Source organism: Dama dama, chromosome 15 (genome assembly GCF_033118175.1).
Source record: "Dama dama isolate Ldn47 chromosome 15, ASM3311817v1, whole genome shotgun sequence".
In the NCBI taxonomy this organism is placed as follows: Eukaryota; Metazoa; Chordata; class Mammalia; order Artiodactyla; family Cervidae; genus Dama; species Dama dama.
This window is the reverse complement of record NC_083695.1, coordinates 49,568,051-49,640,139: the sequence shown is the minus strand read 5'-3', so window position 1 is coordinate 49,640,139 and position 72,089 is coordinate 49,568,051.

The following is a 72,089-nucleotide window of genomic DNA, read 5'->3' as shown; positions in this document are numbered from 1 at the left end:
GAATTTCAACTGAGATAACAAGTAAGTATATCACTGTTGCATCAATGGTGATAATACACAGACCAAACTGTGGTGTTTGAGAAGACTCACAAGTGTCCCTTGGACAGCTAGGAGATCAAACCAGTCAACCTAGTGGAAATTAGTCCTGAATATTCATTGGAAGGACTGATGCTGAAGCTGAAACTCCAATACTTTGACCACCTGATGAGAAGAACTGACTCATTGGAAAAGACCCTGATGCTGGGAAAGATTGAGGGCAGGAGGAGAAGAGGGTAACAGAGGATGAGATGGCTGGATGGCATTACAGACTCAATGGACATGAGTTTTAGCAAGCTCTGGGAGTTGGGATGGACAGGGAAGTCTTGCATGCTGCAGGCCATGAGGTCCCAAAACATTGGACATGACTGAGTAACCAAACTGAACTGACAGCCCAAAGATCCCAGGGCAACAAAAAGACACAGGGTTCTCTGATGGTACTATATTTTCTTTATTTCCTTCTTTGAAATTATTTCAAAGACTGGAATAGAGGCAGTAAGTCTTGAGGCCTGGTGGATACACAGGTAGTTGTCTGCAAATAGAGGTTGATGTTGTTTAAAAGGATGCCTAATGCTTTGAGCAAGAGGTTTTCATTTTAAATACTTCTTCTCTATCACTCAATGAAATCATTTTCCTGTGGTGATTGGAGTGGAGCACTGTCACATTTGGTAATTCTGAGTGTTGCTTATTCAGGAAGTGGCTCAAAATTTCCTATGACTGCAGCATGTAAAAGAGACCTCTGCTGTGATGCCTTTTACAAAGGAAAGGATGGGCCAAGCTGCTTTTGGCTTTTAATGGAGACCTCAGGAAACAATACCAGAAGCCAGCGAGGGAGGGGTCTGATAGCAGATAGTTGAGAGATAAAGGGAGGTCAGATGTAAGCTGCTAACAGGCACAGATTTGGCAAGATATTTAATCTCCTCCTGCCTTGTTTCTTCATTTTTGTATTTGGACTACAGTAATATTAATCAGTTCAGTTCAGTTCAGTCAGTCTGTTCAGTCGTGCCTGACTCTTTGTGACACCATGAATCGCAGCACGCCAGGCCTCCCTGTCCATCACAAACTCCCGGAGTTTACTCAAACTCTTGTCCATCGAGTCGGTGATGCCATCCAGCCATCTCATCCTCTGTCGTCCCCTTCTCCTCCTGCCTCCAGTCCCTCCCAGCATCAGGGTCTTTTCCAAATATACCAACTCTTCACATGAGGTGGCCAAAGTATTGGAGTTTCAGCTTTAGCATCAGTCCTTCCAATGAACACCCAGGACTGATCTCCTTCAGAATGGACTGGTTGGATCTCCTTGCAGTCCAAGGGACTCTCAAGAGTCTTCTCCAACACCACAGTTCAAAAGCATCAATTTTTCGGCACTCAGCTTTCTTCACAGTCCAACTCTCACACCCATACATGGCCACTGGAAAAACCATAGACTTGACCAGACAAACCTTTGTTGGCAAAGTAATGTCTCTGCTTTTTAATATGCTATCTAGGTTGGTCATAACTTTCCTTCCAAGGAGTAAGCGTCTTTTAATTTCATGGCTGCAATCACCATCTGCAGGAACTGTGGAGCACAAAAAAATTAAGTCTGACACTGTTTCCACTGTCTCCCCATCTAATTCCCATGAGGTGATGGGACCAGATGCCATGATCTTAGTTTTCTGAATGTTGAGCTTTAAGCCAACATTTTCACTCTCCTCTTTCACTTTCATCAAGAGGCTTTTTAGTTCCTCTTCACTTTCTGCCATAAGGGTGGTGTCATCTGCATATCTGAGGTTATTGATATTTCTCCCGGCAATCTTAATTCCAGCTTGTGCTTCTTCCAGCCCAGCATTTCTCGTGATGTACTCTGCATATATGTTAAGTAAGCAAGGTGACAATATGCAGCCTTGATGTATTCCTTTTCCTATTTGGAACCAGTCTGTTCCATGTCCAGTTCTAATTGTTGCTTCCTGACCTGCATATAGCTTTCTCAACAGGCAGGTCAGGTGGTCTGGTATTCCCATCTCCTTCAGAATTTTCCACAGTTTATTGTGATCCACACAGTTGAAGGCTTTGGTGTAGTCAATAAAGCAGAAATAGATGTTTTACTGGAACTCTCTTGCTTTTTCAGTGATCCAGCGGATACTGGCAATTTGATCTCTGGTTCCTCTGCCTTTTCTAAAACCAGCTTGAACATCTGGAAGTTCTCGGTTCATGTATTGCTGAAGCCTGGCTTGAAGAATTTTGAGCATTACTTTAATGTGTGAGATGAGTGCAATTGTGTAATTTGAGCATTCTTTGGGATTGCCTTTCTTAGGGATTGGAATGAAAACAGACCTTTTCCCGTCCTGTGGCCACTGCTGAGTTTTCCAAATTTGCTGGCATATTGAGTGCAGCACTTTCACACCATCATCTTTCAAGATTTGAAATAGCTCAACTGGAATTCCATCACCTCCACTAGCTTTGTTCATAGTGATGCTTTCTAAGGCCCACTTGACTTCACATTCCAGGATGTCTGGCCCTAGGTGAGTGATCACACCATTGTGATTATCTGGGTTATGAAGATCTTTTTTGTACAGTTCTTCTGTGTATTCTTGCCACCTCTTCTTAATATCTTTTGCTTCTGTTAGGTCCATACCATTTCTGTCCTTTATTGAGCCCATTAATAAAAATAACATACAAAGAAATGTTAACTGGTATCCATCTTTTGTCCATGCAGGCTGGCTGATTTAATATTTGGCTGGGTTGAACACCAGAATACTATTGCTAATTTTGTAACATAAATGAGTCACTTATCTTCTGTGATGATCAGCTTTATGTGTCAACTTGGCTGGGTTATAATTCCTAGTAATTTAATCAAATACTAACCGAGGAGTTGCTGTGAAGGTATTTTGTAAATATGATTGACATTCATAATCAGTTGACTGTGAGTGCAGGAGTTTATCCTAGATAATCTGGCTGGGTCTGATTCAATCAGTTAAATGACCTTAAAGGCAGAACTGAGATTTCCTGGAAGAAGAAATTCAACCAGTAGGCCATATCCTGAGTTCATGCCAAAGAGTTCAAGTCTGTTTTTTCTGATGGCCTATATTGGTTTCATTTTCTAAGGCTCCTGTAACAAGTCATTGCAAGTTCACTGGCTTAAATGACAGACATTTATCTATATCTGTTTATCTATCAATCATCTATCAATCATCTATCTATCTATTTTCCCCTACTGGTTCTGTTTCTCTCGCTTAATAATGACTGACATGTTCTCCCTAGATCTTGTTTCCTCATCTATAAAATCATGGGCTGGGTGGACAGGAAAAGGTAATCTTCAAGGACAATATTAAATAAATAATTTTTTAAATGCCTTGTTATTAAAGAGATCACAGATTTCCCAATTCTTTAACCCTTGCTTTAAAAGAATCCTGTAGTAAGCATAGAGTGGAAGATTGTTAGTTATGGGGATGCTGATTTAATTTCCTTCAGTACTTAATATAGTAGAGAATCCCCTGGTACATGACACTACAGCATTGGTCACAATAGAATTTCGAGAGTTTACAGAATGTGAGTTTCTTCTTTACTTTGTATGCCTTTCTATCCAACCCATGCAGAGAAAGTATAATTAGAGGATAAGTTTTCCTTGCCCCTTCAGTCAAATATTGGCATTCTCTCTAGGGAGAAAGATTTAGAAAAGATCAGAACCTATTTAGAAAATTCTCTTTGTCAACACTTTCATGAGAAAATAACATGTTAGTCAAATTTCCCTCCCTCTTGTTGTGACTAAATATTCCTGATGGATGCCGGTCCATTTTTTATTAAAATGATATTGAAGAAGTAAGCATATGTCCTGCTGTCTCATAAAGACATCTAGCAATAAACTATTTGTGCTAAAATGGAAAGCACTCATAAGAATCAATTTTTGATGTAAAAAAAAAGAGTAATTTTGCAATTTAGTGAACAAATATGACTTTAAAATGTTTAAAATTATAATGGAAGAAAACTTGACCCTACAGGGCCAAACCAGAGATTCCTGCTAGTCAAGTATAATACTGAAGTTTCATCTGTTAGGTAGTTAGAATAGGGTAAAGGAGTTCAGAATGGTGGTGGCTAAAAGACCTGGAAGGGAAAAGCCCGCGAAAATACAACAAAGGAAGACCTGAGGACTGGAGTGAGGACCTCAGGTAGAACAAACAATACTCCTGGCTGGCCCAATTTACATAGGACAGGCCTGGGGCGGGGGAGGGGGGATATAAAAAGAGGAGCCAAAGCTCTGTCTTTCCCTCTCTGCCGTGAGCTGGGGCTCTCTTCTCTTTGCGTCTTTGGATCGACATGCTCTCACGCCTCAAAGATGGATTTTTCCAGTTATCTTCTAAATAAAATAGAGCTGTAACACTGATTTGTCTAAGAGGTATAACACGGTCCGTTCGAGACCTGAGAGGTATAACACGGTCTGTCCAAGACCCGAGAGCTGTGACATGCCAAAGGGGCTTTAATGTCCGTCACTCCAAATCTTTGTTGTGATGAGACAAAAACTGAGGAGCATACACTCGCCTGACACATCCATATGGTCAGATCAATAACTTGCAGGGAACAAAGCATGTTCCTTTCCAGTTAATCTGCTTCCTTCCCCTCACACATACGCAAAATGAATATTTCCAGATGCTGATTAAATCATTCCTTGGTCGAAACATGCCTCCCAAGAATATAAAAATTTTAATGGGAAGTCTATAGAGCAATGGTGAGCTTCTCAGGTAGAGCAGTGATAAAGAATCTGCCTGCCAATGCAGGAGACAAAGGAAATGTGGATTCTATCCCTGGGTCAGGAAGAGCCTCTGGAGAATGAGATGGCAACCCACCCCAGTATTCTTGCCTGGGAAATTCCATGAACAGAAATGCCTGGAAGTCTATAGTCATGGGGTTGCACAGAGTCAGACATGACTGAGCACAAGAACACAAGAAAAAAACAATTATAGAGCAATGGCAAGATCACATCTTTTGTTATTCTAAATAGATGTCATTCATATTTATATATTGTGTGTATATATGTGTGTGTATTCTTTTAGAGTAAAATTATTTATAATTTTCACCCTAAATGAGGGTGAAGAATATATAATCATTCTTAGTCAAAAGAAATATGGAAAATTCCAGTTAGAATGCATCTTATTTTGGTCAGTCCCTTAGTCATGTCTGACTCTTTGTGACCCCCATGGAATGCAGCAAGCCAGGCTTCCCTGTCCATCACCAGTTCCCAGAGCTTGCTCAAACTCATGTCCATCGAGTTGGTGATTCCATCCAACCACTTTGTCCTCTGTCATCCCCTTCTCCTCCTGCCTTCAGTCTTTCCCAGCATCAGGGTCTTTTCCAATGAGTCACATTTGCATACGACTACTAGAAAAGCCATAGCTTTGACTAAACAAAACTGTCAGCAAAGTAACGTTTCTGCTTTTGAATACGCTGTCTAGGTTTGTCATAGCTTTTCTTCTAAGGAGCAAGCATCTTTTAATTTCATGGCTGCAGTAACCATCTGCAGCGATTTTGGAGCCCAAGGGGGGGGAAAAAATCTGTCACTGTTTCCATTGTTTCCCTATCTATTTGCCATGAAGTGATGGGACTGGATGCCGTGATCTTAGCTTTTTGACCATTGAGGTTTAAGCTAGTTTTTTCACACTCCTCTTTAACCTTCATCAAGAGGCTTTCTAGTTCCTTTTTACTTTCTGCCATAAGTGTGTTGTTATCTGCATATCTGAGGTTATTGATATTTCTTCCAGCAATCTTGATTCCAGTCTGTGCTTCATCCAACCTGGCATTTCCCATGATGAACTCTACATATTAGTTTAATAAGCAAGGTGATAATATACAGCCTTGACATACTCCTTTCCCAATTTTGAACAAGTTTGTTGCTCTATATCTGGTTCTAACTATTCCTTCATGACCTGAACACAAGTTTTCTCAGGAAGAATGGTCTGGTATTCCCATCTTTTTAAGAATTTTCTGCAGTTTGTTGTAATTCACACAGTCAAAGGCTTTAGTATAGTCAGTGAAGCAGAAGTAGGTGTTTTTCTGGAATTCCCTTTCTTTTTCTATGATTTAGCAGATGTTGGCAATTTGATCTCTGGTTCCTCTGCCTTTTCTAAATCTGGCTTGTACATCTGGAAATTTTCAGTTCACATACTGTTGAAGCCTAGCTTGAAGGATTTTCAGCATTACCTTGCTAGCCTGTGAAATGAACACAATTGTATGGTAATTTGAATATTCTTTGGCATTGCCTTACTTTGGGATTGGAATGAAAACTGACCTTTTCCAGTCCTGTGGCCACTGCTGAGTTTTCCAAGTTTGCTGACATATTGAGTGCAGCACTTTAACAACATTATCTTTTAGGATTTGAAATAGCTCAGCTGCAATTCTATCACTTCCTCAAGCTTTGTTTGTAGTAATGCTTCCTAAGGCCCACTTGACTTCACACTCCAGGATATCTGACTCTAGGTGAGTGACCATGCCATTATGGTTATCTGAGTCATTAAGAGCTTTTTTTGTACAGTTATTCTGTGTATTCCTGTCATCTCTTCTTAATCTCTTCTGCTTCTGTTAGGTCCATACTGTTTCTGTCCCTTATTGTGCCCATCTTGGCATGAAATGTTTCCTTGGTATCTTTACCAAGGTATGTTTGATTTTCTTGAAGATATCTGTAGTCTCCCATTCTATTGTTTTCCTCTATCTTTTGCACTGATCACTTAGAAAGCCTTTCTTATCTCTCCTTGCTGTTCTCTGGAACTCTGCGTTCAGTTGGGTATATCTTTCCCTCTCTCCTTTGCCTTTCGTGTCTCTTTTTTTCTCAGCTATTTTTAAGGCCTTCTCAGACAACCATCTTGCCTTTTTGCATGTCTTTTTCTTGAAGATGATTTTAGTCTCCACCTCCTATAGAAAATTGCAATCCTTTGTCCAAATTTCTTTGGGCACTCTGTATGTCAGATCTAATCCCTTGAATCTATTCATCACCTCCACTGTATAATCACAAGAGATTTGATTTAGGTCTTACCTGAATGGCCTAGTGGTTTTCCTACTTTGTTCAATTTAAGCCTGAATTTTACAATAAGGAGCTGATGATCTGAGCCACAATCAGGCCCAGGTCTTGTTTTAGCTGGCTGTATAGAGTTTCTCCTTCTTTGGCTGCAAAGAATATAATCAGTCTGATTTCAGTATTGCCCGTTTGGTGATTTCATGGGTAGAGTCATCTCTTGTGTTGTTGGAAAAGGGTGTTTGCTATGACCAGTACATTCTCTAGGCAAAACTCTGTTAGCCTTTGCCCAGCTTCATTTTGTACTTGAAGGCCAAACTTGCCTGTTACTCCAAGTATCTCTTGACTTTCTACGTTTGCATTACAATCCCCTATGATGTAAATGACACCTTTTTTTGGTGTTAACACTAGAAGGTCTTGTAAGTTCATAGAACCATTCCACTTCATCTTTTTCAGCATTAGTGGTAGGATAGATAGATAGATAGACAGATAGATAAAAAGAGCTCTATTATAGAATCTGTCTTACACACTTACAGCAGTGGAGCAGTCCCATGATCTGCTGTCTGCAAATTGCAGAACCAGGAATGTAGGTGTAATTCAGTAGATTCTGAAGGCCTGAGAATAGATTGCCATTGTTATGAGTTCCAGCCTGAATCTGAAAGCCTTTGAACCAGAAGCACTGATATCCTTGGGCAGGAAAAGATGTATGCCTCAGCCCAAACAGAGAGAGTGAATTCACGCTTCCTCCCTATTTTTATCCTGTTCAGTCCTTCAATGGGTAGAATAATGCCCACTCCCATTGGGGAAGTATTTTTGTCTACTGATTCAAATGCTGAGTCTCTTCAGGAGATATCTCAGATACACACACAAATAACATTTGGGCTCAGTCAAGGAGGTGACATATAAAATCAAAGAAAACAAAGTGTTCCTCCATTTTATAGATGATGAAACAAAGGCTTAGAGATTAAAATAACTTGTCTGGGTCATGCACAACTTCAAGTGGTACAGAAGGATTAAACCACATTCCTCACCTAATGTCTTCCCTCTATGAATTCAAAGAGATTTCAATCTTCACCCTGGAAATAACTGAAGAATTCTGTCTTCAGAGCATGAAAAGATGAGTATCCTGCATCAACATTGCTGATGGACCATGAAGCAAAAATAAATGAGATGGAAGCTTTTCCATCACCTTTCAGGTAGAGGACACAATCTCCATCTCAAGTCCCAGTCATCTTCCCATTTTGCCTCTTTCCCTCCTATATTCTAAGAATGGGACCCTGAAAGGAATGAGATTAATTCTGATAGAGGAAGTAGGGAGAAAAGGAAGACAAGTTTTCCCCTTTTGGGGTTTGGTCTCAAATTTTTTTCATAGAGAAAAAATAAACTTGATTTGAAAAAGCTTACTCTCAGTCCTTTCAAATACCTTGCTCTAATAACTAAGATGGAGAGATCGTGATAGATCAAACAATCACTTCTGTGCATTTCAGTTTTTAAAAATCAGGATTCAGAAATTTCACAAAGATGAATTTAAAAGCAAATGTTCTGATGATGAATGTCAGGAAAATAATTCTCCACCCTCTTTTCTCCATAACTGAACTAACCATTTCATTTTAATATGACTACCCTAAGACCACATTTTTCATCCTGCACCTATAGACTTGCTTATGGGCTTTTGGGGATTAGTACATGGTCAGAGACTATAGTAGGGGGGACTGGATCAATATATTTAAAATTATTTTTCCACAGGTCACTATCACTTCGCCTAGTTAGTTTCTTTCATGCTTAAGATAATCTGAAATTACTTTCATTTACTTATCATTGTCTTTTTTTTTCCCCTCAACATAGTACAAGGACCACTAGAACACTGATCTTGTCTCTCTTTCACCGTACTGTGTTTTTATATTCTAGGAATAGCCAGACACATATTAAGTGCTCAATAAATTAACTAAAGAGGGGCCATAATAGGACACTCTTTTTAGAACATAACATACATTCTGATTAGTGCTCTGTAGATAGGAAAGATTGAAGGTGGGAGGGGAAGGGGACAACAGAGGATGAGATGGTTGGATGGCATCACTGACTCATTGGACATGAGTTTGAGTAAACTCCAGGAGTTGGTGATGGACAGGGAGGCCTGCCGTGCTGCAGTCCATGGGTTGAAAAGAGTCGAACACGACTGAATGACTGAACTGAGATAGGCAATGCATTTTTGCAATTGGAACAAGACAAATATCAAATATTATTAGAATATCACCAATTTACAGCCTCTTAATGAAATAATGGATTTTTGCAAAGGTCATAAATACTGCTAATATCACAGATACCAACCAGGTAGTATGATTCTTCAGGTGTAATTCACATAATCACCTATAAAGTATTCTTAACAACAATTTTAGGCTAATTCATATAAACCTCCAAATTTGGCCACCCTTTCACAGGATATACAGGACAGAAGAATACATTAAACAGTGCCATGGCAATTTAATCAGCAAAATCTAGAATAAGGGACTTCTGTACGACAAACAATTCTGTATCTTAAATAAATTAAAAGAAAAAAGGAAAAAGGAAAAAGAAACACTGTGTTAAAGATAGGTGTCACAGTCAGTCAAATTGTGTACTTTTTTTTTCGGTTCTTATCTGAATGCCAACTGTTGAAAATAATTTTGAGTATTCAGAGAACAGTAAATACCAATTGGATATTTACTATTATTGTAAAATTGCTGTTTTTTTTAGAAATGGAGAAGGCTGTCTTTGAGAGAGAGACCCATACTGTAGTTAGATCTCAAAGCTAAATAGCTTCACCTTCCTTGAAGGTGGTTGCGAGGGTGGGTGCAAAAAGCACTTGAGTGTTTTGTCATTATTCAGTGTTTCCTTTCATCTCTAGTAATAATTTTCCCCTTAACATCTACTCTGTATAATATATTCTGATGTTTATACAAAGTTTCCAATCTTTTTTATACATATATCCCCATCCTTTTATTTTATTTTATTGTTTTAGATGAATCTATTTCAAATTGCATATTTTTTACATCTAATTTTTTCATTTTATCTTTTAAGTGAATTAAGTTAATTTATATGCAAGATAATTGCTGATGTGTTAGAAATTGAATATATCACTCAATAAGTGTTTGTCTATTTCCTTTTTGTCTTTTTTACTTTTGTTTGCATTGAAGATTTCATTTCCACTTATTTAACATTTTATAAATTGTATACCTTTAAAATCTAGTTTAGATGATTACACTAGGTATTGCAATATAAATTCTTGATTTATCAAATACTATTATAGTTTATGGTTTTACTTTCTTCCCATTGCAAGAATCTCTTACCTTTTTAATTTGATTTATTTCCTTAAGCTTTTCTTATAATATAGGCTTACTGGAGAAAACTCTCAAATTTGTCAGACTGAAATAGACTTTACTCAACTTTCATTTTGGAAAAATATATTCACTGAATAGAGAATTCTGATGTGAATTATTTTTCCTCCTCAGCATGTTAAGAATGCTTTAACTTTTGGCATCTGTCATGTCTAATATTATAGAGACAGTTATATGTTTTTTGTCATTTAAAAAATCTCTACACAAAATGTTTTTCATTTGGCTGCTTTTCAGATTATCTTTCTCTGATTTTTAGCAACCTGAGTAATGTGTGTTTAGATTGGGCTTGTTCTCTTTGTATTCTTCCTGAAGATTTCAGAGCTTCTTCAATCCACCGGGTAATATTTTCAATACATTTTGGAAACCTTGTAGCAATTAACATTTTTTCTTTTTTTAAATTAAAGTATAGTAGATTTACAACATCATGTTGGTTTCAGTTATACATAAAAATATCTAGGCATTCACTTTCAGATTCTTTTCCCAAATAGGCTATTACAGAGTATTGAGTATAGTTTCTTGTGTTATACAGTGGATCTTTGTTAGTTATCTATTTTATATACAGAAGTGTGCTTGTGTTAATTCCCAACCTCCTGATTTATTCCTCCTCCCTCTTTCTCCCCTGTGCTGTGCTTAGTTGCTCAGTCACGTCTGACTCTTTGCAACCCCATGGACTGCAGTCCACCAGGCTCCTCTGTCCATTGGGATTCTCCAAACAAGAATACTGGAGTGGGTTGCCATGCCCTCCTCCAGGGGATCTTCCTAACCCAGGGATCAAACCCAGGTCTCCCACATTGCAGGTGGATTCTTTACCAACTCGGGAAGCCCAAGAATACTGACGCAGGTAGCCTATCCCTTCTCCAGAGGGTCTTCCTGACCCAAGAATCAAATCATGTTCTCTTGCATTGCAGGCAGACTTTTTACCAGCTGAGTTACCAGGAGTTTTCTTTTCTATGTCTGTGAGTCTCCATTTTGTAAATAAGTTCATATGTATGTTTTTCTTTTTATATTTTACATGTAAGTGATATCCTATGATACTTGTCTTTGGTTATATTGCTGCAAAATGACATTATTTCAATCTTTTTATGGCTGAGTAATATTCCAATGTACATATGTGTACTGTGTCTTTTTTATCCATTCATCAATGGCCGTTTAGGTTGCTTCCATGTCTTAACTACTTTAAATAGTGCTGCAATGAACACTGGGGTGTATATATCTTTTTTAATTATAGTTTTCTCCAGCTATATGCCCAGGACTAAGATCATTGGATCATATGGTAATTCTATTTTTAGTTTTTTAAGAAGCCACCATATTTTTCTCCACAGTGGTTGTACCAATTTAAATTCCCACCAACAATGTAGGAAGGTTCCTGTTTCTCCACACCCTCTCCAGCATTTATTTGCAGACATTTTGATGATGGCCATTCTGAACAGTGTAAAGTGGTACTTCATTGAATTTTTGATTTACAGTCCTCTACTAGTTAGTCATGTTGAGTATATTTTCATGTGCCTGTTCACCATCTGTATCTTCTCTGGAGAAGTGTGTTTAGAAATTCTGTCCATTTTACTATTGACTTTTCATATTAAGCTGTATGGGTTATTTGTATATTTTGGAGTTTAATCCCTTGTAGGTTGCATCATTTGCAAATATTTTCTCCTATTCAGTAGGTTATCTTTTTGTCTTGTTTATGGCTTCTTTTGCTATGCAAAAGCTTTTAAGTTTAATTAGGTCCCACTTGTTTTTCCTTTTTTAAATTTCCATTACTCTAGGAAGTGGATCAAAATTATATTGCTGAGATTTGTCAAAGAGTCTATGTCTAAGTTCTCCTCTAGAAGTTTTATGGTATCCAGTATTATATTTAGGTCTTTAATCCATTCTGAGTTTATTTTTGCAAGTGGTGTTAGAGGACGTTCTAATTTCATTCTTTCCCATGTAGCTGTCCAGTTTTCCAGCACCACTGTTGAAGAGACTGTCTTTTCTCCATTGTATGTTCTTGCCTCCTTTATTGTAGACTAATTGAGTGTAGGTCTGTGGGTTTATTTCTGTGGGTTTATTTATTTCTCTATCCTGTTCCATTGATTTATATTTCTGTGTTTGTGACAGTACTGTACAGTTTTGATGATGTAGCTTTGTCGGATAGTCCAAATTCAGGGTGCCTGATTTCTCCAGCTCATTTTTTCTTTCTCAAGATTGTTTTGGCTATTTGGGGTCTCTTGTGTTTCCATACAGAATAAAATTTTATTTTGCTTTAGTTCTGTGAAGGGCTTCCCTGATAGCTCAGTTGGTAAAGAATCTGCCTGCAAAGCAGGAAACCCCAGTTCAATTTCTGGGTCTGGAAGATCCTCTGGAGAAGGGATAGGCTGCCCACTCCAGTATTCTTGGGCTTCCCTTGTGGCTCAGCTGGTAAAGAATCCACCTGCAATGCAGGAGACCTGGGTTTGATCCCTGGGTTGGGAAGATACTCTGGAGAAGAGAAAGGCTACCCACTCCAGTATTCTGGACTGGAGAATTCCATGGACTGATTCCTCCAGTTCAATTTTTCTTTCTCAAGATTGCTTTGGCTATTTTGGGCCTCTTGTGTTTCCATACAGACTTAAAATTTTTGTTCTAGTTCTGTGAAAAATGCTGTTGGTGATTTGATAGGGATTGCCTTGAATTCATGGGTTGCCTTGGGTAATATAGTCATTTTAACAATATTGATTCTTGTAATGCAAAAACATGGTATATCTTTGCATCTGTTTTTGACATCTTCAGCTTCTTTCATCAGCATCTTATAGCTTTCTGAGTACAAATCTTTTGCTGCCTTAAGAAGGTTTATTCCTAGATGATTTATTCTTTTGATGTGATGATAAATGGATTGTTTCCTTAATTTCACTTTAGATGTTAGTGTATAAAAATGCAACAAATTTCTGTATTAAGTTTGTATTTTGCAACTTTACTGAATCGATTGATGAGGTCTAGTAGGTTTCTGGTTTCATCTTCAGAATTTTCTGTGTATAGTATCATGTCATCTACAAACAGTGACAATTTTACTTCTATTTTCCCAGTTTGAATTTTTTTTTATTATTTTTCTTCTCTGATTTATGTAACTAGGACTTGCAAAATTATGTTAAATAAAAGTAATGAGAGTGGATATCCTTGTCTTGTTCCTGATCTTAGAGGAAATGCTTCCAGCTTTTCACCATTGAATATGATGCTAGATGTGAGTTTGCCATGTAAGGATTTTAGTGTGTTGAGTTATGTTCCCTTAACATCCACTTTTTGGAGTTTTATCATAATGTTGAATTTTATCAAAAGTTCTTTCTGTACCTGTTGAGATGATCATATGGTTTTCAATCTTCAATTTGTTAATATGGTATATCACACTGATTGATTTGCTGATATTGAAAAATCTTTGTATACTTGAGCTAAAATCCCACTTAATCATGATGTATGATCCTTTTAATATTTTGTTGGTTTTGGTTGCTAGTATTTTGTTGAGGATTTTTGCATGTATGCTCATTGGTGATGTTGTCCTGTAATTTTCACTTTTTGTGGTATCTTTGGTTTTGGTATCAGGGTGATAGAATGCATTTGTAAGTTTTCCGTCCTCTGCAGGATTTTTTGTTCTAATAGTTTCAGAAGGATAGGTGTTATCTCTTCTCTAAAAGCCTAGAAGCCATTTAGCCCTGGACTTTTGTTTGTTGAAGTTTTTTAATCACAGATTCCTTTTCAAAAATTGTGATTGGTCTCTTCATATTTTCCATTTATTTTTGGTTTAGTTTTTTAAGATTGTACTTTCATAAGAATTTGTCCATTTCTTCTAGACTGTCCATTTTATTGGCATATATATATAGTTGCCTATAGTAGTTCCTTATGGTCCATTTCTATGGTGTCAGATGTTACTTCTTTTTCATTTCTAGTTTTATTGATTTGAGCACTCTTATTTTTATAAATGAGTCTGGCTAAAAGTTTATCAACTTTGTTTATCTTTTCAAAGAGCCAACTTTTAATTTCATCGATCTTTTCTATTTTTTAAAGTCTCTATTTCCTCTCTGATCTGTTATTTTTTTCCTTCTAATAACTTTGGTTTTGTTGTTGTTCTTCTTATTATTCTATTTTCTTTAGGTATAAGGTTAGATTGCTTGAGATTCTTCTTTTTTCCTAAGGTTAGCTTGTATTGCTATAAACTTCCCTCTTAGAACATTTTTTGCTGTGTCTCATAGGTTTTAGATTATTGTGTTTTGTTTTCATTTGTCTCTAGGTATTTTTCAATTTTCTCTTTGATTCCTTAGGTGATCTGTTGATTGTTTATGATTGTTTATAGCCCATTATTTATGCTCCATGTGTTTGTGTGTTTTCAGTTTTTTTGTTAGAGTTGATTTCCAATCTCATAGTATTGTAGCCAGTAAAGATGCTTGATATGATTTCAATTTTCTTAAATTTACTGAGGCTTTCTTTGTGACCCATCATGTACCAATTTATCCTGGAGAATGTTTCATATGTACCTGAAAAGAATGTGTCTCAGTGTGTTCTTCCATGAGTTTATCCTGTGTGGGGTCTTCTGCACTTCCTGGACTTGATGACTATTTCCTTTCCCATTTTGGGGAAGTTATCAGCTAGTATTTCTTCAAATATTTTCGCAGGCTCTTTCTCTCTTCTACTTCAGGGACCCCTGTAATACAAAAGTTCAAGTTTGATGTTGTCCCAGAGGTCTCTTAAACTAATCTAATTTCTTTTCATTCTTTTTTCTTTATTCTGTTCTGTAACAGTAATTGCCACCACTCTCTCTTCCAGCTCATTGATTTTTTTTTTTTTTTTGCCTCCTTTACTCGGCTATTGATTCCTCCTGGTGTAGTTTTAAATTTCCATTGTTCAACTCTGTTTGCTCTTCATGTGTTATAACTCTTTGCTAGAAAAACTTCTTATAACTTCTTATTCTGTTCCTGCATTGTTTTCCCAAGTTCTTGGGTCATCTTTACAATCACTACTTTGAACTTTTTCTCAGGTAGACTGGCTATCTCCCCATCACTTAGTTGTTCTAGTGTTTTCTCTTTTTCCTTCATCTGGAACATATTCCTTTGCCATTTCTTTCTTTCTTTTTTTCTTTTTTTTTTTAAATTTCTATTTGTATTTTTATGTATGTGGTAGCTTAGTTACATATCTCAGCATTGGAGAAGTGGCCCTGTATTGGGTTTGTTCTTTGTGTCCCCAGCAGTATATTCCCCTCTTGTCAACCAAGGGCCAGGGACCAACTGGTCTCAGGGTAGGTTCTGACATGTCTTTGTGAACTCAGTTCTGCAGGTTGCAGGATCATAATGTCCTTGCTTTTGTGTCTGCCTCCTAGTGGATGAGGCAGGTCTAGAGGTTTATACAGGCTTCTTGGTAGGAGGGGCTGGTGTCTGCCCACTTGTAGGTGAAGCTGTGCCTTGGCCTCTGGTGGGTAGGGCCATGTCAAGAGTTGTGTCTAGAGGTGGCAGTGAGCTCAAGAAATCTTTAGGCAGTCTTTCTGCTAATTGGTGGGGCTCTGTTCCCGATCAGATGAAGGATCCCAGCACTGGAGCTTACAGGCAATTGGATGGAGCCAGTCTCAGTACCAAGTACACAGAATGTCTGCCTCCAGCTAGAGTTCACAAAGGTCCCCACTATGTCCATCACCCCAGCTTTTATCACCCCAGAGAGAGCCATAGTTGCTTCCTATCTTCCCAGGAGACTCTCTAAAACCAGCAAGTAGGTCTGGCCCAAATTCCTAGGAACTCACTGCTTTTTCCCTGTGATTAGTACATGCAGGACATTGTGTCTGTCCTCCAAGAGTAGACTCTGTTTCCTTGAATCCTGTGGAGCTCCTGCCATCAAGCCTTGCTGGCCTACAAACCTGAATGCTCTAGAGGCTCCTCCTCCTGGTGCTGGACCGCTAGACTGGGGAGCCTGGCACAGTGTCAGAGCACTCACTACTGTGGAAGAAGCTCTGCAATATAATTATTCTTCTGTCTGTGGGTCACCCACCCAGGGGTATGGGATTTGATTATATTCTGAGTGTGCCCCTTCTACTATCTCATGGTTTCTTCTTTGTGTCTTTGGATGTAGAATTTCAGTTTTTGGTAAAGTCCAGTCCTTTTTTACCAATGTTTATTCAGTAGTTAGTTGTGATTTTGGTGTGCTCATGATAGGAGTTGAGCTCAGGCTCCTCCTCTGATGCTATTTTGTCTCCCTCTAAGGACTCATTTTTAAAATATTGACACCTTATGTACAATTAGATATATTTTACTACTAAATCAAAAGAGAATACAAATATAACTCAAATATAACTTTAAATGAATGATCATTACAACAAAAGGCTTCTTGTGTGGAACTTCATTTCTGGCTTTTGAAGAACCTGATGAGATTTTAAAGTAATGTGCTATCAGAAATCTTTTCAAGTACCTTATTGTCTTTGCAGCTCATTTAGAAAGGACAAAAGATAATCTGACAAGTAAAACTTCCTCCCTCCCAAAATATTGTCCATCTGTTGATAGACATTTAGGTTGCTTCTATGCCCTGGCTATTGTAAACAGTGCAGCAATAAACATTGGGGTACATGTGTCTTTTCCAATTATAGTTTTCTCAGGGTATATGACCAGTACTGGAATTTCTGGGTCATAAGGTAGTTTTGGCTTTCCTCGTGACTCAGACAGTAAAGAATTTGCCTGCAATGTGAGAGACCCAGGTTTGATCCCTGGTTCAGTAAGATTCCCTAGAGAAGGAAATAACTATCTACTATAGTATTTTTGCCTTGAAAATTCCATGGACAGAGGAGCCTGGCAGGTTACAGCCCATGGAGTCACCAAAATGTCAGACATGACTGAGCAGCTAACATACTTTATGGTAGTTTTATTCTTACTTTCTTAAGGAATCTCCATACTGTTTCCATAGTGGTTGTATCAATTTACATTCTCACCAAGAGTACAAGAAGTTTCCCTTTTTCAAACACCCTCTCCAGCATTTATTGCTTGTAGATTTTTTGATGATGGCCATTCTGAATGGTGTAAGGTGACCCCTCATTGTAGTTTTGACTTGCATTTCTCTAAAATCACTGCAGATGGTGATTGCAGCCATGAAATTAAAAGACACTTACTCCTTGGAAGGAAAGTTATGACAAACCTAGATAGCACATTAAAAAGCAGAGACATTACTTTGCCAACAAAGGTCCATCTAGTCAAGGCTATGGTTTTTCCAGTGGTCATGTATGGATGTGAGAGTTGGACTGTGAAGAAAGCTGTGTACTGAAAAATTGATGCTTTTGAACTGTGGTGTTGGAGAAGACTCTTGAGAGTCCCTTGGACTGCAAAGAGAACCAACCAGTCCATCCTAAAGGAGATCAGTCCTGGGTGTTTATTGGAAGGACTGATGCTGAAGCTGAAACTCCAGTACTTTGGCTACTCATGTGAAAAGTTGACTCTTTGGAAAAGACCCTGATACTGGGAGAGATTGGGGGCAGGAGGAGAAGGGGACGACAGAGGATGAGATGGCTGGATGGCATAACCAACTCGATGGGCATGAGTTTGAGTAAACTGTGGGAACTGGTGATGGACAGGGAGGCCTGGAGTGCTGTGATTTCTGGGGTCGCAAAGAGTCGGACACGACTGAGTGATTGAACTGAACTGAATAATGAGTGATGCTGAGCATCTTTTCATATGTTTGTTGACCATCCTGTATGTCTTCTTTGGACAAATGTCTGTTTAGGTCTTCTATCCTTTTTTTTTTTGATACTAAGTTTCATAAGCTACTTGTGTATTTTGGATATTAACCTTTTGTCAGTTGTTTCACTTACAAATATTTTCTCTGATCCCAAAGGTTGTCTTCCCATCTTATTTATGGTTTCTTTTGCTGTGCAAAGCTTTTAAGTTTAACTAGGTCCCATTTGTTTATTTTGGTTTTTATTTTCATTACTCTAGGACATTTGTCAAAAAAGACCTTGCTGCAATCTATGTTAGAGAGTGTTCTGCCTATGTTTTCCTCTAAGAGTTTACTAGTGTCTGACATTATATTTAGGTCTTTAATCCATTTTGAGTTTATTTTTGTGTATGGTGTTAGGAAGTGTTCTAATTTCATTCTTTTACATGCAGCTGTCCAGTTTGCCCAGCTCTGCTTACTGAAGAGACTGTCTTTTCTCCCTTGTACATTCTTGCCTCCATTGTATGTCCTTTGCTTTTCTTTCTTCCTTTTTTCTAAATCAAACACAATTCTCTTCCTTTTGTGATTTTCTTTTCATATTATTGGCTTTTAAAAAAATTCTCCACTTTAAAGTACAATTTCCATTCTAAGCAATCTGTGATGTAATACTCTTGATTTTGTAAGAACCATTCACTTATGCTCTTTCAGTAGTTTTCTTCATTATTATGCAAGGCAAAAAGTATCCTCTGTCAAATTCACAAATTCATTCTCTTATCTTTTATTCTTGGACATATTCTTGTGTCATCTTTATTTTATCCTCTCCACTTTCTTTCTCTCTTTTGGAAGTTCTTATTCATCAAATGTTGGATGTCTCTAATCTTATTTTTCTTTTATTTTTATCTCTTTCTTTTCCTTTTGTAAGATTTCTATACTTCTAAAGTTATTATTCTTTCAGTATTAACTGGTATAGCTTTAAATTTCAATTTTTTAAAAATTGTACCTTTTATAGCATCATTTTCTCACATTAAAGATGCAATTTCTTTTATCTCTGAGGGTAATAAATAATGCAATCATATACTTTGAAGTTATGTTTTGTTCCCTCTCTTACCATTGTTTCTTCTAAATTCCTACAGAATATTGCACTGCTTAATCACATTTAAGAATTAGGCACTAAAATACTTACTTGAAATTATTTTATATGATCTAAATATGTACAGTGAATTAGTAAGTAATGGATATTTTGTTGTCAGACACTCACATGTCATCATCTGGAGATCTTTTCTCTGACATTATTCACCTTCTTCAGATATGCATATTCTGTTCTTCTGAACTGAGACACATGATTGGCTATTGACAATTTCAGAACAGGAAAATGGAGGCTGGTGAAGGGTGTTTCACTGTTTAATATATTACTCTATTTAACTCCCTTGTTTTGAACTCAGGCTCTCCTAATCTGATATTCCTGGGTCCTGAGGCTTTCCACTGGCAGTCTTAGATAAACATTCATCCTGATAGGCTAACAGATTTGTATGGGCTGTAACAAATTAAAGTGTCTAAAAAACGAAATGCTCAAAAGAGCAAGTTTTGTAAATTAACAGTTTTCTTAACTATTTTATTATTGTTGTCTATGAATTGTTTGCATATGTAGACATTTGACATGCCAAAAATGTGCACATTATATAATACAGAAATATTTTTACTAGTTATAAATAGGATAAACAAAAGCAATGTGAACTAGACCTAGGTAGTAAGCAGGAACCTGTCAAATGGTTAATAAAATATTCTAGATAACTGGAGAATGGTATTATCTAAAAATAACACTGTTATTAAAATAGGTGATATTAGATTTAAAACTATCATGAAAAGTCATGCCAGCTTTTTTAATAGGATAATCTCCAACTCTAAGTGAATTGACAAAATAAATGTTTTTCTCACTTTCGTTGGTCATTCAGGGACCCAAACACTCTTATATGTGTTTTCTGCCCTTCCATAAGTTCTCAGATTGGCTTCCCAGGTGGCTCAGTGGGTAAGAATTCACCTGCCATTGCAGGAGATGCAGGTTCATCCCTGGGTCAGGAAGATCCCCTAGAGAAGGAAATGGCAATCTACTCCAGCATTCTTTTTTTTTTTTTACTATGGTGGCAATATTGTTATATCACATCCCTCTAATTTGGTTTTCACTAATGGATTTTCAATAGTGAGTTGTAGGACATTTATTAAGACAACAAATTATATAAATAAACTACTAAACAATAAAATTCTATATATTTTAACTGTAATAAAAATTACTCAATATTTTCTATTATTTGTACTCTGTTTAAACAAGTGTTTTCCCCTCTGTTTTCTTTCACAGGCTTTATTTTCTGCAATTGGATTCTGTTTGTTTCAGCACCCAGTGTCTCGCTCTGTGATTTAATCTCTTCATTTGTATAACGCAGTGTGAAACCATCTTCTCTTGCTTCTCATCTTGGCTCTATTTATAATAATTTGTGGCCCAGAACAAGTCACACACTCTGTCTTGGTCTCTGATTTCTGGTCAGTAAGCTATAAGAAAGACTTTTCAACATCTCTGTGAAGTCCTTTCTAGAGCCAAAGTTCCGTAATTCTAAGAACACTGAACTTAAACAGTATTCAAGGATTTCATTTTTACTTCCCCATCCCACTGTAAATCATTAGACTGTTACAGTGTTTCAGCAAATTTAATCTTCAATAACCTTCTATCTTAGCCTCTGAAATAAAAGCAATTATGGTCAGACATTTGTAATCACTGAAGCTTTCAAGTTTCATTTGCAGCAAAATGAAACTCATTACTTTCTCTAATCAGCAAACTACTCTAATGTTACCAGCAAATCTAAAGATAAATAATAAATACCTTAAAAAAATTCTAGATTGAAATTAATCAATCATTCAGGGGAGAATCCTGAAGCTAGAGAATAAGAAAATTCCTAGGTAATAAGGATTACTAATTTAGAATCACTTTAAGTAATGTAGGTGTGCCTGAGAGAATCAAATCTGACAATACTGTGCTTTGGCTTTCTGTAACCAAATTATATAACAATATATCACATTTATAAAGTCATTGCAGTTTTTAATGTACTTTTCTATACCTTTTAATTAATTTAGTACTAATAACCCAAAAAAGTAATCATAATGGCATCATTTTGACCACTTGAAACATGCTGCTCTCTTGGTTATTTCATTTAATACTTATAAATCTTTTTAAAAGGACACTAGAATTATACACTGTTTTATGATGAAGAAAATGACAATTAGAAATATCAATATTGGGACTTCCCTGGTACTCCAGTGGCTAAGACTCTGCATGCCCAATGCAGGGTGTCTGGGTTTGCTCCCTGGTTGGGGAACTAGATCCTACATGCCACATCTAAGCACATATGGCACAACTAGAGAACCCACGCACTGCAACTAGAGATGCCTGAACACTGCAATGAAGACCCAGCACAGCCTGAGTAGATAAAGTAAAAATGTTTAAAAAAAAAAAAGAAATATCAATATTAACTCACTTATTTAGGGTAGTTCAACTATTAGAAAGTAGTGTCAAGAAGCTGTTGTTACCCAGGGTAAGTTTCCACAATATGTGCCACAATGGAACACTGATTATTTTTAATTAAAGTTACTTGAGAAATGACCAGTGCAAGAGAGCCACTTTGACTCTCTGTTTCTGAAAGAAGGAAAACAAATCCCTAACATGAAAGGCACACTCCCTGAATCTGGAGTTAGAAGGACTCTCTTATCACTAGAGAAAGGGAATTCAGGCTAAGAAGCCTATATAACTGAACTTTTTTACTTCTTTAATTTACTAGCCCCCAGCCCATGTCTGTTTAGATTCTTCACTAATGAAGCACCCAAAGGCTAAATTGTTCAGTTGCTCACAAATTTATTGTTTTTTTGTCCAAAATGTATAAGAGCTGCTTGCTTGACTACCTGTAAGGTCCCATTTCTTTTGAGACCTGCATGTGCATGAATTAAAATTTGTTAATTTTTCTCCTGTTAATATGTGTTCATCAATATTATTATTACTCCAACCATAAGAACTCTAGATGGATAGAGGGGGAAATTTCCCCTTCCCCAAGAAAGGTCACCATGCATTGTCATGTAATTAGCAACAACACTGAACTGCCAGCATATTGGGGATGAGATCTGAATGTTGATGTGATTTGCTATCATTATTGTTGTTGGCAAACTGTAAGTACTGTAAAATATTATGGTACTTAAATTCTGGAAAATGACTTCTAGAGAGGCCACAAAATGATACAGATTTTTCCTGTTGGGTACTCAGGGTAGGCTTCTTGCTTGTGATTCCAAGCACTGTATAATTTCTGATGTACTCTATATTGTCTTCATCATGGCTAAGAAAGAGATATACTGTGCAAGCTTTCTTATATGACTTCCATGTCACTGACCTGTGTAAAAATACCATACCCACCATTCCTTCTGGAAAACATACTAACTCTGTTAACAAGCTGAAGACTTGGAACTGAAAGTGTCTCTCTAGAATCCTCGCTTACTATTGCTCTGCTAACCAAATCACTTCCAGCCTAGCTTTTGTCATAAAGTAGGGCCTCTCAGAGAGTAAAGAAAGTGCCTGCAAAGTGGGAGACCCAGATTCGATGCCTGGGTCGGGAAGATCCCCTGGAGAAGGAAATGGCAATCCACTCTAGTATTCTTGCCTGGAGAATTCCATTGACAGGGGAGCTGGAGGGCTGCCATCCATGGGGTGGCAGAGTGGGACACAACTGTGCGACCTTCTCTCTCTCTCAGGGTCTCTGCTGTGCTCACGAAGGAATAAATGCATACAGACTCAGACTAAGTAAAATATAGTCCATTTCAATACAAAGTCTGCCTTTCCATCCTAGCACCACCTCTATTAGAATTGGCTGTTTGGAGGAAAAAGTGAAAAGATTCTTTGGGCGGAAACGGGTAATGATTCTCTGGATAGCAATGCCATGCCTACACCACATTGTCTGAAATAGTCCAAGAACTCATCCTTTTTTTTTTTTTTTAATTTTTTTCCCTTTCCCTCAAATGGCCATAGGGCATATGGGAGATATCTGATGAGTCACTCACACTCTGGGTATTCTTATTGGCCTCAGCCGGCTAGCTGGAACCTCTGTCCCTGTTAATACTCATTTCCTCTCGAGGCTAAAATCCTTGAAAGTGAAGTAAAAGTGTTAGTCGCTCAGTCATATCCACTCTTTGTGACCCCATGGACTGTAGCCTGCCAAGCTCCTCTGTCCATGGAATTCCCAGGCAAGAATACTGAAGTGGGTAGCCATCCCTTCTTTCAAGGGATCTTCCGGACCCAGGAAATGAACCCAGGTCTCCTGCACTGCAGGCAGATTCTTTACCATCTGAGCCACCGGGGATCCTTATGGCTAATGAAATTGCTCTTAATTGATGGGGCTCGGAGACATCTCCACCACATGCTGGTCTCACTAAGCTTGCTTCTGAAATCTCATACTTTCATTTTCGGGCATGGTTATTTACATCTTGCCCATTTTCAGAAGCCATATTCAAATCTGAATATAAATTCTATGAGAATAGAATTCTTGGCTATTTTTAGTTCACTATGTTATCTGCAATGCTCCACACATGTTCTCCCATATAGGAAATGTGCAAGAAGTATTTGCTACATGAATTAATAAATGAACAAATTCCAAAAAGTCTTCACTAAACTCACGCACTTTTCTTGTGATAAAAGTAGTTATAAACTCCAAAATGGGATGCAGATTCCTTTCATTATATGCAGCTTCTAAGACACAAATTCTTCATAAGTAAAACAGAAGCTCTGAAATTACACCCACAAAACAAATAATGAAAAGATAACTGCTTACTATAAATAATAATGTACTATATAGTTTCTCACTGCATTAACTTTTTAGCTTTGAAAGTATATAGCCAGTTGTAGATGGTAGAGAAAGATTCTGTTCAACTCAGTAGAGTCCTATACTTTCAAATGAACATTTTGGTGACTCATCCTTATTAAGAAAGCAAGAATACTGTATTGGTCTTTATCTTTCTGGCTTACTTCACTCTGTATAATGGGCTCCAGTTTCATCCATCTCATTAGAACTGATTCAAATGAATTATTTTTAATGGCTGAGTAATATTCCATGGTGTATATGTACCACAGCTTCTTTATCCATTCGTCTGCTGATGGGCATCTAGCTTACTTCCATGTCCTGGCTATTATAAACAGTGCTGCAATGAACATTGGGGTGCACGTGTCTCTTTCAGATCTGGTTTCCTCAGTGTGTATGCCCAGAAGTGGGATTGCTATATGTGAGTAACAGATTAATTTTGAATGTATAGTAATTTCACTACTTATAAAGAGACATTAATAAATATATACACATTTTACTAAAAAAAAAAAAAAAGAAAGAAAGAAAGAAATCACAGGGAATAATGAGCTCTTCTGATTTCTAAATTGTTTTCTACAATCTCAGGAGAAAGCAAGATATTCTTCCTTCATAATATGTAACAGATGCTGTTTCCTAATCAGTTTTATACTAATCTAGAGAAAAGAGACTTTGATTTTACCAGGAATGTTAAAAGACAATTATAAACACAAAAATATTATTAGATTTTAATTCCTTTTGTCATGTAGCTTTCATGTGTATCATGTTCATCTGTGTTATGTAGATAAAATGAAGTTAAAAAGAAACAAAAAAGGTTAAGAAGTGTGATTAAGAGATTTTTTTAATTTGTTTTACTGGGCCAAGGCTGGAAGTGGCATACGTTATTACTGATAACATTTAATTGTCTATAAATTAGGTACATGGTAACATCTAACATCAAGTAATGCTGCAAAACGCAGTATTCTTAGAAGAAGGAGGAAATAGGTTTGATAAAAATTTATGTCACAAAATGAAATATAAAAGTTAAAGAAAAAGATTAGGAATTTCTCACATTTGATTCTGTAAGTTTTGTATTTTCTTCATAATATATCCTTGCTGCCATCCTTTTCCATCATTTCTCCTTTCCTATATTTCCTCTACTCCTTCATTGTCATGAAGTTCCACAAATAATGATTAAGCAACTAATTAGTGGCAGACGAACAAGTTCTGTATAGGAGAGTTTAGGAGTGCAGTCTGGTTAGAAGGGGAACTGGGGGACTTTTTCTGAAGCATCTTATACTGTAATTTCATTTGTTATTGTATTCTATCATTATTTGGATGGGAATGGTGAATGAGGCTGGTGAGATTTGAAGGGGTTGAAATGACTTTCATGCCTGCCCTTTGATTTCATTTTTATTCAAGTTAACAATAAAGTAGGCACACTGTAATTCATATGCTCACATGCTCAATTCTCAGGCCAGGCACTAACAATTTTCTCAAACAATGGTTTTAGCGAGCCATTTTATTTCTTTGAACACTTTGTTTTGTTTTGAACTTTTTATTTTATATTGGAGTATAGCCAGTTAATAATGTTGTGATAATTTATGATGAAGAGCAAAGGGTCTCAGTCATACATATAAATGTATCCCTTCTCCCACAAACTCCCCTCCCATCCAGGCTGTGACATAAAATGGAGCAGACTTCCCTGTGCTATACAGTACACAGTGTTGGCTATCGATTTTAAATATAGCAGTGCACACATGGTGACCCCAAACTCCCTAATTATCTCTTCACCCTATCCTTCTCCCCAGTAGGTAACCTTAAGTTCATCCTCTAAGTATGTGAGTCTCTTTCTGTTTTGTAAGTAAGTTCATTTGTATCATTTCTTTTTAGATTCCACATATAAGGAATATCATATGATATTTCTCTTCTCTGTCCAACTTACTTCACACAGTATGACAATCTCTAGGCCCATCCATGCTACAAATGACTTTGTTTCATTCTTTTTAATGGCTGAGTAATACCCTATTGTATATATGTACCACATCTTCTTTATCCATTCTTCTGTTGGATGGACACTTAGGTTGCTTCCCTGCCTTGGTTATTGTAAACAGTGGTGCAAAAAACATTGAGGTGCATGGATCCTTTCAGACCATGTTTTCCTTCGAATATATGCCCAGGAATGGGATTGCAGGGTCATATGATAGCTCTATTGTTAGATTTTTAAGGAGCCTCCATACTGTTCTCTGTAGTGGCTGTACCAGTTTACATTCTGAACAATAGCGTAGGAGGGTTCCCTTCTCTCTACACCTTCAGCATTTATTGTGGATTTTTTGATGATCCATTTTGACATTTGATCCATTTTGACTGGTATGAGGTGATATCTCTTTGTAGTTTTGATTTCCGTTTTTCTAACAATTAGCGATGATGAAGATCTTTTCATGTGTCTCTTGGCCATCTACTGTTTTCTTTGGAGAAATGTCTATTTAGGTCCTCAGCCCAGTTTTTGATTGGGTTATTTGTTTTGATGATATTAAGCCTCATAAGCTGTTTGTAAATTTTGGAGACTTATCCCTTTTTGGTCAGATAAATTGCAAATATTTTCCCCATGCTTTGAACCTTTAAGCCTAATTATTTTCTACCACATTTTGTATGTTTAACAATCACAATATTAAGTATTAAATAAATTGTTTCCTATGTTATTTTTATTTATCACCTGCATCAGTATAAAAATGGGAAAGTGTTTTATAGCAGAAGATATATAAGTTAATGCAACCACTAAGAAGGTTTCATTTTTCACTGTGCTTAGAATACAATTACCACAACCTATCTTTTATTTTTAATGTGCTCATACTGAACTACATCTTGCTAACTATTAATTTGAATGACCTTGAGAGAGATGAATAATTAAAAGAAAACTTTATAACTATGATAATATTTCATAAAATAATTGTAAGTCACACATTTCTAATGTTAAGCATATTCTGTCTAGCTGATAGGATTCAATGACTATGAAAGCCTAAGATATAGAAATGAGTGGTCCCATTTGAATAAAGAGAAATAATTATGTTCAAAGGAGAACAAATCAAGACCATCGTCTTTTGTAGTTAGTGTGTATTCAGACATTAGTCCCTTAAAGAATGATAGATATTATTTCAAGGCAGTATTCTAGATAGCATGTTGAATTTTAAAAAGTATAAGACACTATTTGTTCTATCACATAGCTTGAAATATAGTTGGGAATATAAGCTATATAATTGTAAAATAAAGCCATTTAAGATATAAGTTATTTCAAGAGTAAATTAGTTGAAGTGGTAGATCAAAAAATAGAGTTTCTGTAAGGAAAGGATGATCAGGGAATTTCCCAATGCAAAGGGATTATGTGGGATTTTAAAGAAAACTTGTGTTTGTCTGGTAGAAGGAAGGGAGGATACTTTCCTAGCAAAGGAGAAGAATGTTAGTAAGGGTACGTACATGAATATCTAGATGAGTCTGGAAGAAATATTAACCTAAAACAATTTGTTTGTAAATGACAAACACCCAACCCAAACTAACTTAAAGAAAAAAGAAATTTACTGACTCACACAACTATCAACTATGGCATTGCTGAATCCAGGGGCATCAACAATATGATTAGGACTCTGTCTCTCCTTCCAACTCTGGGATCCAATTCCTTCCATTCACTGGCTTCATTTTCAGATAGGTTCTGCCTAAGCAGCAGGAAAGAAGGCAGCTGTATACATATATACAACATTTATTAGAAAACTAGACTTTTAGAAAAATTTGATTGATTCTGTCATCTATCACCAAACTGATGATTCTGATCTAAGTGATATGTTGGTGATACTGTGGTTTAAACTGGGTTATAGGCCTAACACTTAAGTGATGATACAGGAAGATCCTACCTAAATTTTATGAAACAGGTTGTCTATGTAAAGATGGTTTCATTTACCTTAATAACAAATGAAGGCATCTTGGAAAGGCACAAAACACCTATATTCTTTACAGGAACATCTAGTGCCCTAACCTGCCAAAGTAAAGGAGATGATTCAGGGTGTATCTGGCCATACTGAAAGAAAGTCAATTTAGTACCAGATTGTGGAAGATTTTAAGAACAAATATGTTTTCTTGTATCTTCTAGATAATTAAGAAGATTTCTTTGGAATGAGTAGTGATACTCTGAAGGCCATATATTAGGAAGATTAATCTGACAGGAAATAGAATCAATTGCAATAAGGAGCCAATGGTAGCAAGAAGATGAATTTGGGGACTACAACAGATATTGAAGGGTGATGTGACAAATCCCTGACTATGACTAATGATGGTGAAAATAATGTGGAAATTATATCTATACATATCTATGTGCATGCTAGTGCTAAGTTGCTTCAGTTGTGTCTGACTCTTTGTGACCCTATGGACTGTAGCCCACTAGGTTCCTCTGTCCATGGGATTCTCCAGGCAAGAATCCTGGAGTGGGTTGCCATGCCCTCCTCTAGGGGATCTTCCCAACCCAGGGATTGAACCTGCATCTCTTTTGCCTCCCGTATTGGCAGACGAGTTCTTTACCCACTAGCGCCACCTGCAAAGCACCATCTATAAATCTATATCTATACCTATGTATAAGTATATGCGTAGTGTGTGTTAGTCACTCAGTTGTGTCCAGCACTTTGTGACCCCATGGACTGTAGTCTGCCAGACTCCTCTGTCCCCAGGATTTCTCAAGCAAGAATACTGGAATGGGTTAGAGCTATTCCTTACTTCAGGGGATCTTCCCAACCCAGGGGTCAAACTCTGGTCTTCTGCCTTGCAGACAGATTCTTTATCATCTGAGCCATGAGGGAAACCCATACCTATATATAAACTAGCGAAAAAAAACTACATTGTCATGACTTGTTGAATTATAGGACAAAAGAATTGATGAGGTAGTGATAGCTTATGATGAATGGTGTTGGATTCTCAATCTCTGAAGAAGATTTAACTTTGGCACCAGAGACCAGGCTTGATCACTCAAGAGCTTTTGTATAGCAGTTTTATTAATGTGTAAAGGGACAGGGAAAGCTTCTGACATAGACATCAGAAGCAGGATGGAGATTGGCCCAATGCTGGTCTTTAGCCAGATGTTTTATGCCTGTTAGAAAGCTGTCAATCAGATAAGAGAGACATCTCAAGCCTGACAAAGCTTCACCAGGTCCCTCTCCCACAACACATTTTTGAGATAGGATGGCACGAGGTGTGTCATCTGCCAGCCATAAAACAATTGATATGAATACTGGTTTCTTGAGCTATTTTCAGCCAAAAGTTTGTCTTAGGTGGAACCATTTTGAAGAAAGGCAAATTCCAAAGCAAATACCTAGTTTCATTAACATAGCTTAAGAAAAACATTTCCGTAAGAAAAACACATTGGCTAACTCAAGGTTTGAGAAAAGTTTGTTCAGGTGGAACCAGGTGTAATCATGGCAACACAGAATTTTAAGAGAAAAAAATCCAACAAACGTAGTTTGTTTCCTCCTGCCCCTTAAGGGAGAGATTAAAAATGCCTGAGGAGTGACACGCAGTCCTTGGAGCTGAGGTATCTGTACAGCCCTTTCTCAGGAGGACCCCTGGTCGAAGGGCCTCATGAGGCCTCTACACACTGCACTGTGAGCAGGGGATCCTAGACTAAGCACAAGGGAAAAGAGAGAGAAAGGAATCAGATTTGGCTATATTTTAAATCAGTTCACTGCATTCAATGGTGTTGACTGATCTTTAATTGCCAGGCAGTGTGTCCATACTGGAGATTATTAGGTGAATTAGATATGAGTGTTACCATCAGAAGATTTATATTCTACTAAATTTCACCAGGAGCTTTTTGGAGTTCTTGTGGAGTTCTCTCCATTTTCAAACCCCAAGTCAGGAACAAATGGTCCAAATATCCATTCTATATTTTCTACCTCTTCTGGCTTCTTTCATGGATGGCTCCCCCACCAGACTTGTTTGAAATTTTATCAAGGAGTTACTTCAGAAAATTTGTAATATTACAAGGAAAGAAATCAAGGATGACACAAACAGATGGAGAGATACACCATGTTCCTGTATTGAAAGAATAAATATAGTGAAAATGACTACACTACCCAAAGCAGTCTACAGATTCAATGCAATCCCTATCAAACTACCAATGGTATTATTCAAAGAATTTGAACAAATAATTTCACAATTTGTATGGAAACACAAAAAGACCCTGAATAGCCAAAGCAATCTTGAGAAAGAAAAATGAAACTGGAAGAATCAACCTTCCCAACTTCAGATTATACTACAAAACTACAGCCATCAAGACAGTTTTATACCAGCACAAAAACAGAAATATAGACCAATGGAACAAGATAGAAAGTCCAGAGATAAATCCACACACTTATGGGCACCTTATCTTTGACAAAGGAGGCAAAAATATGTAATGGAGAAAAACTGGTCAACTATGTGTAAAAGAATGAAATTAGAACATTTCCTAACACCATGCACAAGAATAAGCTCAAAATGGATTAAAGACCTAAATGTAAGACCAGAAACTATAAAACTCTTAGAGGAAAACACAGACAAAACACTCTCTGGCATAAACCACAGCAAGATCCTTTATGACCCACTTCCTAGAATATAGGAAATAAAAACAAAAGTAAACAAATGGGACCTAAATAAGCTTAAAAGTTTTTGAACAATGAAGGAAGCTATATGCAAAATGAAAAGACAAACCTCAGAATCGGAGAAATTAATAGCAAATGAAACAACTGAAAAATAATTAATCTCTAAAATATACAAGTAACCCATGCAGCTCAATACCAAAAAACAAATAATTAAAGCAAAAGTGGGCTGGCTTATACAGATATTTCTCCAAAGAAGACATATAGATGGCTAATAAACATGAAAAGATGCTCAAAATCATTAATTAATAGAGAAATGCAAATAAAAACTACAATGAGGTATCATCTCACATTGGACAGAATGGCCATCATCAAAAAGTCTACAAACAATAAATGCTGAAGAGGATGTGGAGAAAAGGGTACCCTCTTACACTGTTAGTGGCAATGAAAATTGATACAGCCACTATGGAAAACAGTAAGGAGATTCCTTAAAAAACTAGGAATAAAGTTACCATATGATCAAGCAATCCCACTACTGGGCATATGCCCTGAGGAAACCAGAATTGAAAGAGACATATGTGCCCCGATGTTCATTGCAGCACTATTGACAATAGCTAGGACATGGATGCAACCCAGATATCCATTGACAGATGAATGAATTAGGAAGTTATGGTACATACACACAGTGGAATAGTACTCAGCTATAAAAAGAAATGTATTTGAGTCAGTACTAATGAGGTGGATATACCTAGAGCCTAATATACAGTGTAAAGTAAGTCAGAAAAAGAAAGACAAATATGGTATATTAACACATATAGATGGAATCTAGAAAGATAGTATTGATGATCTACTTGTAAGGCAGCAAAAGAGACAGACATTTTGGACTCAGTTGGGGAAAGAGAGGGTGGGATAATATGAGAGTATAGCATTGAAACACATACGCTACCATATGTAAAATAGCCAGTGGTGGGAGTTTAGTTTATGATGCAGGGAACTCAAAGCTAGTGCTCTGTGACAACCTAGAGGGGTGTGATGGGGAGCGAGGTGATAGGGAAGGTTCAAGAGGAAGAGACACATGCATACCTAGCACTGATTCATGTTTATGTATGCCAAAACCTATCACAATATTGTAATTATCCTCTAATTAAAAATATGATAAATTTTAAAAGTAAAAAAATAAAGTCTGATACTTGCAGCCTTTTTCCTTCTTTTGGAGACCCCTGGCCTTCCTGCCTGATACCCTCTCAGTAGAAAGCACGTTAAGGACACTTCTAGGAGATACTTAATCAGAACTAGAGTGAACTGGCAGTTAAGGAATCAAATTTTTGAAAATTCTTCCTCTCTATTCTTCCTGAGACTAAATATTCTAGTTCAAAACTAAAGACATCTGTGCTTAAACATAAAAGTATTTTATTTTCATATGTGGTTCCCCTGATTTGTTCTAGGCTATTTCTCCTCTACCTAGTTTTTTCTTTATATAAGAGACTTTAACTCCTACATTTTTATATCAAGTTTTTTTACTTGAAATCCTTAAGCATTATGTTCAATTTGTAAAAAAGTAGACTGAAGATTTTGATAATCTGAATGATATCAGGAAGAAAATTAAGATTCTGAATGGCAAATATCCAAACATTTGTCTCTTGTGATGTTTATTTTATAATTTTGACAGTAGAGAGTAGAATTGACATCCTTTAGACAAAGTAATAATAATATAACCAACCCCTCCAATCTCTTGGGGTTATTTTGAGGCTCAAATGGATATAATAAGTGCACATGTTATGGAAGCATAAATGAGAAGTATTGATATTTAACACCTTTTATTCTGTGACTTTACTTCATCATAATGCAAACTTAAGTACTGGTGAGTTAAGAGTGGAAATGGAAAGTCAGGTTCAAGATTTCAATCTTTAGTACCTTATCCCAATAATTGACAAACAGACTGCAGACTCTTTTTAATTCATAATAAATATAGTGAATAAGTTGCTTATTCCTAGCTATCTTTTCAAATAACAGGAATGAAATAGACAAGGAATTTTGACAGGAATTTATTTGGGCCAAGAAAGAAGTTGAGAACTACCAATCAATTCTATACAAAATGTAATCACTGAATTTAAGCACATGTGTATTTCAGCTGTTTTACTGATAAAGTATTTGTCAATATTTCAAGTCAACTATGGTTGAATTTGTACCTCTCTTACTGGGCAACTATTTGAACAGCAATAGACAGACTGGTTTGTGGCTTCTACTTGTGTGGTAGTGGAACATGCATGAGTGATTTCTTGAAGGGAATTCACAAATAACTTGAAAAGGTCAATACAAATCCAGCTTCAGATTTCAGTAATCTGAAAGTAATCTGTGGTCAATTTGACATCTAGAGTAACTAGGGATATTTTCTGGTTTATCTGCATTCATTTGCATGGTTTTAAATGCTAAAGATGTAAACAGAGAATATAAATCCAGTCACTAAAAACTCCCTGCTTTCCTGAAGATGATTGCTTATATTTTCATTATTCCACTGATTATTTAAATATGTGTTTAAGTTAATACTCTAAGGAGATACACAAAGTAACACTTTTTAGAACATGAAGTCAGATGTAAACATAAATTTATGATGCATTCTCAGTGAATCATATTTGGACAGAAAACCATCTCTAGAATATTGGAATTTTTAATCTGAATTTCTTAAACTCTTGAAAATGTGTGCTTTGTAGCAAGACATCTCTCCCTCAGGTTCTTACTTGGTCTCCTTACTTGCTACTATATGCCAAATATCCTCAGCCCCTGTGGCAGACTTTAACATTTTCCTGGATACTCAGTTACTGTTATTTATAGATTCGGCACCTTATCTGGATTATTCTAATCCTTTCCTTCTTCCATGATATTTATGTTGGGAGATCAACAGTAAGGTAAGATCAGCTTTGTTTGATGTTTCTGTCCATTTGTAAAACATATCCCAATAGGTAGGTATTGAAAAACCAAATTTTTCAACAATCCCATTTCCTCAGGATCATAATGATATAAACTTAATAAAATGAAGGATTTGTTGTCTGTATATTCTGTCCCTAAAGAGCACAAAATTGAAGATAGAGAATCAACTCATCATATATTTGGGCTTCCCTAGTGGCTCAGTGGGTAAAGAATTCCTCTTAAATGCATTAGATGCAGGAAATGCTGGCTCGATCCCTCTGTCAGGAAGATCCCCCTGGAGAAGGAAATGGCAACACAATCCAGTATTCTTTCCTGGGAAATCCTGTGGACAGAGGAGCCTGGCAGGCTGCAGGCCATGGGGTTGCAAAAGAATCGGATACGACTAAGGGACTGAACACACATTTCAGTAAGAGTTTTAGAGGTTGCCCAGTGGCAGTTACTTGCCAAAGGCCACTGTTATCCACCCCGCTGCTCCCCTGAGCAGATAAGAGCTTTGAGCAGATGACAGACTATCACTACTTGCCATATGTCAAAACTTGTGTTACCATGTTTTCTATATTTGCAGACCTATGAAAATGAATGCGAAACTCTGGGCTGAAAGCCAAACTGATCATAAAAGGAAGGATGCTGTGGATAAGAATTTGTAAATCATAAATTAGGCTGACCTATTGACTTGTATTACAAGACAACCTGTATTAGAGTTAGTTGCCAGTATCTGTAAACTAGAGGGAATGACAACAGTGGCAGAGACAAAAGTGTGCTTAGTCACTGAGTCATGTTCGACTCTTTGCAACCCTATGGACTGTAGCCCTCCAGGCTCCTCTGTCCATGGAATTCTCCAGGCAAGAATACTGAAGTGGGTAACTCTTCTCTTCTCCGGGGGATTTTCCCAATCCAGGGATTGAACCTGGGTCTCCTGCATTGCAGGCAGATTCTTTACCATCTGAGCTACCATGGAAGCCCAGGGACAAAAGTGTTAGTAGTCAAAACCTGATTTCCATCAGTTGCCGCATCAGTCTATCAGTCATGTGTGTGTGTGTGTGTGTGTGTGTCTGTGTGTGTCTGTGTGTGTGTGTAGAGAGAGAGAGAGCAAGAAGATAAATATATCAGTATAGATCTAGAGAGAAAGAGAACTATAGAATTTATACACAGTGAGAGAGTTCATGAGTGCTCTGTATTTGTGTAACAGGAGGTTGGGACAATTTTAAAATTAAAAAAAAAAAATCACTTTCGGGGGGGAAAAAAAAACAGAAAAGCAAACATTCTCAATAAAGATGACTGGTGATCAAATGAGAATCTCTCATGTTTCTAAGCACTTTGAGGTAGATGATAAAAACCTTGTGATAACATTACTTATTCTATGCACATAAGTTATAATGTAATTAGTGACAGAGCTTCATCCTCTGTCTAGCCCTTCTTTTCTTAAATAGTGGTTTTTTCTAGGAGGTGGGATTGAAGGATGTGAAAGGAGCAGGACAACAGAAGGGAAAGAGCTGACAGTGGTAAGCAACATCAGCTCTAAATACAAAGAGATGGAAGATGGATCTTCACATTCCTTCCCTTCTCTTCTGGCTGTTTCTCCAGAACAGCCCCAGGGAATCCAACTAACTGTAGGACTCTTGAAATCTTAGCCACTCTTCTGGAAATCCAACCAGTCATAGGACCCAGAATTAAACCCAGAGATATTTTAGTACCTGTTGATGATCCTTAGCAGGTGGTGCCAGTTTGGAAAAGGTCCCAGGGAACAGTTTGATTCTGCTACTGCATCCCCAAATTCTGGGCCAGTTACTTATACATACAGGTCATTCATCATTTCATTAATTCTAAACACATTTTGAAAAGCTCTCATTTTACACTGTTTGAATTTTGGTTCCACTTATCATATCATGTCAGAGTTATATTTTACTTGTAGAAGTGAAAGTGCTAACCCCATAACCCGTGTGCTGCTGTGGAGTCAGGGGAGGAAGATGTAAGAAGCTAAATTGAAAAATAATGTGTATGTGTGAGCATGTGTGTCTGTGTGTACAACTGTTCCAGTATATCCTTACCCATTACAAACTATATTAATTTCCTCTAGTATTTTTTTTTACATTAACAAATTCTACCTACTGAAATTTGTATGTATGTTATTTGAAGGGTTTAAGGACTACAACAGGCTCTGCAACCTATTCCTTTTCCAAGGACACTGCTTTAGTCCATATGCTTTCCTCTATGGGCTGGCCTTCAGTATTTGCTGCACTTCACTGCTATCTTCCTGTCTCTCTCTACTAAACATACAGGGTAACAGTCCACAGGCTAATCTGGCCTATTTCATTAGTCACTGTGGCTTGGCTGTGAACTGTTTTGAAGATGAATATTGATAAATGCATCTTCAGTGTTCAGTTGGCTATCTGGTTTAAGCTCTGTCTACTTCAAATGACTGAGTTGACCACTAAAGTTATTTTGCTTTGTGAAGACAATAAACCTAATTCTCACAAGGTGTAGAGGTCTGACACCTTGACCTAAACCAAGGTCATCCTCAATCCAAAAGTAATTAAGAGAGTCTGGTAAGTGAACCTCCTCCCAACTCCTTGACTTTTCCTGGGTGGCTATCAGGATAGTGGGCCCTCCAGATAATTTTCAAGATTGAGTCTAAATAAGGCTGATTGGAAAAGGGACACTTAAGTTAATGACATTCATGCCACATAAAACCCTTAATACAAATCTAGTAAATGTGACTTCAGTAGCTTGGGACACTCAGATGCATAGGTAGAGAAGCAAATTTTACTTTGTAGTAACATTTCCTTAATCAAAACCTTAAAGGCAGCAAAGTCGAGTCAATGATAAAAGGGCTCAATCTTCTGGCCCCATACCACATCCGTCCTCTATATGAATCTAATTCAATCCTAACAACCTTACAGAAAGAAGATCCCTATAGTAGAGGCCTAATTTCATCCAATTATAGATCTTTTTCCCTTGGCTTCCTTTCCCCAACAATATTCCCCAGTCATCTTCCTGTATTCCACTACATCCTTCTATTTCTGATGCCCTGCTTTCCCCAGTGGGGTATTTTCCCCATAGATGTCAGCTGCTGAAAAATTTCCCAAATTATCAGAGGAAAAGAGAAGGGGGATTTAAAATGACTCTTAGTGACCTACCTTATCTTTGCTTTTTCATTCCTTCTTGCTACCTTATGTCCTTACTCTGCTTCCTAGGGTGCCGAAAGGAGAGAGGTAATGTATGTGGCAGTGTATTTGGTGGTAAATAGCTTTGCAAATTTTAAGAACTTGCTTTATATGGATTCTCCCCCTCTCACACACGCTTATGCATTTTCCAAAGATACCATTTTTTAAACAGCACTTTTTCAAACAGAGAGTTTTGTCAAGCCAGGTGTTATACAGGTGTTTTGAAATTTTTCAAATGTCACTAGACTTTAAAAAAATCCAAACTCTCTCTTCAATATAGTCTGCATTTACTTGATTCCTATTTATTAATACTACTCTGAATATTTTTTAAGGAAAACTCAGTTGGTAGACCAACTTTAAAATAATCTTTTAAAGACCTTTTACATCTAATGTAGCATTTACACAAAAGTAAAAAATAAAAATGGAATGAATTAAAAAAAAAAAAAAAGAAAGTGCTGGTGAAGCGAAGTGAAAGTCATTCCGTCATGTCTGACACTTTGTGACCCCATGAACTATACAGTCCAAGGGATTCTCTATGCCAGAATACTGGACTGGGTAGCCTTTTCCTTCTCCAGGGAATCTTCCCAACCCAGGAATTGAACTGAGGTCTCCCACATTTCAGGCAGATTCTTTACAAGCTGAGCCACAAAGGAAGCCTGTAAGTGCTGCAGTCATTGAGTATCTTGATATATGGGAGTTATACAGGTATATACTTAAGTAAAAATTGTTTGAGTTGCACACTTAAAATTAGTGCATTTTATGCACATTATAGGCTTCTCTGGTGGCTCAGTGGTAGAGTCTGCCTGCCAATGCAGGAGACGTGGGTTTGATCCCTGGGTCAGGAAGATCCCCTGGAGAAGGAAATGACAACCCACTCCAGTATTCTTGCCTGGAAAATCCCATGGGCAGAGGAATTTGGTGAGCTACAGTTCATGGTGTCACAAAGTGTCAGATATGACTTAGTGATTAAACAACAACAAGAAGAACAAATACATATTACAGTATGTATTTTATACATCAACAAAATTTAAAATGTTTTTTAAAATCACAACCTTTTGACTGGAGGAATTTTGTAATAAAATAGTGAAGAATGATGTAATAGAATGAAAATAGAAAGAGTAGGCTTATGTAATGTCTCTTTGTTTTTGTTTTTGTTTTTTTTTTTTATTTTTAGAATACTCTGATCTTCATAAAGCCCTTTGTCTTTCTTGACCTTGTTTCCAAATTTTGAAATAAATGAACTCTAAGTTCCTGAGCCTGATCCTCGAGCTATTCACTACAAAACAAAGTGTAAATCGGGCAAATATCAGATCAATTTTATTAATGTGAAATGTAGTCCCAATCCCTTTCCAATCAGACATGAAAAGTTTCCATATTTTCTGTTAATGCCTTCTCAGATTTTATTATTACATGAAATTCACGAATAAAATACTTCTTGTGGACTGCAATCTACACTTATGCATAAAACAAACCAGTTTCTATTCTTTCAAAGGATTACATTTTTGAGAATTCCTTAAAATTATCTTACAATTTATTAGTAACTGGGTATAGCAACATATGTTTTGGGATGCTTTGATTTTGTATCAGCCTTTTCTTTGAATCTTAGATGAAATTACAGTTTTTATTAACAGAATGTGACTATGCTGCCTTATATGATATCCAAGATAATAAGCAAATCAGAGAAGAAAGGAAATTAGGTAAAAATTGGCATCTAATATTTCACTCATTCATTTATTCATGTGTTTATAAAGAAAATGTTTAAGGAGCACCAAACTTAGCCCCAGGTAGCAAGAACAAATCTGGAAGGTCAAAGAGTTAGAGGCAGAAGTTTCCATCAAGTAGCTCATAGCCTTAATGAATAAGATTTAAAAACACTACAATAATAAATGATGTAAACTCCTAAGTAATAGATAAGGGCTTCCCTGGTAGTTCAGCTGGTAAACCACCCATCTGCAATGCAGGAGACCCCTGGTTCAATTCCTGGATTGGGAAGACACCCTAAAGAAGGGAACGGCTGCCCACTACAGTATTCTGGCCTGGAATTCTTGACCTATGTAGTCCATGAGGTCACAAAGAGTCAGACACAACTGAGCGATTTTCACTTTGAAGGGAATATAGGAAACAATCATATCAGTTCAGTTCAGTCACTCAGTCGTGTCCCACTCTTTGCAACCCCATGTATTGCAGCACGTCAGGCTTTCCTGTCCATCACCAACTCCCGGAGCTTGCTCAAACTCATGTCCATTGAGTTGGTGGTGTCATCCAACCATCTCATCTTCTGTCATCCCCGTCTCCTCCTGCTTTCAATCTTTCCTAGCATCACAGTCATTTCCAATGAGTCAGCTCTTCACATCAGGTGACTAAAGTATTAGAGTTCAGCTTCAGCATCAATCCTTCCAATGAATATTCAGTACTGATTTCCTTCAGGATGGACTGGTTGGATCCCCTTGCAGTCCAAGGGACTCTCAAGAGTCTTCTGCAACACAACAGTTCAAAAGCATCAGTTCTTCACTGCTCAGCTTTCTTTATGGTCCTACTCTCACATCCAAACATGACCACTGGAAAAACCATATCTTTGACTAGACAGAACTTTGCTGACAAAGTAATGTCTCTGCTTTTTAATATGCTGCCTAGCTTGGTCATAACTTTTCTTCCAAGGAGCAAGGGTCTTTTAATTTCATGGCTGCAATCACCATCTTCAGTGATTTTGGAGTCCCCCAAAATAGTCTCTCACTGTTTCCATTGTTTCCCCATCTATTTGCCTTGAAGTGATGGCACTGGATGCCATGATCTCAGTTTTCTGAATGTTGAGTTTTAAGCCAACATTTTCACTCTTCTCTTTCACTTTCATTAAGAGGATCCTTAGTTCTTCACTTTCTGCCATAAGGGTGGTGTCATATGCATATCTGAGGTTTTTTATATTTCTCCTGGCAATGTTGAATCCAGTTTGTGCTTCTTCCAGCCTGGCATTTTGCATGATGTATTCAGCATATAAGATAAATAAGCAGGGTGACAATATACAGCCTTGACGTACTCCTTTACCAATTTGGAACCAGTCTCTTGTTCCACGTCCACTTCTAACTGTTGCTTCTTGACCTATATACAGATTTCTCAGGAAGCAAGTTAGGTGGCCTGGTATTCCCATCTCTTGAAGAATTTTCCACAGTTGTTTGTGATCTACACAGTTCAAGGCTTTGGCGTAATCAATAAAACAAAAGTAGATGCTTTTTCTGGAATTATCTCCCTTTTTCAGTGATCCAACGGATGTTGGCAATTTGATCTCTGGTTCCTCTGCCTTTTCTAAATCCATCTTGAACATCTGGAAGCTCACGGTTCACATACTGTTGAAGCCTGGCTTGGAGAAATTTGAGCATTACTTTGCTAGTGTGTGAGATGAGTGCAATTGTGCGGTACTTTGAGCATTCTTTGGTATTGCCTTTCTTTGAGATTGTAATGAAAGCTGACCTTTTCCAGTCCTGTGGCCACTGGTGAGTTTTCCAGATTTGCTGCATATTGAGTGCAGCACTTTAACAACATCGTCTCTTAGAGTTTGAAATAGCTCAACTAGAATTCCATCATTTCCATTAGCTTTGTTTGTGGTGATGCTTCCTAAGGCCCACTTGATTTCGTATTCCAGGAAACAATAGAGATACTTATTAGGCATATAGTTACAATGGTATGTTAGTTTTAGAAATAAACCTGCCTTTTGTTATGATTTCAGAGCTTTTTGCTAAATCATAAAAATCATAATGAATTAATTATACATATTCTAATGGAACTTCCTAGTTGGTAAAATAAACTAATCATGCAAAGACTATAAGTCATGTTAGGAATAAATATATCTAAATCATATTAGAATCATGAGTCATTTAATTCAAATTATTATAAAAGTATAAAGATTTGTTAGCTCCAAATTTCATTACCAACTTCATTAGCTGGCATTTCATTTTTTATGAGAACTAACTTTAAATTTGTATTATATATTGAATAATTCTGTATACTCAAGAGAACCCCTTTACAAGAGGTGAAAAGTCTGAAAATTACAAAGTTTTTATTGTTGCTAGGAATTTGTTAGGATAATGTGTTAGGATGTCATATTAGTACAAAGGATAATAAGATCATAGTCCAGCTATCCATGAAGGGAGAAATCATTTATTGTACAAGATGGGCATGCCTGATAGCCAGGAAGGAAATAATCTCAGGTGTTTATGATTTAAGAGTGCTCAGTGTGTGTGATGTAAAGTTTATCACTTCAGGAAACTTTCAGATCCTGCCTTCATAGGGATCAATCCAGGGAGGGAGCCAAAGCTGAAGTGTCATAGAAATGTAATAGTCATCTCCAAATTAAAGCATGATTTTATTCCCCATCCCAATCCCCCCTCCCACCTCCCTCTCTACCCGATCCCTCTGGGTCTTCCCAGTGCACCAGGCCCAAGCACTTGTCTCATGCGTCCAACCCGGGCTGGTGATCTGTTTCACCATAGATAATATACATGTTTCGATGCTGTTCTCTCAAAACATCCCACCCTCGCCTTCTCCCACAGAGTCCAAAAGTCTGTTCTGTACATCTGTGTCTCTTTTTCTGTTTTGCATATAGGGTTATCATTACCATCTTTCTAAATTCCATATATATGTGTAATTAGCCTCCAACTAATAAAAATAAATGAAAAAAAATACATTAAAAAAAAAAAACAAGAAACTTACGCAGAATAAAACTAACTTTCTTTCTATTTAAATGATTTGCCAAAGAATTGAGAAACAGTTGAAACTGGAATAAGATATAGATTTTCTAAAATTAAATTCATTTTACTTTTGTAAGAACTTAAAAAAAATAAAGTATGATTTTAATGTAGATCTATAGAGATAATGTGTTACAATTAAAGCATAGGGTATATAACTACCAAAGGAAGTAAATAAAATGCTCATGTTTGATAGACTGGTCTATCAAAAGAAAATCTACTTTGGAAAATTAGGACCTAGTCGAAAATTAAAAAGTTTAAATATTTTAATATGTTTTCATTTGCTTTAATATAATTATTATAACATTTAAATTATATCATTTATATCTACAGACTCATATATCCACCTTACTTTTGTGGATTTTCTGTCATAATGGGTTTTCGATCATAACGAGATCTTTTTAAATGTTTTGGATGTTATGCTAATAATGTTATCATAATTCTTTCAGATACTAGGTATACTCCCTGGCGGCTCAGACTGTAAAGCGTCTGCCTACAATGCAGGAGACCTGGGTCCGATCCCTGGGTTGGGAAGATCCCCTGGAGAAGGAAATGGCACCCCACTCCAGTACTCTTGCCTGGAAAATCCCATGGATGGAGGAGCCTGGTGGGCTACAGTCCACGGGGTCGCAAAAAGCCGGACACGACTGAGCGACTTCACTCTCACTTTCATGTATGCTCACTGCAATTTAATATTCAGTGAGTTTTAATATTAGACATAAGTTTCTAATTTAAAAATTCACTCCATCACTATTAAATGTACATTGCTGCAACTTTAATTAACATGTACTTGTCAATGCAAGTATATTGATTTCAAAAAATGATTCAACTCAAAAATGAACTATTATTGGATTTGTGTTTCTCAATGATACAATAAGTAATTGAAAGCTTTTATTACATTTGTAAAATAAATACATGTCTTGAATTAATTACAAAAATAAATGGAATCTAAACTTTATGTATAACAAACATAAGAGTGAACATAACATGTATACATAGCTCAGTTTATTTTCATAAACTGATCAACACCATGTTATAGGCCCCATATCAAGAAACAAACCATTATAAAGACCCCCAGAAACTCATCTGATGTTTCATTCCAGTCAACATCCTGTCCTCAATGGTAACTACAAATCAAGGAGGATACTAACAATCATTTTTCTTTAAAAATAACATTATAGCTTTAAGCTTCAAATCTACTATTCAATTTCAGGTACTCCCTCAGCATTTACCTCCTTTAATATCAGCTCATGTGTTGCTCCAAATCTGGGCATTGCTAAGACAAACTTCATAATGGAGTTGGATTTCCCTGTTATTAAATATAAGTGTTTTAGAAGAAGATTTCAAGTTGCAAGGTATCTGAAAATATTAATACCTTGCAATTTCTGTATTAGCAAAATGTGTTAGCACTTTACTATGTACTATTTAAATCTCATGACAACCTTCTGAGATAAATATTATACTAAATTCTATGTGAGAGAATTGACGATCAGTGAGGCTATATGACTTCCTTACAATCAAACATGTATTAGGAGGTAAGGTCAGGATTCAAGGCAAAATCTACCACAAGTGTCTTAAGTGAAAGTCGATCAGTCGTGTACGACTCTTTGGGACTCCATGATCCCAACGATCGTGGTCTCCTATATTGCAGGAGGATTCTTTACCAGCTGAGCCACCAGGGAAGCCCAAGAATACTGGAGAGAGAAGCATATTCTTTCTCCAGCAGATCTTCCCGATCCAAGAATCAAAACGGTGTCTCCTGCATTGCAGGCGGATTCTTTACCAGCTGAGCTCAGTTCGGTTCAGTTCAGCCACTCAGTCGTGTCCGACTCTTTGCAACCCCATGAATCGCAGCAGCCAGGCCTCCCTGTCCATCACCAACTCCCGGAGTTTACTCAAACTCATGCCCACCCAGTCGGCAATGCCATCCAGCCATCTCATCCTCTGTCGTCCCCTTCTCCTCCTGCCCCTAATCCCTCCCAGCATCAGGGTCTTTTCCAATGAGTCAAGTCTTCACATGAGGTGGCCAAAGTATTGGAGTTTCAGCTTCAGCATCAGTCCTTCCAATGAATACCCAGGACTGATCTTTAGGATGGCCTGGTTGGATCTCCTTGCAGTCCAAGGGACTCTCAAGAGTTTTCTCCAACACCACAGTTCAAAAGCATCCATTTTTCGGCGTCAGCTTTCTTCACTGTCCAACTCTCACATCCATTCATGACCACTGGAAAAATCATAGCCTTGACTAGACGGACCTTTGTTGGCAAAGTAATGTCTCTGCTTTTTAATATGCTGTCTAGGCTGGTCATAACTTTCCTTCCAAGGAGTAAGCGACTAATTTCATTGCTGCAGTCACCATCTGCAGTGATTTTGGAGCCCAGAAAAATAAAGTCTGACACTGTTTCCACTGTCTCCCCATCTATTTCCCATGAGGTGATGGGACCAGATGCCATGATCTTAGTTTTCTGGATGTTAAGCTTTAAGCCAACTTTTTCACTCTCCTCTTTCACTTTCATCAAGAGACTTTTTAGTTCCTCTTCACTTTCTGCCATAAGCTGAGCTACTAGGGTCTTAAATGCTATACTAACTTCCCTCCATATAATGTTTCATTTCTTTCTACAAAAATAAGACATTTATAAGACTCATTATCCCATAACAGACTTACTGCTATACTTTAATATTCACTATTCTCTCTGATAAATTAATTTTACCTAATTGGATATAATTTAAAAATGAAAATGATGATTCACTGTAGTCTTTCTTTTCTTTCATTTGACATATTCATTTCAATTAGCTAAAAAAAAAAAATAATATCTATATTTTGAAGCACCCATGATATAATTTGTTTCATGTTTTCATTGTCTGAAGTGTTATTAATCAGTGTTTTCACAATTTAATTTTTCTTTGTCCTAATTATTGCTTGCAGGTGAAATCATATTTTATGAAATTAAAACACACATCTTTTTCTCATCTTAAAATTTAAGACATAAAGATGGATGAGATGAAATTAAATGTTTCAGAACTATGTATTTTAATATCATAAAAATGCTAAATCTTTCTAGACCACCTCTATCATTATTAATGATAGCATTGACTTTTTCTTTTTTTTTTTCAATTATTTTTATTAGTTGGAGGCTAATTACTTCACAACATTGCAGTGGGTTTTGTCATACATTGACATGAATCAGCCATGGAGTTACATGTATTCCCCATCCCGATCCCCCCTCCCACCTCACCCCCTCACCCGATTCCCCTGGGTCCTCCCAGTGCACCTGGCCCGAGCACCTGTCTCATGCATGCCACCTGGGCCGGTGGTCTGTTTCACCATAGATAATATACATGCTGTTCTCTCGAAACATCCCACCCTCGCCTTCTCCCACAGAGTTCAAAAGTCTGTTCTGTACATCTGTGTCTCTTTTTCTGTTTTGCATATAGGGTTGTCATTACCATCTTTCTAAATTCCATATATATGTGTTAGTATGCTGTAATGATCTTTATCTTTCTGGCTTACTTCACTCTGTATAATGGGCTCCAGTTTCATCCATCTCATTAGAACTGATTCAAATGAATTCTTTTTAATGGCTGAGTAATATTCCATGGTGTATATGTACCACAGCGTCCTTATCCATTCGTCTGCTGATGGGCATCTAGGCTGCTTCCATGTCCTGGCTATTATAAACAGTGCTGCAATGAACATTGGGGTGCACGTATCTCTTTCAGATCTGGTTTCCTCAGTGTGTATGCCCAGAAGTGGGATTGCTGGGTCATATGGCAGTTCTATTTCCAGTTTTCTAAGAAATCTCCACACTGTTTTCCGTAGTGGCTGTGCTAGTTTGCATTCCCACCAACAGTGTAAGAGGGTTCCCTTTTCTCCACACCCTCTCCAGCATTTATTGCTTGTAGACTTTTGGATAGCAGCCATCCTGACTGGCATGTAATGGTACCTCATTGTGGTTTTGATTTGCATTTCTCTGATAATGAGTGATGTGGAGCATCTTTTCATGTGTTTGTTAACCATCTGTATGTCTTCTTTGGAGAAATGTCTGTTTAGTTCTTTGGCCCGTTTTTTGATTGGGTCATTTATTTTTCTGGAATTGAGCTGCAGGAGTTGCTTGTATATTTTTGAGGTTAATCCTTTGTCTGTTGCTTCATTTGCTATTATTTTCTCCCAATCTGAGGGCTGTCTTTTCACCTTACTTATAGTTTCCTTTGTAGTGCAAAAGCTTTTAAGTTTCATTAGGTCCCATTTATTTTTGCTTTTATTTCCAATATTCTGGGAGGTGGGTCATAGAGGATCTTGCTGTGATTCATGTCGGAGAGTGTTTTGCCTATGTTCTCCTCTAGGAGTTTTATAGTTTCTGGTCTTGCATTTAGATCTTTAATCCATTTTGAGTTTATTTTTGTGTATGGTGTTAGAAAGTGTTCTAGTTTCATTCTTTTACAAGTGGTTGACCAGTTTTCCCAGCACCACTTGTTGAAGAGGTTGTCTTTTTTCCATTGTATATCCTTGCCTCCTTTGTCAAAGATAAGGTGTCCATAGGTTCGTGGATTTATCTCTGGGCTTTCTATTCTGTTCCATTGGTCTATATTTCTGTCTTTGTGCCAGTACCATACTGTCTTGATGACTGTGGCTTTGTAGTAGAGTCTGAAGTCAGGCAGATTGATTCCTCCAGTTCCATTCTTCTTTCTCAAGATTACTTTGGCTATTCGAGGTTTTTTGTATTTCCATACAAATTGTGAAATTCTTTGGTCTAGTTCTGTGAAAAATACCGTTGGTAGCTTAATAGGGATTGCATTGAATCTATAGATTGCTTTGCGTAGAATAGCCATTTTGACAATATTGATTCTTCCAATCCAGGAACACGGTATGTTTCTCCATCTGTTTGTGTCCTCTTTGATTTCTTTCACCAGTGTTTTATAGTTTTCTATGTATAGGTCTTTTGTTTCTTTAGGTAGATGTACTCCTAAGTATTTTATTCTTTTTGTTGCAATGGTGAATGGTATTGTTTCCTTAATTTCTCTTTCTGTTTTTTCATTGTTAGTATATAGGAATGCAAGGGATTTCTGTGTGTTAATTTTATATCCTGCAACTTTGCTATATTCATTGATTAGCTCTAGTAATTTTCTGGTAGAGTCTTTAGGGTTTTCTATGTAGAGGATCATGTCATCTGCAAACAGTGAGAGTTTCACTTCTTCTTTTCCTATCTGGATTCCTTTTACTTCTTTTTCTGCTCTGATTGCTGTGGCCAGAACTTCCAACACTACGTTGAATAGTAGTGGTGAGAGTGGGCACCCTTGTCTTGTTCCTGATTTCAGGGGAAATGCTTTCAATTTTTCACCATTGAGGGTAATGCTTGCTGTGGGTTTGTCATATATGGCTTTTATTATGTTGAGGTATGTTCCTTCTATTCCTGCTTTCTGGAGAGTTTTAATCATAAATGAGTGTTGAATTTTGTCAAAGGCTTTCTCTGCATCTATTGAGATAATCATATGGTTTTTATCTTTCAATTTGTTAATGTGGTGTATTATGTTGATTGATATGTGGATATTAAAGAATCCTTGCATTCCTGGGATAAAGCCCACTTGGTCATGGTGTATGATTTTTTTAATATATTGTTGGATTCTGTTTGCTAGAATTTTGATAAGGATTTTTGCATCTATGTTCATCAGTGATATTGGCCTGTAGTTTTCTTTTTTTGTGGCATCTTTGTCTGGTTTTGGAATTAGGGTGATGGTGGCCTCATAGAATGAGTTTGGAAGTTTACCTTCTTCTGCAATTTTCTGGAAGAGTTTGAGTAAGACAGGTGTTAGCTCTTCTTTAAATTTTTGGTAGAATTCAGCTGTGAAGCCAACTGGTCCTGGGCTTTTGTTTGCTGGCAGATTTCTGATTACAGTTTCTATTTCCTTGCTTGTGATGGGTCTGTTAAGATCTTCCATGTCATCCTGGTTCAGTTTTGGAAATTTATACTTTTCTAAGAATTTGTCCATTTCTTCCAAGTTGTCCATTTTATTGGCATAGAGCTGCTGGTAGTAGTCTCTTATGATCCTTTGTATTTCAGTCTTGTCTGTTGTGATCTCTCCATTTTCATTTCTAATTTTGTTAATTTGGTTCTTCTCTCTTTGTTTCTTAATGAGTCTTGCTAATGGCTTGTCAATTTTGTTTATTTTTTCAAAAAACCAGCTTTTAGCTTTGTTGATTTTTGCTATGATCTCTTTAGTTTCTTTTGCATTTATTTCTGCCCTAATTTTTAAGATTTCTTTCCTTCTACCAACCCTGAGGTTCTTCATTTCTTCCTTCTCTAGTTGATTTAGGTGTAGAGTTAGGTTATTTATTTGGTTTTTTTTCTTGTTTCTTGATGTAAGCCTGTAATGCTATGAACCTTCCCCTTAGCACTGCTTTTACAGTGTCCCATAGGTTTTGGGTTGTTGCGTTTTCATTTTCATTCATTTCTATGCATATTTTGATTTCTTTTTTGATTTCTTCTATGACTTGTTGTTTATTCAGAAGGGTGTTATTTAGCCGCCATATGTTTGAATTTTTAACAACTTTTTTCCTGTAATTGAGATCTAATCTTACTGCACTGTGGTCAGAAAAGATAACTGGAATGATTTCAATTTTTTTGAATTTTCCGAGACCAGATTTGTGGCCCAGGATGTGATCTATTCTGGAGAAGGTTCCGTGTGCACTTGAGAAAAAGGTGAAGTTGATTGTTTTGGGGTGAAATGTCCTATAGATATCAATTAGGTCTAGCTGGTCCATTGTGTCATTTAAGGTTTGTGTTTCCTTGTTAATTTTCTGTTTAGTTGATCTATCCATAGTTGTGAGTGGGGTATTAAAGTCTCCCACTATTACTGTGTTACTATTAATTTCCTCTTTCATACTCATTAGCATTTGTCGTACATATTGCGGTGCTCCTATGTTAGGTGCATATATATTTATAATTGTTATATCCTCTTCTTGGATTGATCATTTGATCATTATGTAGTGTCCTTCTTTGTCTCTTTTCACATCCTTTATTTGAAAGTCTATTTTATCTGATATGAGTATTGCGACTCTTGCTTTCTTTTGGTCTCCATTTGCGTGAAATATTTTTTTCCAGCCCTTCACTTTTTGTCTGTATGTGTCTCGTGTTTTGAGGTGGGTCTCTTGTAGACAGCATATATAGGGCTCTTGTTTTTGTATCCATTCAGTCAATCTTTGTCTTTTGATTGGGGCATTCAACCCATTTACATTGAAGGTAATTATTGATAGGTGTGGTCCTGTTGCCATTTACTTTGTTGTTTTGGGTTCACATTTATACAACCTTTCTGCATTTCCTGTCTAGAGAAGATCCTTTAGCATTTGTTGAAGAGCTGGTTTGGTGGTGCTGAATTCTCTCAGCTTTTGCTTGTCTGTAAAGCTTTTGAATTCTCCTTCATATCTGAATGAGATCCTTGCTGGGTACAGTAATCTAGGTTGTAGGTTATTCTCTTTCATTACTTTCAGTACGTCCTGCCATTCCCTTCTGGCCTGGAGGGTTTCTATTGATAGATCAGCTGTTATCCTTATGGGAATCCCTTTGTGTGTTATTTGTTGTTTCTCCCTTGCTGCTTTTAGTATTTGTTCTTTGTGTTTGATCTTTGTTAATTTGATTAATATGTGTCTTGGGGTGTTTCGCCTTGGGTTTATCCTGTTTGGGACTCTCTGGGTTTCTTGGACTTGGGTGGCTCTTTCCTTCCCCATTTTAGGGAAGTTTTCAGCTATTATCTCCTCAAGTATTTTCTCATGGCCTTTCTTTTTGTCTTCTTCTTCTGGGACTCCTATGATTCGAATGTTGGGGCGTTTCATATTGTCCCAGAGGTCCCTGAGGTTGTCCTCATTTCTTTTGATTCTTTTTTCTTTTTTCCTCTCTGCTTCATTTATTTCCTCCATTTTATCTTCTACCTCACTTATCCTATCTTCTGCCTCCGTTATTCTACTCTTGGTTCCCTCCAGAGTGTTTTTTATCTCATTTATTGCATTATTTATTTTTAATTGACTCTTTTTTATTTCTTCTAGGTCTTTATTAAACATTTCTTGCATCTTTTCAATCTTTGTCTCCAGGCTATTTATCTGTAACTCCATTTTGTTTTCAAGATTTTGGATCATTTTTATTATCATTATTCTAAATTCTTTTTCAGGTAGATTCCCTATCTCCTCCTCTTTTGTTTGACTTGGTGGGCATTTTTCATGTTCCTTTACTTGTAGGGTATTTCTCTGCCTTTTTATCTTGTTTAGATTGCTGTATCTGGAGTGGGCTTTCTGTATTCTGGAGGTCTGTGATTCCTTTTTATTGTGGAGGTTTTACCCAGTGGGTGGGGTTGGACGTTTGGCTTGTCAAGGTTTCCTGGTTAGGGAGGCTTGCGTCGGTGTTCTGGTGCATGAAACTTGATTTCTTCTCTTTGGAGAGCAATGGAGTGCCCAGTGATGAGTTTTGAGATGTGTCTATGTGTTAGGTGTGACCTTGGGCAGCCTGTATGTTGATGTTCAGGGCTATGTTTCTGCGTTGCTGGAGAATTTGTGTGGTATGTCTTGCTCTGGAACTTATTGGCTCTTGGGTGGTGGCTGGTGTCAGTGTAGGTATGGAGGCTTTTGGACGGTCACTTATTACTTAAAGTTCCATGTAGTCAGGAGTTTTCTGGTGTTCTCGGGTTTTGGGCTTGTCTCCTGCCTCTGGGTTTCAGTTTTATTCTTCTAGTAGTCTCAAGACTTCTCCTACTATACAGCACTGCTAATAAAACTTCTAGGTTAATGGTGAAAGATTCTCCCCCATGAGGGACACCCAGAGAGGTTCACAGAGTTACATGAAGAAGAGGAGAGGGAGAAGGGAGATAGAGATGAGCAGGAGGAGAAAAAGGGGGACTCAAGAGGAGAGAGATTGATCTATGCAGTTGTCTGTTCCCAGAGTGTTCTCCGTAGCCCAGACACCTACAAAGATTCACAGAATTGGATTGGGAAGAGAAGGGGAAAGGAGGAAATAGAGGTGTTCTGAGGTAGAAAAAGAAGAGTCAAGATTGGGAGAGAATAATCAACACACTTCTGTATAAAAATGGGAACTGAATACTGGATTCTTAAATGTCCACAATTTATATCATATACTGAAAAACAAAGATTAAAAATCTAGACCAGAGGTTAGACTCTTAAAAATACTATATTAAAGGCAAAAACCAAAACACACACAAAAAAATTTTAGAAATATATATGAAGTTCGGTTTAAAAATAGGGCTTCTCTCTCTTTTTTTTTTTTTTTGGTAAGGTTTTAGTGTAATGAAAATGAAAATTAAGGAGTAGTAGAGGAGTAATAGAGGACTTTAAAAGGAAATAAGAGAAAAAGAAAAATAGAAAATAGAAGAGAAAAAGAAAAAAAAACAAGTAAAAAAAATAAATAAAAAATAATTTTTTTTCCCCTAATTAAGAAAATCGTAAAAATCTGTGAAAATGAAAGTTAAGGTAATGGGGGAGTAATAGGGAATTTTAAAAGAAAATAAAAGAGAAAACATAAAAATGAAAAAAGAAAAAAAAAATTTTTTTTTTCTTTACTCAAAAAAAAAAGTAAAAATATATCTAGGGATTTCTCTGAAGCTGTTGCGGTCAGTGTGGGTTCGGTTCAGTTTCAGATAGCTCCTCGTTCCAGCTTACACTTCTTGATATCTACAGGCCCCTTCCGATGTAGTCGGTGTTACCTACAGGGATTTTAATCTGTTGCACCGGTCCCTTCTGAAGCGGTTCCCTTTGTTTATTTGGCTTGTTTGCCAGTCTCTTCCACACCTAATTTCCACCCTGACACAGGCGGGCGGAGGTGGTCTCTTATTCAGGTTGCTAGTTCCATCGCGCTGCGGGGAGGGGCTGTTGCTGCTTTCCCCGTCTACACTGCTCAGGCTCCCGGCTGCTCTATATGGAGCGTGCCCTGCACTGTGCGCGGTTCCAGCCCTCGGGTGTTCCACAAATGCGCGGAACACAAAGCTGCGCCTGCGTTTTGTGCCTTCCCCGTCAGAGCGGTTCAGGCAGCCAGGGGCTTGACGGGCGCTCTCTCCCTGGGTGCCGCACGCCTTCTCCCCTCCTCAATCCCAGTCTCAGTTTCCGCCCGCGACGGTCCGGTGCTTGCGCCTTCTGCCCTCCCGGTGGATGTCGACCATCCAGAATCTCAGGAGGTCTTTGCTTGGAAAGTGGAGGCCTGTTTGCAGTGCGGTAGGGGATGCGGTCTTTGGGGCCGAGCCTGCCCCTTCCCCTCCCCCCTGCCTCCTGCCTCCAGCGGGGCTGGGCCGGTCCGCAGCCTGCGAGCCCTTCTCTGGACTTTCTCGGTCCCTTTGTTCTGCGAACGGCCGGCAGTGTGTTCGGGCCGGTTAATTTTCTCTCTCTCTTTTACTGTCCCACAGTTTAAGTTGGTAACTCACAAAAGCTCCCTCCGATTGTCCTCGGGGCACTCAGGCCTGGTCCTTACCCTAAGCAATGCCACCCACTCCTCTCCGTTCTGCCCCCACTTGCTGGTGGTGGATGCGGGCGTCTGGGGTACTTTTCCGCTGGGAGTTGCTTTTAGGCACGTAATCTGTGAGTTTTATTTATTGTTTCCCTCCCAGTCAGGTTGCCCTCCGAGGTTCAAAAACTTCCCCCAGACCCGCCAGTGCGAGGGTTTCCCGGTGCTTGAAAACTTCCTCTATTAAGAGTCCCTTCCCGGGATGGATCTCCGTCCTTAGCTCCCCTGTCTCCCCTTTTATCTTTTATATTTCGTCCTACCTCCTTTCGAAGACAATGAGTTGCTTTTCTGGGCGCCTGATGACCTCAGCTAGCGATCAGAAGTTGTTTTGTGAAGACTGCTCTGCGTTCAGTTATTCTTTTGGTGAATTTGTAGGAGAGAAAGTGGTCTCCCCGTCCTACTCCTCCGCCATCTTGGCTCCTCCCTCTCGACTTTTTCTGTAGTACATCAGTTTTTGGAGGTTCTTTACCTTCTGGATACAGAGAAATTCATCACAATGTGGATCTCAACAGAAATTCAGCCTACATCACAAGTTATAACAAGCAGAATAAAACAATATGAGAGAATATATGCAGTGTGCAAAACAGTTGCTCTAAAAGATTCTTCAGGCCACAGGATCTCAGGGAGGGGAGAGTCTTGCTGGTACTAACTATTCGGGAAGGAGCACCAAGGAATTGGGATAAAGCTAGAATTTCTAAAGTAAAAACTTAAAGTACAGCATTCCAGAAAGAAAGAACAACTGGGGTGGCTCTTTTAACAGAAAAAATGGCAATAGCTTTAGCTAAATTTTGATGTTAATCTGACAAGCATCATAAGAAACAGACTGGAAGAAGAAGCACTTTAGACAAGAGCATTGGTTAGAGAATTATTATCATTAGCCTGATATGACATGAAAGTCTGAGAATATAATTACTTTTCAAAAGGATGATTTATCTAAAGAAGTAATAGGTGCCCCTTGACTCTTTTCTTTTTCAAAATTCTAGTTGAATAAAAAAACTTTCTGGAAGGCCAAAAATTATAATAGGGTGGAATAAAATAAAAATAAACTTGGTAAAGAACTAAGAATTTGGGGGCAACATTTTAAAAAGTGTTTCAGTCTGAAATGAAAGTTAACCATAAGCAAAGAATTCTGGATATTACATATAGCCACAAGCATAACTTGTAGCCTAAGAAGGTCCTTAATGGATGATCATGTATCTTTACAATCCTGTTAGCACAATACCTGACACGTTGTACATGCTGAAGAATTCTTAGTTGCTGAAATGAATTAAAACCAATGACTCCTTAAACAATGATAAAGATTTTCCTTTCATGCAATAGGAAGATGCAATATGTACAACAGAGCGGGTATATACAATTAGGGCATATACAATGTGCTGTGGGCACCAAAGGAGATAAGGAAGCACTGTGTTAGGGATCTAGGGAAGGTTAGATCAACAGTGTAGATTTTTAACTAATTCACTAAATACAAATAAGATGGAGAAAGGGTAGACTTGAGTTACAGAGCAGATATTTCATGAAGAGATCTATTAATGTGAATGAATAAGACATGAGTTTATTATTCATTTTCTTAATGCGTTAAATGATCATCTCCTCTCTGATTTTCTAATCCTTACTTAAAGACCACAGCAATGAAAAATTAGAATATGTCCTGATTTTGATATATTTTCTATCAAAAACAGTCTAGTTCATTACTAATGTTCTATTTGTGTGATATGAAAGGGAAAATATCACTGAAGTTCAAATTAATAAACTTTACAAATGAAAATGAGGAAACAACTTAACAATGACTAAGGAATGACTGAGATACATCTGGGATTCCCCTCTAATCATTTAACAAGTAGTGACAAATAAATTTTCTTAAGAACCATGCTAAGTACTGGGGATTAATCCCTGAAAAAAAAAAAAAAGGATGCATAAAAATGTTACAGCCATTGACCTGACCTCTTGGTGTTTTAATTACTCTGTAATGAATATCTACTCCTTCTATACGTTATAGCATCTTTTCCTCATTTTTCACATGATAGAGCTTTATACATATTTATGAATCTTCAACCATGATACCAGGATAGAAAGCATCTGGAATTGAGTCATCTTATTGCTGCCATCAAAATTCCGCCCATGAATTTTGAATATTGAGATTCTGAAAATGAGTGGGAATTCTTCAAAATGTAAGAAAGAAAACCTTCAGTGAGACACCATAAAGAAAGTAGAATTAAAAGATTGAGGGATAGAATGATAGGCTCAGTGTTAAGATAGTGTGCGAGAGACCTTGTTTAAACACTTAGCTATGACAATAGAAATAGCACCATTCCTGAATGTTCTAGTTACATGAAGCCATTAATCAATAAAGTCCCTCTGTTCTTAAACTATTATGAATTAGATTTCTACCTTTAGAGTCTAAAATATCCTTGACTTATAAAATCTAGGGCTTCCCTGGTGGTAAAGAATCTGCCTGCAAATGTGGGAGACCTGGGTTAGATCCCTGGGTTGGGAAGATCCCCTGAAGTATGGAAGGGCTACCCACTCCTGTATTCTTGCCTGGAGAATTCCATGGACCAGGAGCCTGGTGGTCTACAGTCCATGGGGTCGCAAAGAGTCAGACACAACTGAGCAACTAACACTATAAAATCTAACATATGCTATATATGCTATTCACACTTATATACAATATAGAAATAATTATATAAGTTAGCTTATTAAGTAGAATAAAATTAAGGAAACAATGAAGACTTACATAAGGAAGTGACATTTAAGCATAGAACTTGATAACATTAAAATGGTACCGATTTCTTTTTTCTGATCAATCCTTGCACAACTTTTGCTTAACCTTGTTCTTGGATTTCATATGTCATGATGTGATTTCCAATAGTTTATGTTTCTATTGCATTTTCCAATGATTTTAATAACATATGCATATAAACAGTTGATCTGTATATTTTTCACATATGATGTGAACATTACTAAATTAACTGTTTAGTTGTAGTAGTGAGATAAAACCCACTTGGTCATAAGGTTTTATCAATTTTGCTTCATCCTAGATTTAATTTTCTAATACTGAATTTAAGAACTCTGTATTGATCTGTAACTTTCTTTTCTTGGAATGTTGTAGCAGGTTTTGATATCACTGCTATGCTAGCCTCAGAAAATATTTATTCCTTCTCTGTTTTCTGAAAGAGTTTGAGTTAGCTTGTTGTTATTACCTTATTATATGTTGGATAGAACTAAGCAATGAAACTGTCTGGTGCTAGAGTTCAGTTTGTGGAAAGTGTGTTATTACACATTCAATTTCCTTGAGAGATCATGGCCACATTTCTTGGTGTTTTATTCCAATTTCATAAAATAGTGAATTTCAAAGAATGTATCCATTTTTTTTATGTTGTCAGCTTATTGGTTCATAATGATTCACAACCTACCTTCACATCATGATATCTTCATGAGATATTGTGAAGTTTCTTTTTTCTTATTGGTTATTTCTCTTGATCACTCTTGCTAGAAAATTACCAATTTTACTCATTTTTCAATAAAGCAACTTTTATGTTTGCTTTGTTATTTTGCTCTATTGATTTCTCCTTACACCTTTATTATTTCCTTTTAGATATCTATTTTAAGGGAATAATTTTTTAAATAGATTTTGAGATGGCAATGTGGTTATTCATTTTAAAATATTTTTGTTAAATTATTCATTTGAAGTTATGTTTTACATTCTACACACTGCTTTAACTGCACTCCATGAATTTTGATTTTTTAAAAATTATTGTTTAATTTCACTCTGTGTGTTTTTTGCTTCTTAATTGAAGAGCTATATATTACTTAGAAAAAGTATTGCTTGATTTTCAAGTGTTTGTGAATTTTACAGGTATTATTTCTTGTTGATCTTTAGTTGAATGAGATTACGGTGGACATAATCAATACTAATATGTGCTACCTTTTAAAATGTTTTGCTTTGAGTCTTCCCACAATTTCCTCAGAATCCATTTTCTACTTGTGTAGCTTATGCTTTAATGAATATCCCAAGGGAAACTAGGCTTGAAAATTGGAGGAATCTTTCTATGTAGTCCCCCTACTTTAATAACTTATACCACTATGATCTTTGCCCATTTTAGCATCCCTGAATTCAATTTATATTTTCTCCATCCACTGAGACTGTCCCTTACTGCTTCATATCTGTACCTACTTGTTTGAAAAATGTCCTCAGTGAAAAACTCAGAGAGAATATAGAGCTTATTTTGTATATTACCCTTCTCTTAACAGTTTTAGTACTATGCTATCAACTGTTTGATATCTGTAGAGTTTTTAATTTTATTTTTGTCATTTATATTGTCCAGCTGTGTATTTGCTTATAGTACAAGGAAGATCTAAGATGAATTATTCTGTCTTAGAGTAATTGGTCCTGAGCCTAATTCTGAGACTGGATAGAATGGCCACATAGAGCAAACTACCTAAAAAATTCAATTATTTAGCATTTTTTTCTTGTATAGGAAAAGTCTGGAAAGGGTGATAGATTTTATAGGTGAGAGAGAGATTAAAAGTTGGGTTAAAATCCACAAGGTTAGTTGAACTTAAGTTTAGTGTGGGCGAGGAGAACTCTCAATACTGAGACAAAACTAAACATTTCTCTATCAGATCTAATCTCTTGAATCTATTTGTCACTTACACTGTATAATCAAAAGGGATTTGATTTAGGTCATACCTGAATGGTCTAGTGGTTTACCTTATAAGTCTAAATTTGGCAATAAGGAGTTCATGATCTGAGCCACAGTCAGCTCCCAGTCTTATTTTTGCTGACTGTATAGAGCCTCTCCATCTTTGGCTGCAAAGAATATAACCAATATGATTTCGGTGTTGACCATCTGGTGATGTCCATGTGTAGAGTCTTCTCTTGTGTTGTTGGAAGGCAGTGCTTGCTATGACCAGTGTGTTCTCTTGGCAAAACTCTTTGCCCTACTTCATTTTGTACTCCAATGTCACATTTGCATTTCTCCAGGTATCTCTTGACTTCCAACTTTTGCATTCCAGTCCCCTGTGATGAAAAGAACATCTTTTTTCAATATTAGTTCTAGAAGGTCTTGAGGTCTTGATAGAACCATTCAGTTTCAGCTTCTTCAGCATTACTGGTTAGGGAATAGAGTTGGATTACTGTGACCTTGAATGGTTTGCCTTGGAAAAGAACAGAGATCATGCAGTTGTTTTTGAGATTGCATCCAAATACTGCATTTCAGACTCTTTTGTTGACTATGATGGCTACTCCAAAATTTTGATAAGGTTAAACTGTTAACACATAATAATGTGTGGTCCCCACTTTTAGATACACCTGGAAGTAACTTTGTAGTCAAAGGTCTTTTGAAGTTATAAGAAAGTCTTTGCATTAGTTGCCTGTAATTGCCAATATTTCTCATAGCTTCTTAAACTGAACTAATCTTGTAGGGGAGGAAAAATAATTTTCCCTCTATCCTAGGTTCTTAACTAAGAGCCCTCCTCCAATAATAATAATAATAAAAACACATTAACAGGAGAAAAATGAACTTTAGTAACTTGGATGCTTTCTGTCTATATGGGGACTTCCCAAGAAAACTGAATAACTCCACAAAATGACACACATCACAACCTTAAATACCATCACCATTTAAAGACAAAAGGGTTTCCCTGGTGGCTCAGATGGTAAAGCATCTGCCTGCAATGTGGGAGATCTGGGCTCAACCCCTGGGTTGGGAAGATCCCCTGGAGAAGGAAATGGCAACCCACTCCACTACTCTTGCCTGGAAAATTCCATGGACGGAGGAGCCTGGTAGGTTACAGTCCATGGGGTCACAAAGAGTCAGACAGGACTGAGTGACTTCACTTACCCACTTAAATACAAAAGAGAAGGAGAGGTAAGCCAGTTTTGGGAGGTTACCTGGCAAAAGCACAGTAAACAAAGATATGGTTGTTATGCAGATTTAACAATGGAGAAGGCAACCAACTTGAGTTTTAGATGTTTAACCATGAGCTTGTCCTAGATTACAGAGAGAGACAGACTTTTTTTTAATTTTTTTTATTATTATTATTATTATTTTTGTCATACATTGATATGAATCAGCCATAGATTTACACATATTCCCCATCCCGATCCCCCCTCCCACCTCCCTCTCCACCCGATTCCTCTGGGTCTTCCCAGTGCACCAGGCCCGAGCACTTGTCTCATGCATCCCACCTGGGCTGGTGATCTGTTTCACCATAGATAGTATACATGCTGTTCTTTTGAAATATCCCACCCTCACATTCTCCCACAGAGTTCAAAAGTCTGTTCTGTACTTCTGTGTCTCTTTTTCTGTTTTGCATATAGGGTTATCATTACCATCTTTCTAAATTCCATATATATGTGTTAGTATGCTGTAATGTTCTTTATCTTTCTGGCTTACTTCACTCTGTATAAGGGGCTCCAGCTTCATCCATCTCATTAGGACTGGTTCAAATGAATTCTTTTTAATAGCTGAGTAATATTCCATGGTGTATATGTACCACAGCGTCCTTATCCATTCGTCTGCTGATGGGCATCTAGGCTGCTTCCATGTCCTGGCTATTATAAACAGTGCTGCAATGAACATTGGGGTGCACGTGTCTCTTTCAGATCTGGTTTCCTCAGTGTGTATGCCCAGAAGTGGGATTGCTGGGTCATATGGCAGTTCTATTTCCAGTTTTTAAAGAAATCTCCACACTGTTTTCCATAGCGGCTGTACTAGTTTGCATTCCCACCAACAGTGTAAGAGGGTTCCCTTTTCTCCACACCCTCTCCAGCATTTATTGCTTGTAGACTTTTGGATAGCAGCCATCCTGACTGGCGTGTAATGGTACCTCATTGTGGTTTTGATTTGCATTTCTCTGATAATGAGTGATGTGGAGCATCTTTTCATGTGTTTGTTAACCATCTGTATGTCTTCTTTGGAGAAATGTCTGTTTAGTTCTTTGGCCCGTTTTTTGATTGGGTCATTTATTTTTCTGGAATTGAGCTGCAGGAGTTGCTTGTATATTTTTGAGATTAATCCTTTGTCTGTTGCTTCATTTGCTATTATTTTCTCCCAATCTGAGGGCTGTCTTTTCACCTTACTTATAGTTTCCTTTGTAGTGCAAAAGCTTTTAAGTTTCATTAGGTCCCATTTGTTTAGTTTTGCTTTTATTTCCAATATTCTGGGAGGTGGGTCATAGAGGATCTTGCTGTGATTTATGTCGGAGAGTGTTTTGCCTATGTTCTCCTCTAGGAGTTTTATAGTTTCTGGTCTTGCATTTAGATCTTTAATCCATTTTGAGTTTATTTTTGTGTATGGTGTTAGAAAGTGTTCTAGTTTCATTCTTTTACAAGTGGTTGACCAGTTTTCCCAGCACCACTTGTTAAAGAGGTTGTCTTTTTTCCATTGTATATCCTTGCCTCCTTTGTCAAAGATAAGGTGTCCATAGGTGCATGGATTTATCTCTGGGCTTTCTATTCTGTTCCATTGGTCTATATTTCTGTCTTTGTGCCAGTACCATACTGTCTTGATGACTGTGGCTTTGTAGTAGAGTCTGAAGTCAGGCAGATTGATTCCTCCAGTTCCATCCTTCTTTCTCAAGATTACTTTGGCTATTCGAGGTTTTTTGTATTTCCATACAAATTGTGAAATTCTTTGGTCTAGTTCTGTGAAAAATACCGTTGGTAACTTGATAGGGATTGCATTGAATCTATAGATTGCTTTGGGTAGAATAGCCATTTTGACAATATTGATTCTTCCAATCCAGGAACACGGTATGTTTCTCCATCTGTTTGTGTCCTCTTTGATTTCTTTCACCAGTGTTTTATAGTTTTCTATGTATAGGTCTTTTGTTTCTTTAGGTAGATGTACTCCTAAGTATTTTATTCTTTTTGTTGCAATGGTGAATGGTATTGTTTCTTTAATTTCTCTTTCTGTTTTTTATTGTTAGTATATAGGAATGCAAGGGATTTCTGTGTGTTAATTTTATATCCTGCAACTTTGCTATATTCATTGATTAGCTCTAGTAATTTTCTGGTAGAGTCTTTAGGGTTTTCTATGTAGAGGATCATGTCATCTGCAAACAGTGAGAGTTTCACTTCTTCTTTTCCTATCTGGATTCCTTTTACTTCTTTTTCTGCTCTGATTGCTGTGGCCAGAACTTCCAACACTATGTTGAATAGTAGTGGTGAGAGTGGGCACCCTTGTCTTGTTCCTGATTTCAGGGGAAATGCTTTCAATTTTTCACCATTGAGGGTGATGCTTGCTGTGGGTTTGTCATATATAGCTTTTATTATGTTGAGGTATGTTACTTCTATTCCTGCTTTCTGGAGAGTTTTAATCATAAATGAGTGTTGAATTTTGTCAAAGGCTTTCTCTGCATCTATTGAGATAATCATATGGTTTTTATCTTTCAATTTGTTAATGTGGTGTATTATGTTGATTGATATGTGGATATTAAAGAATCCTTGCATTCCTGGGATAAAGCCCACTTGGTCATGGTGTATGATTTTTTTAATATGTTGTTGGATTCTGTTTGCTAGAATTTTGTTAAGGATTTTTGCATCTATGTTCATCAGTAATATTGGCCTGTAGTTTTCTTTTTTTGTGGCATCTTTGTCTGGTTTTGGAATTAGGGTGATGGTGGCCTCATAGAATGAGTTTGGAAGCTTACCTTCCTCTGCAATTTTCTGGAAGAGTTTGAGTAAGATAGGTGTTAGCTCTTCTCTAAATTTTTGGTAGAATTCAGCTGTGAAGCCATCTGGTCCTGGGCTTTTGTTTGCTGGAAGATTTTTTATTATAGTTTCTATTTCCTTGCTTGTGATGGCTCTGTTAAGATCTTCTATGTCTTCCTGGTTCAGTTTTGGAAAGTTATACTTTTCTAAGAATTTGTCCATTTCTTCCAAGTTGTCCATTTTATTGGCATAGAGCTGCTGGTAGTAGTCTCATGATCCTTTGTATTTCAGTGTTGTCTGTTGTGATCTCTCCATTTTCATTTCTAATTTTGTTAATTTGGTTCTTCTCTCTTTGTTTCTTAATGAGTCTTGCTAATGGCTTGTCAATTTTGTTTATTTTTTCAAAAAACCAGCTTTTAGCTTTGTTGATTTTTGCTATGGTCTCTTTTGTTTCTTTTGCATTTATTTCTGCCCTGATTTTTAAGATTTCTTTGCTTCTGCTAACTCTGGGGTTCTTCATTTCTTCCTTCTCTAGTTGCTTTAGGTGTAGAGTTAGGTTATTTATTTGGTTTTTTTCTTGTTTCTTGATGTAAGCCTGTAATGCTATGAACCTTCCCCTTAGCACTGCTTTTACAGTTTCCCATAGGTTTTGGGTTGTTGTGTTTTCATTTTCATTCATTTCTATACATATTTTGATTTCTTTTTTGATTTCTTCTATGATTTGTTGGTTATTCAGAAGCGTGTTATTTAGCCTCCATATGTTTGAAGTTTTAACAATTTTTTCCCTGTAATTGAGATCTAATCTTACTGCACTGTGGTCAGAAAAGATGACTGGAATGATTTCAATTTTTTTGAATTTTCCAAGACCAGATTTGTGGCCCAGGATGTGATCTATTCTGGAGAATGTTCCGTGTGCACTTGAGAAAAAGGTGAAGTTGATTGTTTTGGGGTGAAATGTCCTATAGATATCAGTTAGGTCTAGCTGGTCCATTGTGTCATTTAAGGTTTGTGTGTCCTTGTTAATTTTCTGTTTAGTTGATCTATCCATAGTTGTGAGTGGGGTATTAAAGTCTCCCACTATTATTGTGTTACTATTAATTTCCTCTTTCATACTCATTAGTGTTTGCCGCACATATTGCGGTGCTCCTCTGTTGGGTGCATATATATTTATAATTGTTATATCTTCTTCTTGGATTGATCCTTTGAACATTATATAGTGTCCTTCTTTGTCTCTTTTCACATCCTTTATTTGAAAGTCTATTTTATCTGATATGAGTATTGCGACTCCTGCTTTCTTTTGGTCTCCGTTTGCATGAAATATTTTTTTCCAGCCCTTCACTTTTAGTCTGTATGTGTCTCTTGCTTTGAGGTGGGTCTCTTGTAGACAGCATATATAGGGGTCTTGTTTTTGTATCCATTCAGCCAATCTTTGCCTTTTGGTTGGGGCATTCAACCCATTTACATTTAGGGTAATTATTGATAGGTGTGGTCCCGTTGCCATTTACTTTGTTGTTTTGGGTTCACGTTTATACAACCTTTCTGCATTTCCTGTCTAGAGAGGATCCTTTAGCATTTGTTGAAGAGCTGGTTTGGTGGTGCTGAATTCTCTCAGCTTTTGCTTATCTGTAAAGCTTTTGAATTCTCCTTCATATCTGAATGAGATCCTTGCTGGATACAGTAATCTAGGTTGTAGGTTATTCTCTTTCATTACTTTCAGTACGTCCTGCCATTCCCTTCTGGCCTGGAGGGTTTCTATTGATAGATCAGCTGTTATCCTTATGGGGATCCCTTTGTGTGTTATTTGTTGTTTCTCCCTTGTTGCTTTTAATATTTGTTAAGTGGAGAGTTCTTTTATAAATGCAAAATATCACTTTCAGAAGGGTAATTTCTACTTGCTTTTTAGAGACTCTCCTATGCCTGCTGTTTCTTAAAAATAATTGACTAAAGGTAATCCTTATGCCAAAAACATATATTTTGTGGTCATATATTCTGCTTCTCTTCATCTTCAAAAGTAGACTGAAATATCCTTCCATTCTAGTGTGAAAATTTAAGGCATTTTGAATCATATTGAGTTAAGAATTGGGTTGAAAGTCCAGGAGAACTTTTAAAGCATTCTCTACTTCCTCTTAAATTGTGACTCAAATTGATTCCTGTGTTAAAATATTGCATCATTTTACTTGGATAATGACAATGGAGAGCCCACATATTCTAGCAGAAAGGGGAAAAATACTTGGACCAATGTAACCATAAAGGATATATGCAAATGCCCAATAAACAAACAACATTTCTGAATGGAATTAATCATCAAGTGATGCAAATTAAAATGATAATGAAATAAAATTTCAAAACTGTAAAAGGCTAACATTAAAAAAGCTAACAAGACATGGGTAATAAGTGGTTTCTCTGACTTTCTTAGAGGAAATGTAAAGTGATACAACTTTGAGAAACTGGTTGATATTTACTTATAAAATTAAACATATATGTACCCTATGATCCTTAGGTGTTTACAAAGAGGAATGAAAGGTTTTGTCATCAAAATAACTTATATAAAATGACTGTAAGATTCTTATATGTAATCAGAAACTGAAAACACCCAAATGCCCTTTTAAAGAAGAAAAATTAATAAATGATATATTCATGGAATAAAATAATAACCATCAATATAAATATACAGACTATTGATACAAACTAACTATATAAATGAAGGGGAAAAAAGCCAAGACAAAAGAGTTTCTAGCTAAATTTCACTTATGTGATATTCAGAAACAAAGGTAATCTATGATGACAAAAATCAGAACAGCAGTTACCTCTGGCATGGAGAGATTACTAGAAAAGGTGCATGAGGGAAATTTCTACTTTGAAATTATACTACATTCAATTTTTCTTGAAAAGGAAATATTCTAGCTTTTCAGTACCTCTGATTCCTACAAAGGGAGTTAGCTCTGCAGATATTTGGGCAAAGAATGTCCTGGTCAGGAGGAACTACCTGCACAATGTCCCTGAGGTAGCAACAACCCTGGTTGTACATCATGCTGGCCAACAACTGGAGTGAAACAAAAAAGCAGATGAAGGTCAATGCAGATGTTGGAAAATAAATCAAGTGTCAGATTAGGTAGTGCTGCAGTCCTTTAATAGACCAGAACTTGGTAGTCTGGAGTCAACGATAAGAAAGTGAAGGAGAGAAAGAAGCTAATATACCCTGGTTTATGCAGAGAACCAATAAAAACCCTAGAACAGGGCTTGCACTGCTCACAAAGGCACAGCACACCCTCTTAAGGAGGTCTTGAAAACCCAGGCAGGAGAGTGAGCTCCGCGGGTTGCCACCTTCCAGAGAATTAGCTGGAAGGGAGGGAGAGAGAGAGAGAGAAAGAAAGACATGGAGACTCAAGCCTCTGATGGAGCAAGGGTGTTTTATGTGATCTTTCTGTGAGTATATATAGACTGTTGGACAAGGAATTTCTTTTGATGATGATAAAGATTAGAAAACCAAATGTACAGCAACCATTATCAAGGGAACAAGGGATTAAAAATGGTCATAAGGTCAGGAGACAATCCTTATCTCAAGAAAGAGAAGTGAGACTAAGCAGTTTTGTCATAAGGAGAATGTTTACTGAAGGAGATTCATGCATATGTTTTATCCTATGACCTCAATCCTGGGAGTGGCGTGCCATTCCACTAGTTCCTGTTGCCAGGAACTGATAAGGAACAGAGGATTTATGAGAAACAGCACGTAGGAATACTCCTGTTAAACGTTCCCTGACAATGCAGGACCTAGCAGAGACCACTATAAGGATTTTCCATTTACTTTAGTAATATGGAGAACCAGGCAGAGTTTTAACAGAAAACAGATATGACCTAGTTTTTGTTTGTTTACTGTTTTTTATTGAAGACAGTTGCTTTACAAGAGTGTGCTAGTCTCTACTGTACTGTATTGGCTTCCCTGGTGGCTCAGACAGTAAAGCGTCTGCCTACAATGCGGGGGACCTGGGTTCAGTCCCTGGGTTGGGAAGATCTCCTGGAGAAGGAAATGGCAACCCACTCCAGTATTCTTGCCTGGAAAATCCCATGGACAGAGGAACCTGGTAGGTTATAGTCCATGGGGTTGCAAAGAGCTGGGCATGACTGAGCGACTTCACTTTCACTTCTACTGTAGAGCAAAGTGGAATCAGCCACATGTATACATATATCCCCTCTTCTTTGGATTTCCTTCCCATTTAGATCACCACAGAGCACTGAGTAGAACTTCCTATGCTATATAATTGGTTCTCATTGGTTACCTATGGATTGGGAAGATTGGAATTGACATATATACAGATATAATCTAGTTTAATCTCTCTGCTTTCTAGGCTGAGGACAGACTTTAGAAATCAAGGGAGGGAAACAGGGAGATTAGTTAGATGATGATCAAATCCAAATAAGAGTCATTGTGGACTTGGATCAGGTGGTGTTTATAAATAAAGAAGAGAACAACAATGGATTTTGGATTTATTCTGGTGTCTACTAAAAAATATAATCACAACACGAAAATGGAGAGTTATTTTATTTGGTGGGAATGCTTAGGACTCTAAGCCCAGGAGACAGCATCTCAGTAGCTCTGAGAAAACTGCTCTTAGGAGGCAGGAGGGGAAGTCAGGTTATATACAAGTTTGTAACAGGGAGCAGTCAGTCTGAACATCAAAGATCACATATCAAGTTAAGGAATTTAGTATTCTATGTATGGGAAGATGTAAGGCTCTGGACTCACTGAATTCATTCCTCTCATATGCACCTCAGCTCTCTAGGGCCAGTATCATTTACTTGCTCATTTTGCTTCTTGCATCCCCCCAGCTCCTCAGCAATCACCATGGAGGGTGGAAGCATCCACTGGATAGCAGTTTTGGGAGCCCTCATTCACATTTGGAGGCCAGAAATCACTGATGGCTATGACATCACTTGTTTATCAACATGGCAGGAGATATTTTCATTTCACATTGGATATTTCCTCACAGGTTGTGTGTGGCATGAGTGAACCAAAATAAATGAGTGGAAGTTGATAGAATGTTTTTGGCCTGAGTTGGAATTGCCATCATCAGCTGTGGTTAGGAAGACTAAAGGAATCAAGTCTGGGTGGTATAGAAGCCCAGGAGTTTAATGTTAAGCCTATTATATTGGACATTAAACACTTGACCCTTGAATAATGGAGGATGAGGCATTGACCCCTGCACAGTCAAAAATCCACACATGATCTGTCCTATAACCTTATCTGCAATTCTGCATTCTCAGATTCAACCCATCATGGATTGTGCAATACATGTTTATAAAAAAAAAAAAAAAAAAAAAAAAAACCTGCATAGACGTAGACATGCTCATTTCAAACTGATACTGTATAAGAATCAACTGTGTTAGAACAGAAACACAACTGGAAATATAGTAGGCAGTTGTATATCGATGTTTGGATTTTGAAAGAAATGTTTGGACTGCAGATATAACATTGTATTCTATGTCATATGGTGTTTGCTGCTGCTGCTTCTGCTAAGTCGCTTCAGTCATGTCTGACTCTGTGCAACCCCATAGACAGCAGCCCACCAGGCTCCCCCATCCCTGGGATTCTCCAGGCAAGAACACTGGAATGGGTTGCCATTTCCTTCTCCAATGCATGAAAGTGAAAAGTGAAAGTGAAGTCGCTCAGTCGTGTCTGACTCTTAGCGACCCCATGGACTGCAGCCTACCAGGCTCCCCTGTCCATGAGATTTTCCAGGCAAGAGTACTGGAGTGGGGTGCCATTGTCTTCTCCACATATGTGTTTAAAGTGAATAAATGCAAAAGAGGCTAGACTAGGCCCTAGAATAATCCAATATTAACATATTGGAGAGAAGTGAAAAAATTCTCAAGGTAGATTGAGAAGGAGTAGCCTGTGAGGAAGGAGAGCAAGGTGAGGTATCTTACTTCAGCTAATACAAATCAGTCTTTTGGAAGGTGACATTGGAAAACAATCTTTTTATTATGGCACCTACCATTGTCTGCTCTAAAAAGGAAATAAGATGTATGTAAAATATAATGACTCTAAGATAAACAGCTCCCCTTTGCCATTGTGCCATGTGCAACTGATAGCTGTAAGCACTTAAAGGACAAATTAACAAAAGTATATAAAGATGGAAAAGTGAAAGTGAAACTTGCTCAGTTGTGTCCAAATCTTTGCAACCCCATGACTATACAGTCCATGGAATTCTCCAGGCCAGAATACTGGAGTGGCTAGCCTTTCCCTTCATCAGGGGATTTTTCCAACCCAGGGATTAAACCCAGATCTCTCATATTGCAGGCAGATTCTTTACCAGCTGAGTCACAAGGGAAGCCCAAGAATACTGGAGTGGGTAACCTATCCCTTCTCCAGGGAATCTTCCCGACCCAGGAGTCAAACCAGCTTCTCCTGCATTGCAGGTGGATTCTTTACCAACTGAGGTATCAGTGAAGCCCATAAGGATAGAAGGAGTATGTCAAATCAGAACTTATCCATATTTTTAACAAAATAAGCAACATTGGTGACATTGGCAAAGCTGGTTTTGGCAATAAGGACATTAGAGATTTTGAAAGAGCTGTTTTAGTGAAGTCTTGAAGGAAAAACATAATTAGTTTGGGTTTCATAGACAAATAAGAGAAAAGCTGAAAATAGTGAAAATATATCATGGCATGGAAATTTGTAGGAAGTAGAGAAGGAAAAGTTGATAGCTAGTAGATAATTGGGATTTAAGAACATGTGTCTTTCTCCCCTCACAATAACAGCATCATTGACCAAATTATTAAACATCTTGGTGCCCAATGCTATAAAAAGCACATTTTATATGATCCCATTTCAATATCACAACAATCTTGTAAGATAAGAATTGCCATCTGCCTATGGTAAAGTGTCTTCCTACAATGCGGGAGACCTGGGTTCAATCCCTGGGTCAGGAAGATCTCCTGGAGAAAGAAATGGCAACCCACTCTAGCATTCTTGCCTGGAAAATCCCATCAACAGAGGAGCCTGGTAGGCTACAGTTCGTGGGGTTGCAAAGAGTCATACACGACTGAGTGACTTCACTTTCTTTCTTTCTTTTTAGGAAAAGATTGAATCTTGGAAAAATTAAATAATCTGCTTGAAGTCATTTACTAGTAAATGCATGAGCTAGAATTTATGTCCACACCTATTTGATTTGAAAATCATTTTCTAAACATATCTTTAAGTGTGCCTTTTTTAAATGGAAGAAATAACAGAATGCCTGTGAACTGATATGTATAATTCAGTAAAGAAGAATTGATGGCAAAGGAAAGAGAGGAACAAAGTACTAAAACAATATCTTTGAGTAGTTGAATGAAAATGGGATCAGTAACACATGGGCAAGAATTGGCACACAAAATTTGTGAGAATAATTAAGAAACATAAATTATGAGGAGAGGTGCTAGTATTTAGGTGGATGTGGTGATAAGCGTCTGTAAATTCTCTTTATGTATAATTTTCTTAATAATTAGGAAGCAAATATTGATACATAAATTAAAATGAAGAGTAGGAAAGATGTGGTTGAGATTTCAGGAGACAAATGATAATATTTGGGACAGTCATTTAGGGAAGTGGTAGAGTGTATGGATTAGATAAATACAGTCTGATGTCTGGTCATAATTGAGATTGTTCATGGGGTTGTAAATTTAAAGTGACACAAGTTAGTCTTGTTTTGTGTTTTTTCTGTCACTGTGTTCAGCTGCATGGGCGAGAAGCACAGTAGGAGGATTTGTGGACATGCAGAGTAACAGGCACTTTCTGAAATGGCTACATAGTTATTTGGAGTAGCAAAACCTATATTACCAAATTAAGAATAAAGAAGAAAACATAGCTCTACTAACATTTCAGTAAGGAGTAACTCAAGGACACTATGAACTGTAAATTGTGTGAGACTGAATTAATATCAATGTCAGTGAATTAAAGTAACAGATGTGAAACTAACTGTAAATGCATCAAGGTACAGTGGAGTACTCCTCTGGATCAAGGTGCAGTTGTGTGCTCACTTGTTTAAAGCTAACAGACTGAATGATAAATTGCTTTGCAACAAGATAGATATGAGTGAACTCTGATAACATTTTCTTATGAAAAGCATTAAAATGGCAAACCAAGTCTTTTAGCAGAGTCTGCTCAACTCTAGAGAATTTACCTTTACTACCATCCTGCAACATCTTATACTTTTCAGCTTAATGTATGTAAAAAAAGTAAGCATCAGTATCAGGTTCTGTAGCACAGAGTTTTCCTATTAGCCTTTTGTAAATTATGTAAAGACTTGACTGAAAGAATTGTGCACGGGACTCCATCATTATGCATTGGGAGGAGGACAGGTAGATTGTTTATCTGCTAAAATCATAAAGCTTTGGGTTACCGAAAGAAAGCACTCAGGGCTGAATTTGAGGACAGGGAACCTGAACCATGATAAGGTTATTGCTTTTAATGAGAGTCACACTCCTTCAATAAGTCACATTGTGGAGCCAATATTTTCTGAAGATTTTGTCCAGTGATTTTTAGGGAGGAATAATCAAATCAGGAGGGAGTGAGCACTACTGGGGCATGGGAATGCAGATACTATCAAATGGTGAACTTCACTGTATAGAGCATTTTTGACTATCTGTTCTAATATGTACTGAGACTCTTTTTTTATGAATTTGTTCAAAGTTTAGAGAAATAAACATTCCTTATGCTCAAACTAAATAGGTCAACATCTATACTGGAATATCTTAAAGAAAGAAATATTTGAAAACTAAAAGTTTTGAGCTTCAGAGATGATATTAAAGAGAGAATCTAAAGGTAATGGTTTTTGAAACTTCTGAAATGGATCCATAGATATCTAATGGCCTGAAAAACTAAGATAATTCCAAAAGACTATGAGCTTAGAAAATGTCAAAGAAATGAGAGTTAAATGAGATGACCTAGTTATAGTTAATTAAGTTGTGCAGTAGTTATAATTTTAAGATTATAAACTGTAATCTGGTATGAAATAGCCATGTGAGTTATACAAGATGAAAAAGGATCAGATGATACATAGGAACAAAAAACTGATTATCTTTTACTTTTTTTAGTCATCATAAACACAAATATTCATTATGATATTTAATGAGCAATGATGAGTTCTTGTAACACAAGCTTTCTTCTTTTCACAAACTGTTAATCTAAATCTAGACTCTAGGTGATTGGCTCTGGGATGGACACAGGGTTCACACAATCATCCTTGTGTGTATAAATTGAAGCTTATGGTATAAATTTTAACTGAAGATTAACTGATGATATAAGGAAATATATATGTAAAAAATTGATTTCACAATGTCTGCTCCTCATATTAGCAAATCTTGGGGGCCAACATGGCTTAGAAAAAAAATATTGGTCTTAATTTTTTAATATCCTTTATGTTATTGAATACTTGGAGAGGCTATTTCCCTTATAAGAAGATTTAATCATAACAGAAACTGTGGCAAAGGAGAAAAGGCATGGACTTTATGATAAGAAACATCTCTTTTTTTGTTTTTCCTCTGACATTCTTTCTACATTTAATATACATTTATTGAGCCTGTTATGTGTTCTGGAGTCTACAATAGGTATGGATATAGCCACACAGTAAGTGAGTGGTTGTGATTATATTATATAACTTTTCTGCATATAAGTCTTATTACCTTTTAATTATGTGAATAGTGAGATAATGAGCGTCAAGTTGATATAACAGGGTAACCAGGCAGTACTGTTTTATTTTTATAATACCAACCTTAAAATACCTAAGCTATCATTTACTTTCCATATTAACACCAGATTAAAAATATGCATTAATATAGAGAAATCTATGAAATATTTCTATCAAAAACACTTTTCAAACCATGTTTTCTTACTGAAAATCTATTTTCATCCTAGATTTCATAGTCAGAATTCTTTGACTTTAGTTTCATTCAAATTTCTTATTCCTCACTTACTATTCCCTTCTTAAATTCATGACCTCATTAGTTCAGTTCAGTTGCTCAATGTGTCCAACTCTGCGACCCCATGGATTGCAACATGCCAGGCTTCCCTGTCCTTCATCATCTCCTAGACCTTGCTCAAATTCATGTCCTTTGAATAGGTGATACCAACCAACATCTCATCCTGTCATCCCCTTCTGCTCCTGCCTTTTATCTTTCCCATCACCAGGGTCTTTTCCAATGTCCTGGTTCTTCTCATCAGGTGGAAAAAGTATTGGAGCTTCAGGCTCAGTCCTTCCAATGAATAGTCAGGGTTGATTTCATTTCAAACTTATTGGTTTAATCCCTGGCTGTCCAAGGGACTCTCAAGAGTCTTCTCTAACACCCCATTTCGGAGGCTTCAATTCTTTGGTGCTCAGCCTTCTGTATGGTACAACTCTCACATCTATATATGAATACTGGAAAAACCATATCTTTGACTAAATGGACCTTTGTCGGCCAAATGATGTCTTTGCTTTTTAATATGCTGTCTAGGTGGGTCATAGCTTTTGTTCCAAGGAGTAAGTGTCTTTTAATTTCATGGCTGCAATCACCATCTGCATTGATTTTAGAGCCCAGGAAAATAAAGTCTGCCACTGTTTCCACTGTTTCTCCATCTATTTGCCATGAAGTGATGGGACTGAATGCCATGATCTTAGTTGTTTTTTTTTTTTTTTTTAAATGTTGAGCTTTAAGCCAGCTTTTTCACTCTAATCTTTCACCTTCATCAAGGGGTTTTTAGTTATTCTTCACTTTCTGCCATAAGGGTGGTGTCATCTGTATATCTGAGGTTACTGATATTTCTCCCAGCAATCTTGATTCCAGCTTGGGCTTCATCCAGCTGCATTTTGCATCATATACTCTGCATATAAATTAAACAAGCAGGGTGATGATATATGCCCTTGCTGTACTCCTTTCCCAATTCTGAACCAGTCCATTGTTCCATGTTCAGTTCTCAATGTTGTTTCTCGAACTGCATATGGGTTTCTTAGGAGGCTGGTAAGGTGGTATTCCCATCTGTTTAAAAATTTTCCATAGTTTTGTTGTGATCCACATAATCAAAGGCTTTAACATAGTCAATGAAGCAAAAGTATATGTTTTTCTGGAATTTTCTTGTTTTTTCTATGATCCAATAGATGTTGGTAGTTTGATCTCTGGTTCCTCTGTTTTTTCTAAATCCAGCTTGAACATCTGGAAATTCTTGGTTCACATACTGTTGGAGCCTAGCTTGGAGGATTTTGCACATTACTTTGCTAGTACATGAAATTAGAGCTATTGTGCAGTAGTTTGAACAATCTTCAGCACTGCCTTTCTTAGGGATAGGAATGAAAACTGACCTTTTCCAGTCCTGTGGCCACTGCTGAATTTTCCAAATTTGCTGGCATCTTGAGTGTATCCCTTTCACAGCATCGTCTTTTAGGATTTGAAATAGCTCAATAGGAATTCCATCACTTCCACTAGCTTTGTTCATAGTGATGCTTCCTAAGGCCTGCTTGACTTTGCACTCCAGAATATCTGGCTCTAGATGAGTGATAGCACCATCGTGGTTATCTGTGTCTTTATTTTTCTGTATAGTTCTGTGTATTCTTGCCACCTTTTCTTAATATCTTCTGTTTCACTCTCTTTTCCAGGGAGCCACCTCTTCGCATC